This window comes from Aristolochia californica, unplaced genomic scaffold, assembly GCF_029961685.1.
Source record: "Aristolochia californica isolate CCGP_79_NKW_82.1479 unplaced genomic scaffold, dmAriCali1.0.hap1 SCAF_10, whole genome shotgun sequence".
NCBI classification, from domain to species: Eukaryota; Viridiplantae; Streptophyta; class Magnoliopsida; order Piperales; family Aristolochiaceae; genus Aristolochia; species Aristolochia californica.
In genome coordinates this window covers 31,569,896-31,630,531 of record NW_027181771.1, presented here as the reverse complement: position 1 = coordinate 31,630,531, position 60,636 = coordinate 31,569,896, and the positions used below count along the sequence as shown (strand labels likewise).

At 37.9% G+C, this 60,636-nt stretch overlaps 5 protein-coding genes across 12 annotated transcripts; 1 reads left to right on the top strand and 4 right to left on the bottom strand.

Moving 5' to 3' along the window:
* Positions 1-6,059: 6,059 nt before the first annotated feature.
* On the bottom strand, positions 6,060-10,558 carry LOC137936158 (potassium transporter 1-like). Of its 2 annotated transcripts, XR_011109516.1 has the most exons (10): positions 10,398-10,558; positions 9,768-10,011; positions 9,155-9,400; positions 8,917-8,967; positions 8,536-8,796; positions 8,412-8,464; positions 8,211-8,325; positions 7,703-7,957; positions 6,410-7,481; positions 6,060-6,209 (listed from the first exon to the last, which is right to left on the bottom strand). XR_011109516.1 is itself a non-coding variant. In XM_068780719.1 (9 exons), exons 1-9 carry the CDS (start codon positions 10,455-10,457, stop codon positions 6,559-6,561), a joined length of 2,208 nt encoding a protein of 735 aa, XP_068636820.1. In that variant the 5' UTR covers positions 10,458-10,558; the 3' UTR covers positions 6,244-6,558. The 2 variants fall into 2 exon arrangements, 1 of the variants encoding a protein (XP_068636820.1); XM_068780719.1 differs by lacking the exon at positions 6,060-6,209 and having other exon boundaries at positions 6,244-7,481.
* Positions 10,559-13,510: 2,952 nt separating this feature from the next.
* On the bottom strand, positions 13,511-19,671 carry LOC137936165 (uncharacterized). Of its 2 annotated transcripts, XM_068780735.1 has the most exons (3): positions 19,515-19,671; positions 13,976-14,471; positions 13,511-13,884 (listed from the first exon to the last, which is right to left on the bottom strand). In XM_068780735.1, the coding sequence occupies exons 1-3, from the start codon at positions 19,554-19,556 to the stop codon at positions 13,784-13,786; spliced, it is 639 nt and encodes a 212-aa protein (XP_068636836.1). In that variant the 5' UTR covers positions 19,557-19,671; the 3' UTR covers positions 13,511-13,783. The 2 variants fall into 2 exon arrangements, with proteins under 2 accessions (XP_068636836.1, XP_068636827.1); XM_068780726.1 differs by having other exon boundaries at positions 13,511-14,471.
* A 305-nt stretch (positions 19,672-19,976) lies between these two features.
* LOC137942454 (dnaJ protein ERDJ3A) lies at positions 19,977-23,751 on the bottom strand. The gene is made up of 7 exons (XM_068788101.1): positions 23,589-23,751; positions 23,053-23,108; positions 22,653-22,726; positions 21,853-22,370; positions 21,415-21,756; positions 20,983-21,336; positions 19,977-20,487 (listed from the first exon to the last, which is right to left on the bottom strand). The coding sequence occupies exons 1-7, from the start codon at positions 23,682-23,684 to the stop codon at positions 20,212-20,214; spliced, it is 1,716 nt and encodes a 571-aa protein (XP_068644202.1). The 5' UTR covers positions 23,685-23,751; the 3' UTR covers positions 19,977-20,211.
* Positions 23,752-24,550: 799 nt separating this feature from the next.
* LOC137942453 (uncharacterized) lies at positions 24,551-46,765 on the top strand. 2 transcript variants are annotated; one of them, XM_068788100.1, is made up of 24 exons: positions 24,551-24,883; positions 25,823-25,932; positions 26,187-26,259; positions 26,554-26,615; positions 26,976-27,117; positions 27,287-27,505; positions 27,660-27,726; positions 29,733-30,132; positions 30,224-30,371; positions 30,455-30,615; positions 30,757-30,856; positions 31,037-31,111; positions 31,258-31,392; positions 31,527-31,619; positions 35,583-35,765; positions 35,863-35,967; positions 36,221-36,379; positions 43,552-43,596; positions 44,724-44,945; positions 45,173-45,279; positions 45,401-45,457; positions 45,551-45,614; positions 45,814-46,060; positions 46,146-46,765. In XM_068788100.1, the coding sequence occupies exons 1-23, from the start codon at positions 24,743-24,745 to the stop codon at positions 45,979-45,981; spliced, it is 3,036 nt and encodes a 1,011-aa protein (XP_068644201.1). In that variant the 5' UTR covers positions 24,551-24,742; the 3' UTR covers positions 45,982-46,060; positions 46,146-46,765. The 2 variants fall into 2 exon arrangements, with proteins under 2 accessions (XP_068644201.1, XP_068644200.1); XM_068788099.1 differs by having other exon boundaries at positions 45,548-45,614.
* Positions 46,766-47,718: 953 nt separating this feature from the next.
* Positions 47,719-59,623, bottom strand: LOC137942450 (uncharacterized). 5 transcript variants are annotated; one of them, XM_068788096.1, is made up of 16 exons: positions 58,942-59,029; positions 58,028-58,517; positions 57,305-57,578; positions 56,865-57,175; positions 56,481-56,660; positions 55,711-56,078; positions 55,311-55,623; positions 54,641-54,735; positions 54,317-54,376; positions 54,132-54,220; positions 50,694-51,221; positions 50,299-50,373; positions 49,389-49,459; positions 49,230-49,287; positions 48,865-49,132; positions 47,719-48,761 (listed from the first exon to the last, which is right to left on the bottom strand). In XM_068788096.1, exons 2-16 carry the CDS (start codon positions 58,441-58,443, stop codon positions 48,040-48,042), a joined length of 3,828 nt encoding a protein of 1,275 aa, XP_068644197.1. In that variant the 5' UTR covers positions 58,444-58,517; positions 58,942-59,029; the 3' UTR covers positions 47,719-48,039. The 5 variants fall into 5 exon arrangements, with proteins under 5 accessions (XP_068644197.1, XP_068644194.1, XP_068644193.1 ...); XM_068788093.1 differs by lacking the exon at positions 58,942-59,029 and adding an exon at positions 59,541-59,623 and having other exon boundaries at positions 55,311-56,078; XM_068788092.1 differs by having other exon boundaries at positions 55,311-56,078.
* Between the last annotated feature and the right edge of the window lie 1,013 nt (positions 59,624-60,636).

Here is a 60,636-nt window from a genome sequence, read left to right as displayed (position 1 = left end):
GGCTCTTGTGATAAAAATGTTTCAATCTAACCTAAAAAAATAATTAATAGGAACATAATAAATTATAGGGAAAAATAATCAAAGTAGTAGGAAAAATAATCAATTTTTTATTCAAGTAAAATAAAAATTAAAAATTAAAATGCAATTCCTTTCATCGAGAATCACTAAATATGTACACTACAATTAAACAAGATATATATATATATATATATATATATATATATATATATATTTTCCATTTACAACAAGTTAATAAGAAATAAGGGTGGATTCCCTCTTCCAAGTAGTTTCATTACATGGATAACTCTATGTTTTATTATAATAAAATGGTAAAAAAAACACAAGGACATACTTCATTTGCCATAATTAATTTTATAAGTACATAAAGAGAGTAAAACATTTCTTCACTACAAAAAGAAAATCCCCTTTGAGCATCCAACATTTATTAATTAATTCCTTATAACATTCATAAATTTTGCATCTTCATGAGGGTAGCATCTCTCTCTCTCTCTCTCTCTCTCTCTCTTTGGAATGGTGATAGATGGTGATACTCAATACAAGGCTGGAAAAAAAGAAAATCAGAAATTTAGATATCCAATTGAATTGTTGATTTAGTGACAATGGGCCAATCAAGTTTTCCACCGGAGAGGTGATATTTGAGATGAAATCCAAGATTTCATCACTAACAGTGTTATGAAAAATATTTATTAACAACAAAGTTAACATCTTCATCGCTAAAATATCAATTTATGAAACTTTTGTAAACAAATGTAAATTGAATTTATTAACATTAACTTGGTTTTGATGCCAAATGTAAACATAAATAAATTTCTATATACATTATAAAATTCATAAATAGAATTTAAACGAAAGTGTGAATGATCACTTACCTCCAGCCATGACGATCAAATTTCAGAAGTTGAAAATCATTTTGTCTATTCAGAGGTTCCTCGATGGAAAGGTCAAAGGTTGATTTTGGTAGACCAGATTCCTCATTCATAAAACTTTCATTTTTCATATCAAAAGAGGAAGGAGTGGTTACTGCCCACTATCCCTACATCTAAAAAAATAAAGGGTCATGCTTAAAAATAGGGAAACGATTAACAATAACCTGACCTTGATACCAAATGTAAGCATAAATGAATTTTTATAAATATTATAAAATTCATAAATAAAATTTAAGTGGAAGCGTGAACGGTCGCTTACCTCCAACCGTGGCGATCAAATTCAAAAATTTGAATATCATCTCATTCATTCAAAAGCTCTTTGATGAACAGGGCACAAGTTGTTTCTATTATACGAGATCCGCCGTTCATAAAACCTCATTTTTCCCATCAAAAGGAGGAGAGCGATTACAACTTCTCATTATTTTTATATCTAAGGGAATAATGGGTCAAACCTAAAAATAGGGAAACAACTAACATTAACTTGGCTCTGATACCAAATGCAAACATAAATGAATTTCTACATACATTATGAAATTCATAAATAGAATTTAAACTGTAGCGTGAATGATCGCTTACCTCTAGCAATGACGATAAAATTCCGAAAATTGAATATTGTTTCCTCTATTTAGAAACTCATCAATAGAAATGTCATAGATTGCTTTTGCTAAACCAGATTTTTCGTTCATAAAACCTCCATTTTTTCCATAAAAAAAGAGGGAGTAATTACAACTGTCCATTATCCCTACATCTAAGGGAATAATGGGCCAGACCTAAAAATAAGGAAACAGTTAACATTAACCTAGCTCTGATACTAAATGTAAGCATAAATAAATTTTAACATACATTATGAAATTCATTAATAGAATTTAAACGAAAGCACAAACAGTCGCTTACCTCTAGCAATGGCGATCAAATTCCAAAAGTTGAAGATCATCTCGTCTATTAAAAAACTCATCGATGGTAAGGTCACAGGCTGTTTCTATTAGACTAAATTCATCATTTACAAAACTTTCATTTTCCCATCAAAAGGGGAGGGAGTGGTTGTAATAGCTCACTATCCAAACATCTAAGGGAATAATGGGTCAGACCTAAAAATGGGAAACGGCTACCATTAACTTGGCTCTGATACCAAATGTAAGCATAAATGAATTTCTACATACATTGTGAAATTCATAAATAAAATTTAAATGAAAGTGTGAACAGGCACTTATCACTAGCCATGAAGATCAAATTCCAAAAGTTGAAGATCATTTTGTCTATTCAAAAACTCTTCGATGGAAAGGTCACCTACTACTCCTGCTAGGCCAGATCCGTTGTTCACAAAATCACCATTTTCTCATTAAAAAAAAAGAGGAGAGAGTGGTTACAACTACCCATTATCCCTACATCGAAGGGAATAATGGGTCAGACCTAAAAATAGGAAAACAGTTAACGTTAACCTGGTTCTGATACCAAATGTAAACATAAAATAATTTTTACATACATTATGAAATTCATCAATATAATTTAATGAAATTGTGAATAGTCGATTACCTCTAACCATGGCGATGAAATTTCAGAAGTTATGATCGTCTCGTCTATTCAAAAGCAACTAGATGCAAAAGTTACAAGCTGCTTCTGCTAGATTAGATCCGTCGTTCAAAACCCTTCATTTTTTCATCAAAATAGGAGTGAGTGATTACAGTTGCTCATTATTTCTACATCTAAGGGAATAATGGGTCAAACCTAAAAAATAGGGAAACAACTAACATTAACCTAACTCTGATACCAAATGTAAGTATACCCAGGGGGGGTTAGTATACTTACCTAGTGTAAGTGAAAGTGAAAGTGAATTACTTGTTGGTGTTATTGTGGTAGATGTAAAATGCATTGGAAAATATTTTCCTATGTTATTGCCCAAAATGAAAAATGTAGTATAAACAAGAGAATGAGTTACTTTTTATAATATACCTAAACAGATAAATAACCTAAACAAACAAGGTTACTACCCTAATAAGTAATTTAATGTAGTATTAAAATATATTAATATACTAATTAATTAAGCAAGATATTTCATTAATAAATTAAGATATATTGTAGTTTAGCTAAATTAATACAATAATTATGTGTGACAATTAAATAGTGCACTAATTAATTATAAAAATAGATAAATAAAAATAAAAATAATAGTAACAAATAAAATAAATTAATTAAAATATTTTATTAATTACATAAGATATATTTTAAGTAGTATAAATTAATAATATATTTCCAAAAATTTAAAAATCATTAGTTTAATTAATGATAAAAATAGAATAATTAAACAAAAATACTTGATCAATTGCATACTTTAACTAAATTTTATTTACCACCCATAAATCACTAATTTAATATTTAAAAATAATAAATATAGTAAATAAATAAATATAATTTTTTTTAATAACATAAGATATATTTTACGTTGTATAAATTAATAATATATTTCCAAAAATTAAACTTCATTAGTTTAATTAATGATAAAAAATAGAATAATTAAAAAAACTACATTATCAATAGCTTACTTTAACAATATTTTAATTTCCACTCTTAAATCACTAATTTAATATAGTAATAAAATAATAAAAATAATAAATAAATAAGTAAATATAATATTTTATTAATAACATAAGATAGATTTTTACGAAGTATAAATTAATTATATATTCCACAAAATTAAAAATCATTAATTTAATTAATTTTAAAAAATAATAAATTTTTAAAAAAACTTGATTATTTATATTTTAATAATATTTTATTACCACTTTTAAATTACTAATTTAATATATTCATAAAAATAATAATTTTCATAAATAAAAAAAAAAATTTTTTAATAACATAAGATAGATTTTAGTAGTTTAAATTATAATATATTTCTAAAAAATTTAAAATAATTATTTTAATTAATGATAAAAGTAGAATAATTAAACAAAAATACTTGATTGATTGCTTACTTTAACAATATTTTAATTACCACTCTTAAATCACTAATTTAATATATTAATAAAAATAATAAATAAATAAAATATTTTATTAATAACATAAGATAGATTTTTAGTAGTATAAATTAATAATATATTTCCACAAAATTAAAAATTATTATTTTAATTTATGATAAAAATAAAATAATTAAACAAAATACTTGATCAATTGTGTACTTTAGCAATATTTTAATTATCACTCTTAAATCACTAATTTAATATAGTAATAAAAATAATGAATATAATAAATAAATAAATTAAATATTTTATTAATAAATTAAGATAGATTTTTAGTAGTATAAATTAATAATATATTTCATTTAAATTAAAAATTATTTGTTTAATTAATTAAAAAATAAAATAATTGAGCAAAAATATTTGATCAAAATGCTGACTTTAACAATATTTTTATTACCACTATTAAATCACTAATTTAATATACTAATAAAAATAATTAAATTAATAAATATAATATATTAGTAATAACATAAGATAAATTTTTACTAATAGAAATTAATAATATATTTCCACAAATTTAAAGATATTAGTTTAATTAATTATAAATAATAAAATAATTAAAAAAATATTTGATAATGAACTGAGATAATAATGAGCAAGAGGGAGGGCTAGAGCGTCGAGAGGAGAGCGAGAACCACTTTCACGAGCCAAGACGTGAGTTCAAGTGGATGAATTAAGATTTCAATGGGAATCCGAATTCACCCACTTTACTCATGAGTGAGTTCTAGTAGATGAACATGTTCATCCACTTGAACGGGTTCCCAGTGAATGCACTAACGCATTCGGGTTAAGTTAAAATGTAATCTAATTCACTTTCACTTGACCCAGAGGCGCACTAACAAGCCCAAAATGAATTTCTACACATTATGAAATTCATATTTAGAATTTAAACAGAAGAGTGAACGGTCGCTTCACTCCAACCATGGTGATCAAATTCCAAAAGTTGAAGATCGTTTCATCTATTCAGAAGATTCTCGATGGAAATGTCACATATTACTTATGCTTAACCAAATCCGTCGTTCATAAAACATTTTTTTTTCGATAAAAAGATAAGGAAGTGGTTACAACTATCAACTATTCCTACATCTAAGGGAATAATGAGACAAACCAAAAAATGGGAAAATGACTAACAATTTTAACAAAAAAACAAAAATTTGTCACTTTAATATTAATTTTGTCATGAAAACATTCACAATTAATAACATATACCGATAAAGCATATAATTTGTCTTAATCACGAAGAAGTTTACATTTCATTATTAAAAATATGTTCCTTGTGTTTTTTCAATGCAGTGGCATTTTCTCGTTAAAGACCACATTTAACTATAAAAAAATTTGTCAATAAAATTTTTATTACTATTACTGTAATTTATTTTTTTTGGGAGGAAGGAGGTAAGCCCTGCCCTCCTAACGTTTTTTGCCAAGAGGAGAAGAGACCTTGCCCACCCCTTTGCTATGCGGAAGTTTTACACAATAGAGGAGAGAACAAGGGGCCCTTCCCACACCTATAGAATAAATGGAAAAGGGGTGGGTTATTGTGCCCTACCAATATACATGTTAACGAAAAAAGCAGACGAAAGAACTCCCCTTGGACCAATTAACGAAAATTGAAGGGAAGAAAAGAGATGAACAAAAAAGGAAGAATGGGAGGAGATGATGGGGAAACGAAAGAGAAAGAAAGCAATTCACAAGGACCTAAAGAGTGGTGAAAAAGAGAATCAGGAGAAACTATAACTTGAACTATAAATCATGGTTATGAGAGAGCCAGTTCGAACAGGCCTTACTGCCATCCTTTTCTTTATCTACTCCTCTGTAAAAAGTGATCTTATTCTTTCCATTTACGAGCCTTTGCAAATAACAAGTACATCTCATCAAGTATCATTTGCACTATAAAATGGGGCCTTTTGCAATGACTCATTACCAGTACCATTTGCATTCCACTACTTAAATTTAACATTCATTAGTTTGTTTTAGATCTTGTTCTATGGCCTATAAATTGATGTTTGAAACTCATATTAGGTAGTTCAGATCTGCTAATTCATGTATAAGCAAAGGAAAGGTAACTCTATTTACCTCTCTATGTAATTGAAAACCTGCCAATACTAGTACAATTGGACTACCATATCTAAACACATATTAGGAGTCTCCCAATTACTTCCTGACCTAAATTTCACACCCAAATCAGTCCTGCAATAAGGTTCTACAATTCAGAGTTTTTCCCTTAAAAGGATTCCCTCAGATTCTGATACTGCATAAGAGAATAAAATTCAGTAAGAAAAGGTTAAATTGTTAACTCTTACAAGTCCACTAAAAAGTTAAAATTCAGACGAATTTGGAGAAAGCCAATTAAAAGTTTCATTTGTTTTCAAAAAAGAGATTTCCATCCAAGCCCATTAACATGTGAAAAGAAAAAAAAGAATATAAACTTTCTGAAAGACCTATAAATACCAAGTTTTCCCTTTGCTTCTCTGTGTTTTAAGGATCGATCCTGAGCCCTCATCTGTACAATTAGTCTCTTAGCTTAGCTTCCAGGACAGAGGCCCGACTCTGAAGCCTCTCCAAAAGAGATCTCAACAACCCATTTCTTTTTCCCTTTGTTACACATAGTAGATCATACCCACTTCAAGTAAAGATGTGTGAGGGATGCTAAGGGCAACATCAGCGCCCCGGCAGTTCTTGCTAAGAAATTCAAAGACTATATTGATCACAAACTTCTTGAGGAAAGAGGAAGATTTCTTTGCCTTCGCATACGAGTGCCCAATGATATAAGCAACCCCAGATTCTTTAGCTTTCAAAATATCAATAGACTCTTCTTTGATGATTGAATTATTATCTGAACTTCGTGACTCAGGCTGCACGACCTGTGTGTCAAGAAGTTCACCATCTGAGACAGCATAATAATAAAATTCTTCTCCTTCCATCTCTATGAAGTCCACAATTTTAGACAGTAATCTATTCTCAAAGTCATAATTCTCTTGGATGTCCTTGTAGCCATACCTGACTATACATCTAAACATTCTATACTCTTTTGGCCCAATTCTGCCCACCAGAAACCGTTCTGCCTCACTGACATAGGGAACCTGAACAGATTTCACACAGACAAAAACTAGTACCTGGTGGAAAGCAGGCAAGTTTGTTACAAAATGCCCAAAAACTGCAGGCACCCCTGTAATAAGGTCACTGTACATAAGTCCAATTCCAGGCACACGCACCATGCCCAGACTAGGACCTGAAGCCAATAATCTTTTCATTGAGACCTTGTTCTCCATATCAAATTCGTGCTTCTTCATTGTACCATAGTTCCAAGTATACATGATGGCCATGAAGACCAAGGACGAAACAAGTGGAACCCATCCTCCTTCAGCTATCTTTATAAGGGAGGATGAGAAGTACAATAACTCAAATGATCCAAAGAAGAATAGGAAAACAAGAGCCAGAATTATCGTTTGCTTCCATACAATTATTATCACCATAGTCATCAAGCAACTTGTCACAAACATTACTGCTGAGACAGCAAGTCCTGAAAATGAGGCATTCTAATCAAGTCAGGTATAAAAACTTTTAAAATGTAAATTTTCAACTCTAGTTTCAGAATATGCATAATCTACTGTAAACCATCTCTAATCATAATGTTACGTTTTCAATTTTTTTGCTAGGACACTGAGGTCCACTTGACTTTGCCGTATCATTAGAATACCAAGCAAGATTTTAAAGAATGTTTATGAGAGATCAGCATCGTACCATAAGCATGGCCAATCATGTTGGTGTCCCTTAACCCAATGGTGACGGCTAAACATAAGCACATCAATATCCAATTGACTTCAGGGATGTAAATCTGACCAAATATTCTACTTGAAGTATGAATGATCCTCACTCGAGGGAAGCAGCTCAGAGCACAACTCTGGCTTACCATGGAGAAGGCAGCTGATATAACAGCTTGGCTCCCCACAATTGCTGCTAATGTGGCCACAATGAAAACTGGCCAAAAAACAGGTTCTGCAAGACAAGCAAGAATTGGTTACAAAGAAGAACAGGGTACAAGTCATGAGGGCACTCACTAAAAAGGAACACTCAACAGAGAGAGAAAATGTAGAACCATTTGCATTTCTAAATAACTATCCATTCACAGACACTGCAACCTGGGAGTAGAATTTGAGCAATCTAGAATAGTTACTTCTGTTTAAAGCCATTACAGAGAAGCTGAAACTTAATAGACTGAGTCATGAAAGGAAAACTTATGCTTGTTTACCTGGTATGGCCTTATAGAAGCTACTTTGGATATCTTCATGGTGTTTTGAAAGATAGGCAGCTTCACCCATGTAAGCCACAACGAGGCAGGGATACACTAGACAAGTGAAAGCAATCTGCAATGACCAAATAGATTAAGCAAGTCCATGAAATACTAAAGCTCACAGCCAAATAAGAATTTCCAAATAGAAATATTTTTTACCTTAATTGAGAATGGAGAGAAATGACCCAAATCAGCAAACATAGTTTCGGCACCTGCACAAATGACCAGTACTTTTTACAAAGAGAACTACTAAAGAGATAACCATTTGTTCAAAGAGATCTACCTGTAATACAGAGAACTACTCCTCCCAGTGAGATCCATCCTTCTTTGCCCATGCTCTTAAGGAATTTGAACATGTAAAGGGGAGAAAGTGCATGTACTATACTTGGGTTCCATCGAAATATATTGTATAAACCGACACCACTAATACATAGAAGCCATGCTGTAATTATTGGTGCAAACATGAAAGCAACCTTGTTTGTGCCATGGTATTGAAGAGAAAAAAGAACCACGAGAATCACGCAAGCGATCACCACAATATAATCTGAATATTCATGACTATCTTAGCTTTGAGAAAGCTGAAATCTAAAAATTTAACAGAAATAAGAACAAGAGCAAAGATAATATGGATCAACTCACAGATGAGTAGTATACACGAACTTACTTTCATGAAGTTTATCAATCTTCACTTTAATGCCTGATACTGCAGAAAGAACTGACCAAAAACAAGTTTGAGTCAAGTCAAAATTCACACGAAGTTAACTTAGAAAGCAGAGGATTATCACTTCTTTGAAACTTTAACCGGTAGATAACTTTAAACAGATCAAAATCTCCAGAATGACAGGTTGAATCTGTTCAATACTTTGGATAATGACTAAAAAGTAAACTAGCGAGAGAGTTACCTGAAATTGTCGGTGTGAGGACGCCGTCCCCAATTGCCATACTTGTTCCAAGCAACACAACAACCAACAGTGCATAACGAAACTTGGGGTGCTTTTCAAAAAATGATTTAAGCAGACGACTCTGCCATGTGCTAGATGCTTCCTCCGTTCCATATGTTGATAACCTTTCATCAGCCACTTGTTGGTTGGGCAGAATGCATAGTCTTGCATGTCTGCACAGAAGGGAGTACAAGGCAAACGTACCACCTGCACTATAATCAGCCGAAAAAAGTGATTAGAACTGACTGATCTGTAGTTGTTCATAAGATTTAATTTGGTTGATTGCAGTGGTACTGTGGTGAGAACCAATTCCTAGGAAACTAGAGAAGAAGTTTTATTTTGTAAGGGAGGCAACAAGAAGCAGCTTGAATGGCCCCTGAGTTGAGACTGTTGAAACAGTATGCCAGAACAGTCAACCATTCGAAGAGCGCTTATTCTAGCCTCAGGAAGGACCATTAGGATTGACTGGACTGCCCACTCTACCAGACTTCTGATCAATCTCCCAAAGAAGCACCACAAGTAACTTGAATTGGGTCTAATGCTTATTGTATTCGAATAGGATAATGAATTGTACCTTCTCCATTGTCATCTGCTGATAATACGATGAAAATATACTTGACCAGAGGAATGAGGGTCAGTGTCCAGAAGATGAAGGACAGCACACCAAAAATTTCCTCATCGTCTTCGTGGAGTCTTAACTTTCCTGAGAAGGTGGTCTTATAAACATAAAGAGGAGAGGTACTAAGGTCACCGTAGACCACTCCAAGACTCTGATAAGCCAGTGTCAGTACAGCCTTGCATGAAGCCCTCTTCAAGTTCTGATTTGTAAAACAAATTCATTATGTCAGAGATAATACCAGTCCAAGCTCTGGTCATTTACACTGAACAAACGGAAGCTGATAGACAAGAAGAATGATAATCGCCGTTTATACATACGTTAGTAGAAAACATAGAAAGAGAAAAATATCACAAGCAGCAGCTTAATGAACTATCTGTCTTCAAATACAACCCATTTTTCCCAACTGGAAGAACGATCAACAGAAACAGAGAAAAAAGGCAAGAGAAACAGGAAGAATATGGAGCAGTATAACTTTGTACTCCAAACCCATTTGCCAAGGAGCTCAAAGAAATAAATTTTGAAGCAAAGACACAAGACAAAAGGAGGGAAAATCCACAGCACGTCCAGCTTCACAAGGAAATGTACCTGTGAACAAAATCCTTCTTCCCGTGCTAGCGGCGGTGGTGTCTGAGCCACAGGACTCATGGCATAGACGACTATTCAGGAAGACGAAGAATGCAATTTGGAAGTCCCCAGTTTCCTTTCAAGAGAAGCAGAGAGGTAGTCTTTGAATATAAAGCGTGAGGATGGCCGGTTAACAGTATGCAGCAAGCAGTTTCCCCCCCACTTCTTTATATTCCAGTAAATATGTAGCCAGCAGTTATTGTGTGAGGCAAGTAAGTTGAGAAATGCGTCCCAGAGTTTCAACTCTCTCTCTCTCTCTCTCTCTCTCTCTCTCTTTCTGAGGATCCGCGGCACGCTACACGGCGGAGTAGCTGACCAACCAGACAAATACCACAGAAACTGGAACTCTTAGAGGCCATCGATTTCATCAATCACCTCTTGCCAATCTACATGACCTTTCTCCTGGTTCTTCCAAGAATTCTTCTGAGCAATCCTAGCCACCCAGTCACTGGTTTGCCATGAAAAGATGAGCTTCTGAGGTGCTTCTCATGCCAGAAGCGTGCCATAATCATATATGCTATGTATACAACAAGCAAATAGAATGGTATGTCTCTTATACAATCCTTTCTGTTAAATTATACTTGTAAACATACAAACCACCCTGCACTTTCCACGACCTTGGAGCTGGCGTCTTATTCTATTTCCTACTTATAATAAGCAGTTTCCAAGAATGTTCTTAATGGAGTATACACTTAAGCTCAGCTGATCTTCATTTTAAACGAGCATTGATGAGAAAATAAATGAACCAGGTGATTAGCAATCCACTAAACAAATGGGTTGTTGGAAAGGGGAGAGACAATAGACAGAGAAAGCAAGTGTTTTTTAATGCAGACCTTGTAATTATATCTACAGTCAGTTCTGTAAATGATTTAAACACTGAGGAGTCTTAACTGTTAAGTCTTCTGATACTAAAAACCGACTGATCTTTTCAGTAAGATTTGCTCAAGTGCATACAGCAAAGAAATGTGTATAAAACCCAGTTTAAGCAAAGACAGCAGTCAACTGAGGCCAATTAAAAACTAAAAAGCCTGTAAACGTTTATTTCAAAAAGGTAAAAGCCAAAGGATTCTTCTGGGATATGAACCCACTTTAATTAATATTTAATTCTAAATTCTAAAGACCATTTTTCTGTCTTTCAGGTTTAAAAGTCTAAAGATACCTACTCATATAGAAAAAAAAAAAAAAAAAGTTAACTCAGTTCATGTACGTCTGACTAATGAATTTGAATAGATTCCACTTTGGTGTCTTTTTCATTGTCCTTTTAGGTACAGAGGGTACCCTACACCACATGTGGATAGGAGGAGGGACCCCTTTATTAAATGAGGAAATAAAGGGTAGTCCGGAAAGCTAAGGATTGAGAGAATTCTTTAACTTCGGAAGCCAGACCGCCGGACCCCACATCCCCTCACTTGAAAATGAAAGGGGGATAGGATTGAAACTGAAATATGCTGAATAAAATAATTGGTGGAGGCTGTACCGACACCCAGCAAGCAGATCAATTTCGAAACCCTCCAAAGGGACTTTTTACAAAGCTGTGCTACTGAGAAATTAACCAGAGTATCAGTTCAGGTCTTCAGACCAGATTTCCTCCCAAAAAAAAAAAAAAAAAGGCCTACAGGTTTCATATTTAAACAACCAGTTGAAAATCTCCTCCTAGTCTACTTGTTCCCTTTCACAATTTCTAGTCTTCGAATGATGAATAAGGGAGAGATTTGTGACTTGCGACCAAATTAACAAAAGAAATCAATCCTTGTCTACAAAGACAATTCAAATGTTATTGAAGTTGATGGTTCAGTGATCCTCGACTGAATCATCATGATAAGTGACTAATCCATTTTAGGAGCTAAATTCAACAGGGTTCTTTCAAGTTATTCTAGGGTAAAGCATGAGAGAGAGAGAGAGAGAGAGAGAGACAGATGACCTAACGTGAAAGAATTGAAATAAATACATCTGGTCCCAAAGATTTTGAGGGTGAGGGGCACCCCTTCCACAGAACATTTACATATCCAATTGAAGTTTTGTCCTTACTTGCTAAATCATTTTATCCCATTGTGCAATGATTTGAGGTCAATGTTTGAATGCATCCATGCAATGTTCAAAATAAGAAAGATGGAGACATGGGCAGCGTTTGGTGAGCTTTAACTATCAACTATTTGTTTAGGGTCCCATGAAGGCTTCCAAGGAATTCCTCGTCTTTGCATCAATTCATGAGGAACCCACTTCACATCTGTAAATTGATTGCTTTGTCTACAAGTCAGAGGCTTGCCCATTTTCTTTGGTTTTTTCCCTTTTTCTTTTTCATTTTATGCCAAACCCATCAATTATGTTACATTTTTCTGTGGAAGAGGTATTAAGAAAGAGTTGAGATGAAAGAAAATAAAAAGGGAATCCGAGTTTTGGGGGTAGGGGGTGGGTGATAATTGAGGGCAATAAGTTGGCAGACCATGGCTTTGGCTTGAAGTAGGGTGCCATGAGATGTAGGCAGCGTCTACAGAAAGCTAAACTTAGAGTATGTATAAAACCCCTAGAAAAGAAAAGAAAAAAAATAATTCTCATTTTATTTTATTATCTATGGGGTTCCAAACATACCCTTAGGGAAAGGACTCTTGATTGACAAGAGTGAATAGAGATTGAATGGCTATCATGCTCACAAGCATCATTTTACAAAATATGCCCACAGAAAAGGATCAAAGAAGAGAGAAAGTTCAGACTGCTCATTGCACTGGACCAGAAGATCAAAACGAGAAAATTGGATATGTTTTAATATGATCTTTTCGGATGTGAGGGGAGGGAGACTTCAAGAGCTGGTCAGCCTCTACACATGGCATGCCTGTAGAGGGTAGTGCCAGTGAGGAGAGATCTTCCCTGATCCATACTACATTCACTGAAACGAGTATAAAACAGAATTACCTGCTCTCATAGATCAGCCCATCATTTGTTCTTCTTTGTTTATTTTTTTTAATCTTTTACCCCCATATACCGGTGAGACTTAAACCCAAGATCCCACTCAACAATCTCACTTCCACTGCTGATTTCAATACCTTATATTGCAACCACTGTCTTTACCAGAAACGTATTTTCTTAAACCAAATTTTCCTGAGAGAATGCAATAAAATACAACATTTGGGTGCCATAGCATTTTACAGTTTGATGCATAGGGACTACTTAACAGGCACCATTTTCCAGACATTGAAAATGTGGAGAGTACCAAAAATTTGTTCATCAGCTGAAAATTGTTCTTCAGTTCAGCTTGTTTCCTATAACCAGCAGACATCAAACGGATTGGTACAACTGCATTCTGCCAGACACCAGTGCCTGTCAACTGTACCAGCTTTGCTTGGACCAAGTCATTCATTCTTAGCACAATCTGAGCTCATTTGATCAGTACTCGTTAAAGTGAATTGCACCTGCTTTCCAGACAATATATGTTGTAGCAAACATGACCGAGCTGATGAAAACAAAAGAGAAAATAATAAGTAACAGATCGCTACCCCCTGGAAAATCGAAGGTTAAACCTGGTTTTGGTAACCCTCTCTTACTATCATCAAACAAGTTCAAGGGAGCTTCGGGTAGGCGGGATCTCATTTTCCCTTTGTCAGTTTCTCGTAATGCATCCAGAACATTGCTACCCATTTCTGATTTTGATGGTTTTGAATCTGCATATCTGGAAAGGACCCTTGCAGCCTTTACTCTTTCTCTTGCAGTTAAAGGAGATCTCTTTGGTACGGGTTGTTCATCTGAGGAAGAGACTCCAGCGGCTCCATCTGTAGTGCTCATGTCAGATGAATTCACAGGCATTGGCTTGGACTTAGATGACTTATCATCAGTAAGGACTTCTTTGGGACCTTCAAGGTCCACATCGATCGAGTTTGTAGCAATATTATTATTATCAGAAGCTGAGGTCAAGATATTCCATCTCAGTTCCATGGATGACCTACTCGATCTAAATGACAAGGTTTTTAATCCAAAAGGTTTTCCCCAAGTCACCCCATTATTTTCTCCAACAACAGATTTTGAAACATGTTGAAGTTTTACCTGGAACACAATGCAGTAACTAACAAAATTAATTAACATGAAAATCAAATTCAATGGACAGGATAACTGAAGCACTAAAACCTCCTAAAGTCCAACCCCATTTTAGAAAATAGAGGTAAACATGGATAATTCTAGCATAATAGTAAGACTGCAATAATAGTCTCAATAGCAATAATCACAATTTACAAGCAGCAAAGAGGCCATTCGTAAAGTTTCTAGATATGCAGATTTGAATGTAGGATTAATTACTGACATACCTGCCTAATATCACAAAAAATACCCTCATATAATGGAAATTACAACTTTCTAACAACATGGACCTATGAGTCATAAAATTCAATGGATGCCTGCACGAGTGTTGTAAAACATTCTTATGGAGAGGAGCTGAGGATTGCTTCAAATACCATCTAGTAAATTGGAAGGATGTCTTTAAGCCAAAGCTAATTTGGGGGGGGGGGGGGGGGGGACGCTGGGAGTTCTTAGCATCAAAGAAATGAATCAAGCTCTCTTGATCAAGTGGTTTTAGAGATAACACCTCTCCCAAACTTATATGGAGACTAAGTTATAGAAAAAAAATGAATTGGGAGGCAAGATTGTGGCTGCAAGGCAGGAGTCACAGAAAATTTTCATCCTCATGGAGGCCCCTCTTCCCTCTCCAAACAAAGTTTGCCAAGGCCATCAAATTCTCTGTGGGGAGTGGGAATTCAGTTATGTTCTGGGAAGATTGGTGGATTGGAAGTAAAACCCCCAAGATCTCCTACCCGCTGCTCTACAATCTGGCTAGCAACCAATCAATCACGGTGGCTAACTCAAAGAGAGCTGAGGAAAAGTAGCAATGATTGAGATTTGCACTTTAGAAGAGGTCTGTGTGATTATGAGAGCAACGAGGCCAGTAATCTTATTCCTGCCCTCTAGGGAATAAGAATATGTAACCAAACTGAAGACAAAATCACTTGGACTTATGATGAAAGTGGAAAATTCATCATCTCCTCAGCATACGATAGGTTAAAGGATGGCTGCACACATCGGCCTGTGATGCATCCATTACCTGGAAAGTATCTGGACCCCTTAAATCCAACTTTTCCATCAGAGTGCAATGCTGGGCAAAACTTTCACAGCTGATTAACCTTAGGAGTAGAGAAACATGATCCAGAACGGCCCTTGCAGTTTCTATGCTGATTTGGAGGAGAATGTGGATCATGTCCTTATCCATTACCCCTTTGGTTGGAAAATATGGACTCACTTCTTCAAGAAAATTGGGTTGAATCTGTGCAGTCCTGGCTGCCTTAACCAGATCTACGATCTTGGTAAAGGGCTGGAATCCTGCACTGGGCGAAACCCTCCTCCCTCCGTGCATTACTCATATTCCGTGCGGGACTATGGGTTCTTTTGCAGCATTGCAAAGCACCAAATGTGAGTTTGAAAGTTTGTGGGCTCGCTTTCACGACAATCAGCGTCTCATTTTCCAAGATGTCCATTCGCAGGCTAGTGGCTATGGCTGAATGGACCCTCCCTCGCTTGAAATTATAAAACTCTTGCCTCCTATTGAGGTCCTCTTGGCACTTCAACCACTGCTGAACTTCAAGCATTGAGGCGTGGGCTTCTCATCTTCAAAGAGGGCATGTGTGGGCAGCTTGGATTGAAAGGGATAATACAGCGGTAGTTGGGTGTTGTTGTACAGTTTCTACTCCCCCTTAGCAGCACTGGTAGGTGTTCCATGAGATTGTTAACCTTTCCTCTTTATTTTTGACTCTATATGCGTAGATCAGCCAACTTATTGGCTGAATCCTGTGCTAAACAGGAAGTTTCCCTACAATCCCTTGTAACAGGTCCCCTCATGCTTAACTCATTGTAATTTGCTTTTGCCTTTTTGCTTAATAATTTATTATTCCCCCCAAAAAAAGTGATGTAAGATATGCTAATAACCCTCATTGGATATGGGGGAAACCATCCAGCTCAAAGCCTCAAGGTTAAAGTGGATAAATCAAACCCAAGTTCTTATAGACTTATACCTGATTGTGGATCACTCCATTACCAATAGGGGACTATTCTCAACAACCCTGCACATGAGTCCTTTTTGTATCCCCTAACAATCTGAGTCCCAAAAGCACCAATGCCGTTACTTTGCAAAGGCGACCCACAGATGCCGTGATTCTACAAGAAGCACCCAGAATGGCTCACCAGCAGAATCTATCTCACATTGCTCTAGAAGAGAACACCACCTCAACCAGTCACCAGTGGGCCTCGACCAAGTCAGGCCCAAAACCAGACTATGCCTTTGCTATATGGAATATAAATAATAAGTAATAATAGCATGGCACACGAGACCTGGGTCGACAAGTCCATCTTCTGCAACCATCAGCATCTTATCACCCTGGAACTTCCACATCTAATGACCTGTAGCCGATTGGGTAGCTTACCTTAACACGTGGATAATTTTTTGGTGGATGCCCAATTATCTGTAGAGGCCCACTACAACTCAAAGCACAAGCTAAGCATAGAGAGGCAAACCCATGTTCTTAAACCAAGTTGTGAATCACTCTATTACCGATATGGGATTATTCACAACAAAATCAATGAACAACATTCTAATACATGTCATTAGGTGGATGCTACATCATTTGTGTGATCCCGCATGAATGCTTATTTCATAAGGCTACCCTTAGAGTCAAAGTAGTGTTTCATTGCATAATTCTGTCTTTTTGAAAGTCATGGTTGGAGTTGACTAACATATTTATAGCAAGGATAGATGGGTAGTACAGAGGAACTTACGTACAAATTTGAAACCAGAAGGCGTGAAGGCTCCCTTTTTTTAAAAAAAATAAAAAATTTACAACCCCATACCATAGTGGGATTTAAACACAATACCTCACAATAGTAACCCCCTCCTGGGGGCATTGGTCCTTTGGATATATTAGGTATTTGTGTGACATTTCACTGGTATGTAGGTGATTATCCTTGAATATATCGGTCCTTCGGCCCCAAAAGAAGATCCATCACCAGTCAAAAAATGTCTAATCAGAGTTCCTACGGAAATAAAAGGAACTTGGCTTCTCTCAACTCTCTTCCATGAAAATGGGAAGTACCACATGACATCATTGCCACGATCATACAATGCTCAATATTGAGAATGGTGGCCAACCTTTTCTAGTAAGTGAGAAGGGCTGACAAAACATGCAGACCATCTCACCCACCAAAAGGTGGTGTCCCTTGTCACGTTATTAGATTTGCCATGCTTTCAAATCAGTTCTATTATACATCAAACTCAAAGGCAAAGTTCTGCAAATTGGAAAAAGAAATCCTTTTTCATTACTTAGGGAACTTTAAGAAAATGTATCTTAATGAAAATAGTAGCAATAGATGAGAGAGAGAGAGAGAGAGAGATGGTGCCAATCAAAATTCACTAGCAAAATTATTAGCCTCAGAAACCATGACCCTGGAAGTGGCTTTACGTGCAAATTCCATAACTTGGTTTAACTGGTAAGTTCCACACTAGAGAAGCAACAATATTCATGTTCAGACCATAAGCCTGTAATGGAGACAATTGCATCAACAAGGTTAAACTAAGTTGAGGTGTCAAAGGATAGCTTAAGGCCCAAAATCAGTCATCTATCTTTCTGTATATCTTAAGATTTTTTTGCAATTACCGAAGCCTCCAATTAATTCATTTCATTTTTTTTCTTAATGGCCATTCTAAAGGCAGGATTCCCCATTCTTTATCATCACATTGCAAACTGCTTCCTTACATAATCTGTTTTTTCATTTCAAATAATAATAATAGTAATAATAATAATAACAACAATTATATCAACAAAACTAAGAGCTGCATAACATCATCTCTATCTCCATAATTCATACAAGTGACTCTTACCACTTCTCCTCATAAACTTCCATCCCTTATCTCAAAAAATTTACCATAAACAGAATAACATCTTAAGAACACTAGTCCATCCCCAAAAATGTTTCCATTTTAATAATTATCAAATGATGTGAAAAATCAGCTGCATTTCAAGTGACCTAGCTCCTCATCCTATGTAGTACTAATTTTTCTAATTCTTAGAATTTAGACTTTAGCTACAGTCAGCTGCCCTTATTCTTTATTTAACCATTACTGGTAGCAAGAACCAAACTCCTTCCATGTACTTTTGCCCAACTTTTGGTGTTTTTTGAGACTTTATCTCCTGTCAACTGTTGCTCTTCTATGCTTGATATAATACCCCTTGCAAGTTTAGGAAAGAAAATTCAACAACCAAAAACATAGGAAACAGCTGGATAAGACCTAGGTTGTGTTGTAGATAACTAGCAATCAGTAATTTCTAAAAAAAATCATACTAGAAATTTGTAGTTCAGTTAATGTCACTTTAATAGGGATAAAGAGTGATGGCTTGCCCATCACACACTAATATGAATAAGAAGCCACATGCAAAATTTCACCTTGCAACCAACCTTATCGACAACCTTTAACTCAAATCAAACACAATTTCCTGTTTATACATGCAATCAAGGATAACCGCCCAGGCCAACCCCAACTCCTTCAGCAACTTGAAACACCGGCTACCAGAAAATGCTATTCAGCCTCAACGACAAGTGCAAACCATAACTTGCAGTGACGCTGAAACTGGAGTACTAACTAATCAATATTCTTCCAACCATCTAAAACAATTCCATTACATGTTTGGTTCATTTTGTATACGGAAAAACATAACTCGTTTGAGACCTAAATAGATGCTAGAAGTTGCGATTTTAGCAACGCCATCATTCCATAACATATTCCGCACTTTAAATTTTCGTTGCAGCCTCTAGTATATAAGTCTCATTCATCTGCACAAGATTTCCTTTTCCTTTATATATATTTCAGAGTTCTTAAGCATCTCTAACTCAGAAACATCGAACGATGAACCTATATATAAGACAAATTGATCCAACAAAAGGCGTCTCTGTTCGAACTTCAAAAGCGAAAACTCTCATTCTGCTCTCTGTAAAATTCAGCATGCAGTTCGAACAAAATCAACAAACAAAGAGACCACAAGGGCAGAAATGTACCACCGAACTGAAACCCGCCAATGAATTTAGAGTGAGAGTCATGTTGAGGTCATCTGTTCGTTAGGCCATGCGAACAGAGTCCTGCAACCACGGAAGATCAGTTTTCTATTCCGCCACCAGAAAATCTGCAGTTGAGAGTTGAGATAAAGAAAACGATAAATCTCATTTCTAATTTGCCCGACAATTGGTTCCAAGCAATCCGATCCACCAGATAAAGTTGTGAACAGCAGTAGATGCGTACACAGAAATGGGCCTTTAAGGTTGAGCACATTCCGAAGTCCAAGTCCAAAGGGAAATAAGTGGTGAGACCCATTTCTTTTCTATAAGGTTGACCCACTTTGACAACATTGCTTCAACGCTTTAATATGTCAAATTACCCTTCGGTAGTATTAGTGAACGCAGTAGAAGGATTCAGTCGTACGACTAAAGAACTAACAAAAAGACATGAAAACGAAGCCACGGGTTTTTCTATTTATAACATACAGGTACATTGTTAATATATGAGTAATCTGGTGTTATACAACCCCATCTACAAATTCATCTCCATCAATCTAACCAGTGTCCCGCTTACGGTGATCATGGATCCGGTCTCAAGATTACGAGACGCTAGAAATGAATGAATCGCCAAGTAGTTGCTGAGATTTGATTGCATTCGGGCTCTGTACAGTGCCAAAAAATTTGTGGCCTCAAAAGCTGTTTATTTTAGTACAGGTTTCTTCCGGGATTTTGTGAACTGAACGTCCCCATTAAGAACTGAACCGATGAATCTTTCAACTTCTTCCACGGTGAGACTCTCCTTAAATACTGCAAATTTTTCTTTTCGAGGCTTGTAAGCCACCAAGAGATTATCCATAGACTTGAACCCTGCCTTGTCCAAGGAGCTGAGAAATGCAGCCTGCTTTGTAGCATCCAAAAGAGAATAAGAAATTGTATCCTTCTTGTTGTACGGCCTTGTTAGTGTCTTCTGTGAAACCTGAAAGTATACAAACAAGCAGTCAATCGACATGAGCAGTACATTGTTTCACTATTACTAGGGCAACTCCAGATTAAAAATCCTGGGTCAGGAACAGCCCTTGAGCCAAGTCTTTATTCTTCGTTCAGAACTAGCACCAAGAGTACCAATTGAGGAAAATATTTGCTAAATTACGAAACCACTTTAAGTGATCAGCAGCACCAGCTGCACCAACAGCCCCAGTTCTTCAGACATGACAACTGTGCAGACTACGAAATGAAGGCATAACACCATTATTTATAATACAACTACAACGACTGTTATGATAACTAGTACCACTGCTTAACAGATTATGCAACTGTCATTATATCAATGTCACTGTCAAGGTAGTATATGTTATGTTTCGATATGCTTAAAATTTTGTGGCTGGAAACACATAATTTACAACTTATCATAACCATATTGAACACTAGCAACTTATATGTGTACAGAGAAAGAGAGAGAGAGAGAACTTACAGCAGACAGAATGGATTCCAGCTTCTCCTTGGCCTTTGGTGATCTAAAAACACCTATAATGCATACAGGAATTTTCTCGCCACACAAAGTATCCATATTTGAACCCACAAGCTCCGGTATAAGTTTCTCCTCACGTCTAGCTTCTGGTTTTGATGTTTGGTGACTAGAAGATACTTTCTTGTTCTTCTTCTCAAATGTGTCAAGTAAGGTACGCAACTCCCTCATCCCAGACTTCAAATCTTTAATGGGTCCTGTTCTGAGAACATGCTTTTCTCCATTGGAAAGCCAACCAATAACAGCTGGAAGTACATCAACTCCTAAGCTTTTGACAGCTGAATCTGAACTGTCATAAACCTAAACAAACGCATAATAAGTTCATTGAGATTTTCAGAGAAGGGGCAGAAACAGAGAAAGAAACAGCACCATCAGTACCTGCGCATCGTAAAAAATAAAGCGCCTCCGGTACAGGCCACTAAGAGCACGCCAAATAACCGGAGTTGTTTTCTTTGTGGAAAGAAGAAGCACTCTGGGTAAGTTCTCCGTGGTGCTTGATAAGAAACCAAACTGACCCAAGTTAATCCTTTTTGAGAATCTTGGTAATTGATCTTGACAAAAGATTTTCAGATCCTTGGCATCCCAATCACCAGTATACTCCACCAACGAAGCCTTTTCACTGGTTCTGTAAGAGTAAATAAATAACTTAGCGGATTTTGAAGGTGACACACCAAGTTCCTTACAAAGTGCTTGTTCAGTTTGGCAATCTATACTCCCACCCTGCATGAGGAAAAAAGGGTACTTCAAACCATCAATAAAGAACAAACGCAACTATATTGCAGAGGTGTACAAACACAGAAATAAATATATCCCTACCTTCACAACTTCTTGTAACGAACTGACAACATCTTCTACAATTGATTCCAAAACATTATATCCCTTTGAAGAAGGGGTATAAAATAGCAAAATCCATGTTAGCCCTTTGTCCAATATTTCTTTCTTAAACACCTGAGAGTTGACATTCTGAATTGCTAAAGGAGAATCAGATGTGGACCTGCCCCCATCAGAACCACCAAACTGGTTTCCACTTTTCAAATTACCACCAAAGAAGTTGGAAAAAATGTCATCAAAGCCACCAAAACCGGAGTTTCCACTTGTAGTAGGGTTTCCACCGAAAGAGAAAGAGAAAGCCTGACCTTTCCCTTGTGAGCCCGTAGTATGCCACTGACCACCAGGTCTGAATGAAAAACGATTATTCCCCTGACCGCCAGTGAAGTAGGTATATCCTTCCTGTTTCCCTCCATTATTACCAGCATCAAACCTTGGCCCCCCATTCTCATCTCCATACGTATCATAGTTCTTTCTTTTCACTTCATCTGATAGAATTTCATATGCTGGGAACAAAGTATAGAAAACTTACAAGTTATAAATAGTTGAAAGAAGATTGGGCCTTTGGCTGAACCACAGGCCATATGTAAGGGTATCTAGTTATTTAAACAAAAATAAATACAAATGGAGCAAGTGTCAGCTCAGAATAGCACAAAACAAAGGCATAAGAAAAGCTTACCCGCCTCCAACCACTTATCAAAGTAAAATATCTACAATACAGGAAATAGATCTAATATAGAAAGAATACACCAACAGAATAATGTCAAGGAGTAGATTAAGATCACTACCATTATTTATTTCAGCGAACTTCTCCTGAGCACCTTTAGCCTTATTCTTGTCAGGGTGATATTTGAGAGATAACCTGACAACAAGAGGTAAAGGGAATGTAAATATAATATTACAAAGAGAAGACATGCTTATTTAAAAATCTTTCATACGAGACGGCCTGGTAGAACTTTAAGGTGTTCTGTTATTAAGATTGATTTAAAAAAAAAGGTGGTTCTCCTCCAAATCACAACTGGGGTACAAGTAGATGAACGAAGCATATTCGTGTTCTGTTATTAAGATTGATTTAAAAAAAAAGGTGGTTCTCCTCCAAATCACAACTGGGGTACAAGTAGATGAACGAAGCATATTCTGCACAAAGAAAAGATTAGACAAAATTTGAACATCCAGAGTAAGACATACTTGTGAAAGGCTTTTTGAATCTCACGTTGACTCGCATTTTTCTCTACTCCAAGAACCTGAAAGAAATCAAGACCAGTCGGGTAGAAATGAGTAACCGGGAAAATAGAAAAAGACAGAAATAAAAGTGAAATGTCAATTGCCAAATAAGCCAATTATGAGTAACAATTTCACAAGATAGTACAGCAAGCTTTCGACTTCTCCAGGATAAATATTTCTGTCATTGGAACCTCCTTGATCAATAGTAAAACACACTGAATGTCTGATTTAATTACTACTATTTCAACTCCCAATGTATATCATTTTCCAATACAAAATGCAACTAAAGTATAAGACAGAACCCTGAAGCTTGATAGGAGCACAAAATCACTTTTAAATCAGAGCAGAGCTTTCAAAATGAATGCCAACAACTCCACCGCAAAATCTACCTTTATATAAACAATTCTAAAAAACAGATGAATAAACTGAAGTTCTTTCATTCCAAAGCTCATTTGAACCAAAAACAAAATCGATAACAAGGAGCATTTCTGAGATCGTACCTGGTAAAGATCAGCAGCGCCTTCTGCTCCTCGGAAGAACAAATAGAGTGAAACACAGAGAAGAAAGTAGAGGAGAAAACGTGAAGTGATCGCCATGTTCGTTTAATAGCTTACGATAACGCTTGCGATCTTTGAGCCTGATTCTGTAATTCTGCTATGAAGGGGGAGGGACATGATTCCAGAGACAAATAGGGACTGGCGACGTCGAGATGCTTCGGTTGTTATACACGTGGCGTGTAGTTCTTGTTCCAACGCATCCGTCCAATGGGAGCTTAGAACTCGGACACGATCTAAATCATTAGCCTTTGGTTGTTGTCGACTCGATCAGACGGATTTAAGTTTCTCATTACGGGCCGAGATCTGGACTATTACAGGCGGGGTCCGGCCTCCCGTGGTCGAGTGACTCTAGTCTGGTGTAGGAAAGTGTCAACATAACTCGCGAAGTACTAACTTGATAAAAAAATATATAATAATAAATAATTATTTAAATATAATTATTTATTTTAAATATAAAATTAATTTATTTACATATAAAAGTAATTTATTTAAATATAAAATTAATTTATTTAAATAAAAAAAGGAAGAAAGAGAACCCCTTCCACTCTTTTTGCACAGAAAGGAGAGGTATCTCCCTCAGTCATGACCAATAGAATATATAAAATATGAGAGTGAAATAATTATTAAAAAAATTTAAATTTTAAAAATAAAAATTAATGGGGAAATTTTTTTTTTCTGGCTCTAATGTGGAAGGAGAATTTTGAAATTTGGATAATTTTATTTATAAATTATAACATTAATGAAGATTATATTTAAAAATTATCTAAAAATTAATAAAAAATTATAAGACACCTTTGCCCGTGGGGGGAGTCGTGTATCAGGGCTGAACTGCGGGTCCCGCAGAAAGCTGCACCGATAACTAGTACGCGACGAGGTGTCCCACGCTCGCGCCGTTTCAAGCAAACCTTGCCTGTTTTCCTTTTCGTATCGCCTTATAGTCGTTTCCATGGCGAGCTGTTTCTATTTGTGAGCTACGTGCTCGGTGTTCATTTTTCTTTCCTGCATTCTCTCTTCCACGATCCCGACGCTCGGAGTTTTGCTGTATTGTTTGATAGAGACCCTCAATTGGTTGGATTTCTGCGTTCATCTGAAAAGCCATGGCGCTCTCGGCCTCTGACCTTCCGACAGTCTTTTCACTTCTTTCCAATTCGCTTTGCGCAGACCAAAATTTACGAGGTCCAGCTGAAGCTGCTCTCTCCCAGTGCGAGAGTCGGCCAGGTTTTTGTTCTTGCCTTATGGTAAAGCTCTTCGCCTTTTTTTTTTTTTTTCTGATTGTGAGGCCTCATGGAAATGATTGCCGCTTATATGTGAACTATCTGATTGCATTTATTTCTGTTTTAAACTCGAGTAGTCGGAGATCTTGTTAATGGTCATCGATGTGTACATGGTAACTTGCTTGCCATTTGTTTCCAGAGATTAAACCTGTGAACTGCTTGAAGAAACTAAACATTATGTAGCCGATTTTCCGTTTCCTTTTTCCTTTTTCCTTTTGTTCCGAAACTGATTGGATAGAGTAGAGAGGTTGCATCGGTTACTCTTCAGTTTAAGCAAAAAAAACCTGCAAAATGCTTTGATGAAACTATGTGCACTTGGATAGAGTAGAGAGGTCTCATTATCTGTTGTTCTTATCAATTTGATGAAACTGAGTCTTGCAAAACCAAGGGGTCTGCAACAATGTCACACGAAAATGTTGGTCCACCTCCAAATGTTTGGGCGTGGCTTGTGCAAGGGAAGTAATTTGTGCTTGTTCAGTAGTTTTCGGAGTGAACTATTTTCCCTGACCTGAAACCGTTCGGACAAAGCTGTGATCATGATGCCTCGGTCTCTACCCATCCATAATAAACTCTATATTATAGTTCCTTAAACCAATCTCAAGTTTTATTTATCACTTAAATGAATGATTCGTAATAAAATGTTTGATCAAACTCTTCTGCTTACTTACATATTTCTGTGTCACTGGTAGCAGCTAACTGGATATTGTTTTGCTTCACTTGTACCAGCTATAATTTAAAATAATTTTCCTTTAACCATATCAGTATTCACTTTTATATCTCTTAAAAAAATGAAAAAAATGAAAACTTTTATACCTCTTTATAATGTTGGACTTGTTTATTACTACAAAATCAAATCTACTTTCAATATAGTTCATTTAAACATCAATTTAAAAATAAATGCAGGAAATAATCACTGCAAAGGATCTGGCTTCTCATGCAGATGTTCGTCTTTTGGCATCAGTCTATTTCAAGAATAGCATCAACCGTTACTGGAGAAATAGACGTGACTCGGTGTATGTGGTCCTTTTCTTTTCCTTTTCTTTTTATTTTTAATTTTCTTTCTTTTTTCTTTTCTTCTTATTTTCCTTCTGTTTCCTTTTCTTTTTTTTGTGGGGTGGAGGTGGGGATGGGTGTTCAATATTTTGGAGGATTTGTTCTTCAGATCATCATATATAACAAATTCTACTTAACTAAATTGTGAACAATAGCAAGTTGTAGTGATATGACTTCATTTGTTTGTGTCCTTATATCCTCTTGTTCTATGCAGAGGTTTAAGCAATGAGGAGAAGATACACTTGCGGAAGAAACTGCTGTCTCACTTGCAAGAAGAGAATTATCAGGTGGTACCCATATTTGTTTTTGAGTGCCCTTCTAGGCAACTTATTTCTTCTTTTGGTGCTGTCTTCATGTTTGATTCCGTCTGTTTATGATACATTCATGCTCTATTTGTTGAATCATAGAACTTCTTTTCTTGTTAAATAGTGTAGGATTGGAATGTAAGAGTCCAATAAGAGGAATCATTACTGAATTTTACATTTAACCCTTAGATCAATAGGAATAAAGTACTTTAGGTGGGTTATCACCTCCTTTTTTTATATTTGACATTGATCTTTTGTATGTATTCGTTAATGCAGATAGCACAACAGTTGGCTGTTCTTATCTCAAAAATTGCTCGCATCGATTATCCCAGAGAATGGTACATCCTTAGTCTGTTTATCCTGTTTCAATATTATTGTTCTACGATATGCCAATTAAAGTTTGAGTTTATAAAACTTGCCTATGCTCCTCTATGTCAAAATTCAAAGACCTTCGTTCCTCTTGTTTTAACAGAAATAAAAGTCCTTGAAAGATTGATGTAGATCTGGTTTCTCTTTGTAGCATAGTGTAAATTAACAAATGATGACCACTAACATTTATTGGTGTTCTACTTGTGGTGCTTCAAAATTTGGTCAGCAAGTTTTTATATTTCATTTGCCATTGTCTTCAGTTGAACAAATGCTTTTGTTAAGTTATAATGCTGAAGATTTTTCTTCTCACTTCTGGTGTTAACAATCAGGTCAGAGCTTTTCTCTGTCTTAGCCCAGCAGCTTCAAGCGGCAGATATTCTTACTTCTCATAGGATCTTTTTGGTTCTCTTTCGTACCTTAAAGGAATTATCAACAAAGCGGCTCACTGCTGACCAAAGGAACTTTGCAGAGGTAAGAAGTAATTCTGGGATTCTTTCTTCCTTGAAAATATGATCTAATGCGTCTGCTTCATGACAGTGTTGTCAGTTCTATTTTTCCGAGATACAGAGACAAGGTATGCTTGCCCTCTCTCAGAGAGATTTTTTAAAATAATATTTAACCTCTATGTTTTTGTTTTCAGATATCCTCTCAATTTTTCGATTACTGTTGGCATCTCTGGAAGAGTGATGTGCAGACCATATTGCATAATTTCTCTGCCTTTGCTCAATGCTTCTCGATAAATACTTCTGTGGAACAACAAGATGATCTGCATTTAACCTGTGAGAGATGGTTGCTCTGTTCAAAAGTAATACGTCAGCTAATTATTTCAGGGTTTCAAAGTGATGCAAAATCTGTGCAGGTATTTTGTGCTTGACTATTATTTTGAGAAAGATTAATTAATTAAAATCTTTATTACCTATTTCAGTGTTAGGGACAGCATATTAAACATGAGCACTTTTAGATAGCATATGATGTTATTGACCTTTTAAATGTTCATTTATATTTCCTTCTAGGAGGTTCAACCAGTCAAGGAAGTCTGCCCTGCACTTTTAAATGCCATTCAGTCATTTGTTCCATACTGTAAGATATTTTTTTTGCTTTTAGTTTTTCTATTCTAGCTTCTTTCATCTTCTTCTTTGTAGTTAGGCCTTTGTCCCTATGATGGTGAGGATTTGACTTTTATTTTTTACAGATAAGGAATCTTACAGAAAAAGAGGCATGTGGGAAACAAGAATAATCAAAGTTGAATCACAAACCATCAGCCATATTTTAAAAAATTTAGCTTTTCAAAGCTTTTTGTGTTCTTAGTTAGTAGTATTGCCATTATTTGTTGTGGATGCCTTTACAAAATATTGTGCTACTAACTCCTTGTGGTTCACACCTGTAAACTTTAATTGTGTGTTTCATGCTTCTCAGCTTTCATTTAGTTGATATTACTTCCATCACAGTTTTTGTCATTTCAGTAATAAAATCAAAGTTTTTGTCATTTCGGTTTCTTCAAAATATTTTTGTGCTATGGCAATATCCTGTACTTGTGTTGAGGTTTTCTTCCTGATACTTGTTGGACCTGAAAGATCTACAGTTAGAAATTGACAAAGTGAAATGTGATAGGTTTTGAAAGGATGAAAAAAAAAAGAGAGATAAAATGAAATCATAGAGAATTTCTTGGGGGGGGCTGTTTACTCTCTATTCTCTCTTAATCAAAGCCCATTTACACTTGCACAAAAGAATTAAAAAAAAAAAGAAGAGGTGATATTCTCTAAACAAAAGAGAAAAACTTCAATCTCTCTCCTGCAAATTTATCAGTGAGATCCCGGTTTTTCTACTTTGCTTTTCAAGTCTCATGGGATGTAGTTAATGGATAAGAGCTAATGTAAATTCCTCCATTGGCCTTGCGATCTGTTTGCTGGCAACTTGGCCTTCCAATGAAATCACCATGTTTTTTTTAAAGAGCTTGAGCAAATCATCTAACTATGATAACAACTGCACTGCCTATAATGTCATGTTATCCTCAAAACCAAACCGCGGTACTAGCAGAGTACTTGTGATCAACTAGCTGTTGATCATTAAGATACCACTATTGATGTGTTCCTATTGTCCAAAGATCACCTTAGCTTCCTTTCAGTATTACTGGCTTAGTCTTAGTTCTGAACTTATGGCCATCGTTAGCTTGCTCATAGGAAATTTTCCTAGCTCTGGAATTCATCCAGTCTTTATTTGCTACTTCTATAGTTTAGAATATAGTTCCATTTGGTCAACTTTTGAAATAGAGAGAATAACTCAAGCTCTAAAATTTAAAGCTGAATGCAGCTCTAAATTTTATGGCTGAATGCCTATGAACTGGTATAGCTGACACTCGGTGAGCCGTGTTGTTATTCTTTTGAATGAACAACTCAAACTGCTTGTGACTTATTTGAGTCTGACCCTTTATCTCCTGTGTACACCTGACATGATCCTTCTGTCAAAGGCTGCCCTATTTGGTGAGGCACATAAGAAGCTTATACATTTGGACATTCAACTTTTCCCCAAAAAATTTGGCCGAAATTTTGGCACACCCAGTCCCTAAAATGTTAACTAAAATCATTGGTCATCTGACCAGAAAGCTCACTGTTTTATATTTAAGAAATCAGATGAATGTATGCTTTCATGGGTGTGTTGGAGGACGAATATGTATCCATGAGTGAATCCCTCTATTGATGCATTTATTTTATCTGCAAGTATTCATGTTTCCCCAAACCCTTTTAATACCATTCTCAATTTCATGCAGTTTTTGCATTTGGCAGTACTTCACTACAATTCATTGGAACCTTTATTCTCAAACCAGGGCTCATTTTCATGTGGCAAAGTCATGTATATTGCATGAAGGAGCGACTGTTTTTTATGCTGCTACACTTGCTTTATCTTTATTCTGAACCCAGCCTATTACTATTGATTCTCTGTGACATGCTAGATGAATAACATTCCCTCGATCAGAAGTAACTGTAAAAAATTTCTTCATCTATGATTGTGTGCAAGTTTTTTCAATTATTTGCCACTTTGAGAATGTTCATACATATATACATATATATGTTTATATGGTATTGCAGATTCATCTTTCCGTGAAGCACGGCCTAAACTGTGGGAATTTATCCAGAGAGCTTGTGTTAAGTTGATGAAAATTTTAGTCATAATACAGAGCAGACATCCGTACTCATTTGGTGATAAGAATGTTCTTCCGCCGGTTGTAGACTTTTGCTTGATTAAAATTACGAATCCTGAGCCTGAGATCATCCCATTTGAGCAGTTCCTGATTCAATGCATGGTTATGATCAAGTCACTCTTGGAATGTAAGGAGTACAAACCAAGCTTCATTGGTCGAGTTGTCAATGATAATGGGCTCACTGTAGAGCATATGAAGAGAAATATTTCCAATGTGGTTGCTGATGTACTTGCATCGCTTCTCCCCAGTGAACGTGTAATACTTTTGTGTAATATCTTGATTAGAAGGTAGTCTGTGCCCCCCTTCTCTCTCTTCTTTGTATTGGCTTGAGAAGTTTGCAGCTTAGGAAAGCTTTGTCTTACTGGCCTTTGTTATCAGATATTTTGTTTTCACAGCAAATGACCTGGAGGAATGGTACCAAAACCCCGAATGTTTTCATCATGAACAGGATATGGTTCTGTGGACCGAAAAGCTGAGACCATGTGCAGAAGCTCTCTACATTGTTCTGTTTGAAAACTATAGACAAGTGTGTCTTTTCCCCAAAGTCACTTATATATTTATTTTTATGTAGTTAATCGAAATATACACCATATAATATGCTATTTCCAGTTGCTAGGTCCTGTTGTGGTTTCCATTCTTCATGAAGCAATGGAAGGTTGCCCATCTTTAGAAACAGAGATATCTCCGAAAATGCTTCTCAAGGATGCTGCGTATACTGCTGCAGGACATGTCTATTATGAGCTTTCCAGTTACTTGAACTTCAATGATTGGCGAGTCTCTTTTTTTTTGTCTCCCTTCTCAGTGCTTGAAAGTTGAATTGCAAATACCTTTGGATTTTCATGTTGAGTTATTTCATACCACAGAAATTTTCTTTCAATTTTAAAAATTTTATATTTTGGTTTTATTTGTAGGTTCAATGAAGTTTTATCTCTTGAACTTTCTAATGGCCATCCAAATATGCGCATTATCCATCGGAAAATTGCCTTCATACTTGGACAATGGGTTTCTGAGGTCAAATTTTGCTTTTACTTGTTCTCAATATTGTCATTTGTTCCTAGAGAGGATGAGTAATTGATTAATATGATTTTGTATATTTTGTATCATTTTTCTTGCATAGCGTTCTATATCATTTTTCTTGCATATTACTGTACTTACATTGCTTATTGCTCCCTGTCATGCCTGATATGTCAGATAAAAGGTGACATGAGAAAACCAGTTTACTGTGCTTTGATTAGGCTTCTAAGAGATGAGGATCTGGCTGTTAGAGTAAGCTTTCCTAATCCTGTGCTGCATTATGTATGTTGGCAAAGGCTCTAGTCTGCACCTATATAAAAATTTTCAGGTGCTTTCACTTTTAATTTTTTTGCTTCTTGACTCTATTTTGGACCGTTGTTGTCAATTTCTACTTTCAGCTGGCAGCCTGTCGTTCTTTGGGTTTCCTTGTTGGAGACATTAATTTTCAGGAAGAAGATTTTACAGAGCTGCTTCCTTCATGTTGGGATTTGTGCTTTAATTTGGTAGAAGAAGTGCAGGAGTTTGACTCAAAGGTTGATCCTTTTGCTGGTTTATTCACACTTTAATTTTTGGTGTTTCATATTATGCCTAATGGGGCATTTTGATTCAGAGAGACTTGTATAATATACGTCATGGTGTATAATTTTTGTTGGCTATCATTTTGTAGGTCCAAGTATTAAACTTGATTTCTGTTCTAATTGAACATATTGGTGAGAAGATCATCCCCTTTGCAAACAAGTTAGTCAATTTTTTCCAGAAGGTATGGTGCCAATATATTTTCATAGAACATATTTCATGATTTCATTTTCTATCCTTAGTCCATAAATGGGGAAAAAAATTGTGTTTTTGAATTAGAGATGTGGTTGGATTTTTTTTTTATTTTAAGATTATGGGAAAAGGATTTTATTGAAGACAGAAGATTACAAAGGCTCTTCATTGAATAAGGACAACCAAAGATACAAGAAAAATAACCAGTAAAAATAAAGATATAAAGAGATCTAATCAATTGGAAAAGCATCCTCCATGCTCAGGTGTTGTCAAGAAGCCCAAGAATCAGTGAAACAGTTTGCGCTTCTAGGGGATGTGAGTCCACAAGATAGTTTAAGTGCTAGTAATGTCTTAAATCTCCTGAAATATTGGCTGGAAGTGCCCAAGAGAAAATGCCCTTAGTAATACTAGTAGCATAAAAAATAGTAGAGTCCCAGGCTACAAGTATGCCACCAGAGTGACCAATTGCATTAACAGCCACCCACTTAACTGTAGGACATTCCCACAACTCCCTGACAATGGAGTCAGTCATCTTCTGACATTTCGTCTCTTGGAGAATCACAATTGAGGGCTTATACTGGGAGAAGAAACTTGAAATCAAAATGCGCTTCCGAACAGAACCAATACCGCCAACATTCCATGATATCAAGATCATTGGTTACCTCTTCTTTGAACTCATGTAGCGTAGCTGCCCCTTATGAACTACTCCCATGAGCTGCGCCATATTCATCATTTGTTGCCATGTTTCATCATCGTATCTATGGCATTCAACTTGGAGTTCCTCCATGAACCGGGATGACCGATCACTTGAAGGGGGGAGGAGGAGGTTTTGTGACTTGGAGGGGGGAGGAAGCTGAGTCCTAGCCGGACTGGCTTCACCGTGACTGGTAACACACTCTTGGGGATGTCGTCGCCTTTGGTATGTTGCTAGAATAGGGGGAGAAGTATAGTGCTTGGGGGCGGGGTTTTCAAGAGTAGACACAGGATTGAGATGATCAGTGTCTCTGGTTTCCAAGTTAGGATGAGAAGGGGAGGTGAGGTGTTGCGCCATTTCGCCACCTTGAGGAGCTGAATCTTATTCAATGAAAATACCGAGGTGGCTGTATTTGGGATTTTGGTTATTTGGGAGTTGGGTGTTCCGGTCGCCGAAGGAGGCAAAGCTGAAAGAAAGGGGATGCCATTGGGCTGATTTTCAATTCCCATAGAGGGATTTATGTTCCATTCCGAAGGCTTCCCCAAGTGATGTGACCCTTCGGGACGGCCAAAGTTCGAGGTCTGTAACCAAAGAACCTTGCCAGATGACGCATGGGTATCCTCCATCGTCTCCTCGATATTGCGCATGACAGGGGGGCTGATCTCGGGAAGAGGGGCTAGCACAGTAATCTCACCGATCTGTTGGATTTTCCCATCATTTAGTGGTTCGAGACATAGTTGGCATTTTGACAGTGGATTCGAATCCCGAGCAGTTGTGTCTTGGGTAGATTGAAGGGGGATGTGGGTACAACTGGAGGGACTTTTCTAGAAAAGAGGGTTTGTCAGGAGGTTGGTGACAGGGCTGAAATAAAATTTTGAAAAAAGAGGAGGAGAAGAGGAAGACGTTGCCATCTTTGGATTCGGGAGATCTTGGGGAAGGGGGTCTGACGAGGGGAAGCTTGAGAAAGTTGAGTTTTCTTACTGACTTTGGGAAAAGGGAGTGGATTGATGGGAGACTGCAGATGGACTTTGAAAAATGGAGGTGGAATGATGGAAAATTTCAGCATTGGATTTTGGGAAAGGGTGATTTGAAGGGGGACTGACGTTGTACCCTTTTCCCCTTTTGGAGATCGGGATTCAAATTTGAAATTTCTTTTTCGAAAACGGGATTTAACTTTGAAACTGATGAGACAACCTTGGTATTCAGGTCAATGTTAGGAGCATACCTCGAAGAGCTTGCCATGAAATTCAAAATTGAATTTGAATCCGAGGTGGAGCATGGAAAGGAAGTTGACTCAACCGAGTTTGAGTCACTGCGCTGAGTTGACAAGTTGTTAGAATCGGCTTGCAGATAGATCCTCGAATCGAGAGAGGGAGTGTCCCTTCCGGCCCCGGTAACTCTTCGGCGGGCTTGAAATACAGATTTCCCCAAACAAAATTTCAGTCCAAACGAACTTCTCACCGATGACGATCTTCAAGAAGGTAGGTTCGACCCACTACGAGGTCGAAACCACGAAAGCCATGGTCACATCCAGGCGGGATCTTTCCGTCGTGTGTTCCGCCCATTTGGTCGGAGTTCCAAATGTGTTGAAGATGCAATTCAAAAATCTCATCTGACCATAACTCGATTGGCAATCCACTGTCTGAGAGGGCAGCTCATTGGTGTCTCCTCCCATTTCAATAGAGATACCGCCTTCTCTTGCGGTCACCTTTTGGTTTCAAAGGCAGCATCGACCTCCTCCGCCGATCGGAGAAATATTAACCATTTTCAAGTAGCCAACCATGCGATTTTCGGTGAATATTCTGTTTGGATTTTCTCTCGGACCCAAGAAACATGGGTCACGGCATTCCAATCATCAACCAAGGTTTCAGCGAAGAGAACTGAGTTCAAAGCCTTCCCTCCCGATGAGAAGGCATCAGAGGGTAGGTGAATAGTGGGGTTCTGAGTAGTAGGGTGGGGCATTTTCTGGGGGGGGCAGAGGAAAAATGTTTGTTAAACTTGGTGGAAGTGGATTGGAGCTCGGTGAAGAAGCTTACCTTGGTCCTTGGTGATGGCTGAAATATGTTCCCTCAACCCTCTACAGCTGAAGGAGGTTTCAAAAACCTCAGGGAGATAGATGCGCGCCATTACAAGGGTTCCTCTTCGCTGGATGATTTTGAACTCTCTTTTCCCCTTCTTACGGAAAATAGAGAGGGAGAAAGAGACTTCACCAACTCGTATTTCGCGTAGCCTCGGCGGCTTTGCCGATTCGCCGTCCTCTGGACATCGGACAAAGTCCTCCATTACGGCCTTTGGGATCGAGATGAAGGATCTCTTCATCCTGTTTCTGAGGGGCATACGGAAAACCTTTTCTGCACAGTCTGGCTTTAGTTCCAGCAGGATTTCAGAGTCTCCGCAGACCCACGAAGAATCAAAAACTCTTCTTTTTCCTTGTCTCTCTGTATTTCTTCCTTTTACCTTCGTCCATAGCCCCACTATCCTCTTTCTCCAGAGCTTTCCCTTTGTCGTCGTACCGCTTTTGCGATGCCATGTCAGCAATCTCCTCTCCGGCGGCGATCCCAGACTGGGTGAAGGTGGGGGGAGAGGCGCCTGCCAGTTTCCTGTCCACAACCGAAGGCTGGAGAAGGCTGAAACTGGGAGACAAGGATTTTTGGTGAGAGCCCCCAAGAGGGGCTCCATCCTCCCTGCGTCCTCCCATCAGGTCTCACCAGACCCTCAGTCTGGGGATCTCTGTTGGGCGCTTGTCGTCTTCATGGAAACTGTGACCTTGCAGTGGTGGTAGAGAAGGAGATACTCCGTTTGGACCTGTTGAGTGTCCTAGGGTTTTTGAAATCAATTTTTGCGCACTTATATGCAATCAACAGAACTGTATTACTCAGTGACCTGTAAAAAAATGCCAAAGCATGTTCAGATAGTTTTATGCATTACTTGCGGTGATCAGCTTTGTTTTGACTCCTTTCTTCCTCTCCTCCTGCATGCTTTTGTTCATTATGTGAAGAGTTTATTGGGTGAAAATAGCAGTCATAACAAGAAATCAGTATGTCTGAGCATGCCATTCTATCTTCTTTCATATGAGTTTCTAAAAAGTGACTAGCTCAAGCTTTTCTAACCATTCTTTGTCTCTAAATTGAATATTTTCATTTACTCATCCCAGGAAATTATCATTATTAGATTGTAATTTCTGTATTTTTTTTATTTTTTTTGTTAATGTTTCGGTAGAGAATTTTGATCAATTATATTAACTTTTGATTTTCCATTAAGGTATGGGAGGAATCAACTGGCGAGAGTCTTCTGCAGATTCAACTTCTAGTTGCACTACGTAATTTTGTTAGTGCACTTGGAAATCATTCACCTGTCTGCTATAACATGCTCCTGCCCATTTTAAGAATGTGTATTGATGTAAATAATCCTGATGAACTCAATCTTTTGGAGGATGCAGTACTGGTGAGCTTTCCTTTTCGACAAATTTGATATTGTAGCTAGAGTTATTGAAAAGGCTCTTTCGTCATCATTTTCAATTGATGGATATTATACTATGCAGCTATGGGAGTCTGCAATTTCTCATGCTCCGTTGATGGTCCCTCAACTCCTGGAATTATTCCCGTATCTGCTGGCAGTTATGGAGAAAAGTTTTGATCACTTGAAGGTAAAAAAGAATTTTAAGGTTTGTTGTGCATTCAGGATATCTAAACCTTGCTTTATTTAGATTTGTGTCTATTGACCATTTTGGACACATGGCATTTTAGAGTTTACATCTCTTAATAATTAAATAACAAACCACTTCAAATTTACTGCAAGAGTAGTAAATCAAACATCCAAATGGTGACCAACTCCATGTTTTCATTCTGAAATTATTGGAATTGATTTTGTTCCTATCTTGTTACTCAAACCAAAAACAGGTTGCTATTGATATAATTGAGGGCTATATCATTCTAGGAGGAAGTGAGTTTCTGAGTAAGCATGCCCCAGTTGTTGCTCAACTTCTTGATGGCATTGTTGGCAATGTTAATGATAAGGGACTTCTATCAACATTTCCAGTCATTGAAATTCTAATTCAGGTAGTTTTGTTTCTCATTTTATTTAGCATTTTATTTTGGGGGCAAGTAATCATCTGCACTGTCCATGTGAAAAGGAAAAATATATACTAATATGGAGTATCGATGCCCTGCTTTTCTTGATTTATTTTTTGAAACTTTTGAGATTTATTGATAAAAGCAAGTAAGCAAAATTAGAGAGACATTCCTGTTAGAATAAGAAATTGCAGGGAAGCCCCATTTTAGCAAAGAGAGTTAGCTAAGGAATTGGCTGATCTAGGTACATGAGACCAAAAACACGAAAAAAAGGATAGGATGTCTCTGATATCGCAGAAGGTGGCCCAATGCCTCCAAGGAGGCTCAAGGAAAGGGGACAAGAAACAATTTATTATCATACTGGAGTCTCTTCAATCACAAGGGGGCCAGAGAGATGGTCCCGAAAGGTGATGAGGACCTGGTGGAGAGCCAAGAGCTTGGCTGACATGGAATCAAAGACTCCCATAGGCCCGGAGTAAGAGATCAAGATGACTCCCTTAGAGATTCTGAAAATGCCACCATAACCAGCAGGACCTGGATTACCTAAGGCGCTGTTGTCGAAATTGAGCTTCAAACACCAATGGGATCACCATACTAGAGTCGCTTCAATCACAAGGAAGACAGAGAGATGGTCCCGGAAGGTGATGAGGACCTGGTGGAGAGCCAAAAGCTCGGTTGAGGTGGAATCAAAAACTCCAATAGGCCTGGAGTAAGAGATCAAAATGACTCCCTTAGAGTTTCTGAAAATGCTGCCATAACCAGCAAGACCGGGATTACCAAAGGCGCTGTTGTTGAAATTGAGCTTCAGAAACCAGGGGCGGGGTCCCATTCCTACATAGAGGCCCTCGGTAAGGGTTGGACATCTGAACAAAGACGTGCCAACTATTGTGGAAGGGAAGGCTACCAAGGCGTTTGAAGTCTTTGCGAGAGTGGATCTTGGTGGAGATTTGAACAATGATGTTGTTGGAGAATCATTGACATTGGAGAATTTACAGTTGAAACACCTATTGTTTCTTTCCTTCTAGATGACCCTAGGGATAAAAGCAACACAAGCTCAGAGAAGAACCTTGCCCATCCTAGTGGCCTGGAGGTCGTGCGGGAGGCATACCAAGAAGCTAATGAGATTGAGAAGGCAGGTCCACACTTTCCATGCAAAAGGGTAGTGGAGGAGGATGTGAGACATGTCAGTAGCACCACACAAGGGGCAATGGGGGGACCCAAGTTGCCTCTTTTTCGAAGATTGTCAACGATCAGGATTATGTTGTGAAGGGCACTCCAAATAAAAAAAATATGACCTTGAGGGGCACAAAAAGGCGTCAAGTAAGAGCAGTTGAGTGTGGTTCATGTGTACTTGTCCAACCCGAAATGTGATGGTAGGCCGAGGAGACACAGAAAATGCCACTATTAGTGGGTCTCCAGACTAATCTATCCTCAGTGTTGCATCTAATTTTGAAGCGGTTAAGGTCATCAAGAAGAGCTTCCGCACCATTCATGCCAAGACTAGGATGGAGAGTCCAACTTTAGAAAGAAGCCCACCCCGCTAGGTAGCAAGACCACAGTCAACTCTCTCAATCATAGGGGACCAAAGTCCTTTATGTGGCTAGCTGTCACAGAGAGGAAGACCCAAATAGGTAGTGGGGAGTGTGGCAATGGAACATCCGAGGTGAGTTGTGAAGGTTTGAAGCATAATTGGATTGTTGAATTTCTGGAAAAGAGAAAAACTTCATTGATTTGTTGTAATCTAAGTACATGAGCCCCTACTTATAATAGCCAAAAGTAATAGAGTAAAACACCTTTAAACTGAGACTCTTCTGTGAGACTCTTGTAAGACTCCACCATATTAATTCTGGCTCTGTGAGACTTTTTATTGTGGGAGTCATGTAAGAGCCTTCCATATCTTCTCTTCAACATGGATCAATGTGGAAACCAATTATAGTTTTACTCCAATTGATTCTTTGCCTAGAGATCAGTTCAAAGAGGACAAGAAGGATCTTGAAACGCCTGATTTGATCCAACTAACCATCTCCAAACCATAAGGTGTCATAAGCAAACTAGAGCAAGGGGATGTTAAGTTCCCTCTGATCAGCCATCGGGGACAACCAGCTGACATCCTTGGCATAGACCATAAATGAGAGATATTCTACCACGAGGTTTAAGAGGAGAGAAGACAGAGAGTCTCTAAGTGACCACAAACTGTGTTGTTGAGAAGAATGGAGTATGAGGTTGAAGTGATACAGCTTCTAATCCAGAAGTGTCAACGTGTCCCGAATCCCATATGGTGAGAATATCATCCAAAAGCTGCCAATTCACTCAGTCAAAGGCCTTCTCAAGGTCAAGCTTGATGATGATTTTGGCCTAGTCGGATCTTTTGTAGTGATCGATGATTTCATGCACCGCCATTGCTGAGTCAAGGAGGTTGTGCTCTTTGACAAAGGCGCTTTGACTATGGTTGATGATTGTCGGTAATTTTGTAGGGGTTGGATATGAAGTTGATTGGTCTTTTTTTTTTTTTTTTTTTTTTTTTTTTGAAATGATACTGAATTTTATTATGAGAGCTCAAAAGAGCAGATTACAAGAGAGGAAGCCTTCCCAAACAATGAGAGATTGGTGGGAGGTTCCGAATTTAGCCAATTTATCAGCCAAATAATTGGCTGATCTAGGAACGAGATTCCAATTACAATGAATGGATGACACAATGTCAGCAATACAATCAGTGATTGGCCAGTGGCGCCAAGGAGGGGAGCTATCTTTTGAACACCAGCTGATGACAGTCTTTGAGTCGCCTTTGATAATCAGTTTGCAATGAAGCCGCTCTTTAAAGATTTGGAGGCCGAATAGAAGAGCACTCACTTCAGCAGTATTTGAATCAGCAATACCCACTGGCCCTGCATAGGATAGAATAGGGTCTCCACTGCTGTCTCTGAAAACACTACCAGCTCCAACCGACCCAGGACAGCCTAAAGCACTGCCATCAAAATTGAGTTTGGTGCAGTCGTAAGGGGGAGGATCCCAGGTGGCCATAACCAGATTCCTACAGGGGCCCGCCATGTGCACGATCAAGCCCCAATTTTCTCGAAGGGAGACGCCAAGTCTATTGGATGTTCAACAACAACTTTCTTGGGGATGAGAGCAATGAATGATGCACCCAAGGTGCGGTAGGTGATTCCTTTATGGAAGAAATTGTGGACCATATAGATAATGCCGCTCTTGATGGTTGGCCAACATTGCTGTTAGAACTCACCATTAAAACTGTTAAGTTGGGTCCAAGGCCCATCCCAAAATGACTAGCCACCTTAGGAAGCCTCTTTCTCAACTAATAAACTCAAGATATTTGTACTCACTAATCTATGTGGGACTATTCCTTAACAAAAACGATTTGGCCCAGGCGCACAATCAGATGGTAGGCCCAATGCAGTAGCCTCAATTTCTTGGGTGGAGAACAATAGCTCAATGAGAGAGGCAATGCAAGGAGAAATTTTGGACAAATTTATGTGCTGGATTGATGGGTGGGTAGGGCACTCCTCTGTGTAATGATCTGCAAAAAAACTAATCATAGCGTTAGTAATGGAGTTCCTATCTGAGGTTACCTCGTAGTTGATGCATAGAGAGGTAACTTGGTTAGTCCTTTGTTTGGTTGAGGCAATGGTTTAGAGGAATTTTGTGTTTCCATTGCCATCTGAAGCAGACCCATTGTTTGCATGTGCTTTCAAGATTGGCAATGGAAGTCATTTGCTGACGAGCGATGAACGGAGGGATGACTTAGCGGAGATGAGGCCTCAATGTTCTTCAGTGCTGTCGAGGGAAGTGATCTGGGATAAGAGGGAGGTTGCCCAAACCTTAAGATCGCCCTTTAGACTCTTTAAGTTTTTTAGGGAGCCTCTGACTGGCAGCAACATAGACATTGATGCAAGGCCATCAATCAGAAATCGGTTAGTCGAATTCCCATTAAATAACCACTAAATTTCAAATCGGAAGGGTTTAGCACACCATCTTTCGGTTTTGGCTCAGTTGAGGACCCTACCAGCAGCACATTCATAGATCCTTAGCCAATACCCAGTGGCAAGGAAATGATCCAACTTAGAGAGAATTGGAGGGGATCTCCCATTTGACCAAGTGAAGGTTTTGTCGGATGTGTTAATTTCATCTAGCTCATAATTGCTGATGAAATCAGCAGAGCCTTTCATCGATGAAGAGATATGATCAGCTCGAGGTGATTTCTTAGAGCAATAGCAGATTGCTTTGAAGTTGCCCGTGAACAGCCAGGGGAGAGGCCATTGCTGGGTGAGAAGGAGAAGTTCCTCCCAGAAGCATTGCCTCTCCTGGTATTTTGAAGGGCCATAAACACCTGCAAGGCACCAGTTACTGTCGGAGTAGCGGTCGTATAACTTGAGGCCAATAGCAAATGTACCGTGGATCACGTCCGTGACATCGATTACATTTAAATCGCAAAGGGTGAGGATGCCATCAAAATGATCAGCAGCATGCACGACAGTCCAGTTCCGAGCGGCGCTGTGCGATGGGCCCTCATGTTGTCCACTGTCTGACTCTTGGCTTTTTTGAGGGGTGACGATAGACGATTTGGAAAGAGCAAGAAGGCTGCGGATATTGGCCCATTTTCTTTTCGAGCAGACTTCACGAACTTTCCAAGATGATATGATCATTTCTTCTTGGTCTTTGATTTTTTCACTCCTTTGTCATCTGATTCGTTAGGCAATTTTCCTTTATAGACAACACCCATGATTTCAGCAAGCTCCATCATCTGCCTCCAGGTATCCAAGTCATACTTGTGTTTCTCGGATTGGAATTCATCAACAAGTTGCTGTTAATGAGCATCAGGTGGGGGAAACAGGAAGCAACCAGTTTTAGCATCTGTGCGGAAAAGGCTGGGGTTGCTGGATTCCCCATGGAGGATCTGTCGTTGGGTGCCCTTCCCCTTCCTGTTGTATGTTGCCTGCGGGTGGGGGGAGAAATTTTTAGGGTAATCTCTTTAGGCATTTTCAGCAGCCCTTCTTGTGGAAATTTGAATATTAATGGAGGTGGTTGATTCGGAATCCAAATGAGGGTTGAGGGAATGATGGAGGTGGAAGGGGGTTTTCCATTCTGGAAAAAGGAGGATACAAAAAGTTGTTGCTGGAGGTTCGGTAGGTGTCTGGTTTAAAAGCGGAAATGGATCTGTGAGTGTTTTCTGTGGTGGTGACACATGGCTGCTAGGTGGAGAGAGGCTTCACCCGTGGGATGGGGGTTGTTCGAGATGCTGTTAACCGAGTGACCTCTCATGTGTTCCTCGGTTGTTGTTTAGATGATTGGTTGGTTGGACGGTGGGGGGTTGGTTGGGGGGAGGGGGAGGGGGAGGGTTTGACTGACATGAGATGGAGAAACACCATTATGTTCTGACAGGTTTTCAGGGTAGGAGCTGAGTTAGTCAACTGTTTTTGGGGTTTGTGGTTCTTGGTGCATGGTATGTGGTGGCGCCTCAGATGTGGAGGAATCTGTTGGGCAGGTGCCATTGTCAGTGCTGGCAAGGGAGTGGCCCGGGAGGTTTTGGTGTGGGGACCAAAAAAATCAGCGGCAATTGCCGGGGTTGTGTATATGTTTCTGGGGGATTAGTAAGGGGTGGGGGAGTCTGTTTGGCAGGTCTGCATGTCTGTTTGGACAAGGGGAAATTGGCTGGGAGCTGGTGGGGGGAAGAAATTTTGAATTTTAATGAGGGGGAAGGTGGGGTGAGCTATTGAAAAAAGTAAGGAGAGAGAGAGAAGGAGAGAGAATGAGAAGGAAAGAGAAAGTGGGGGAGAAAGCTCCAAAGAAAGAGCTGTGTTAGGGGTAGTGCACAATCCCAAACCTATTTATTCAAGTTGTTTGATCAAAATTATAAATATGCCCTCACTTAAATGAAACTTTAATCTTCTTTTATCTCTCATTTTACATATCTTATCTACATGAAAATTGGACCATAGACATATTTCAACGTAAGTAACAGGATTACATCAAGATATAAGAGTGAGGATAAAGTGAAATGACCAAAATGCCCTTGTACTTGTTTTTCAACAGCTATTGTTTATAGTAGTATATAAGATTATAAATTTAACGAAAGCATCATTGAAACTATTAAATGGATTTTTCACGTGATCCAAACCATTAATACCTTTAATTTATCTCCAATTAGATGATCTAAAGTTCAGATAAAAAAAACTTTGAAAACGTAAATCTAATGGACCGACACAATTATTGCAATACAATCAAAACTGAAGAACAAAGGTAGTTGGTCTTTTCAGCTTCAATTAGATAAACTGTTTCACATTGAAGAAAGAAATATCATTGGGTCTAAAGATTAAGTGGTCTCCAACTCAACAACTATATGTGTTTTATTTCATTTAGCTTTACTGCTGTGCTTAATCAATTTAGTACAAATACCCACATCAATGTAAATTATTTTCAGAATTATCTGAATTATTTTCACAGGCATTTAGGATCAAAACCTTCATTCAGTCTCAGCCAAACTGTTTCATACCAGTTGAGTTATCATGCATTTCGGGATATTTGATATGAGAACCGATCTTGAAATGAGCAACCCTTTTTATGTAATTATAATGGAGCTACATTAGGGAAAAACAACTCTTAATGGCTAATGAAAAGAGCTTGTTATTTTGAATGTTGTTGAAAACATTTTGATACTGCTTTAGCTTGGATATACCACGACATGGGAAGATATCTGATGTCTTAAATGCAAGGCACTCTGTAGGATTATAGGCGTTTATCATTGTTGAGATTCCATTGGCCCTATTGAAGACCCATTAGGGTTAAAAGATGAGGATTTCCATTCTATGAGATTGCATGAGCAGAAGCTTTCTCTAGGATCAAAGTTTTTCTTATTACTGGTTTTTTTTCTTTAAAAAGAAAAAGAAACCGTAGGTTTCATTACAAGAGGAGAGGAGAAGAACAGACAGCTAAAAGAGCAACTCAGATGCATGGTAAGGGAGGGAACAGAAGTTTGCGATAGGAGGGGAAATCCATGAATAGGGTTTGCCTGCCCACTTGTTTGCCATTCTAATGTTGCCTTTCTTTGAAGTAAACAGAGTAGCGTTCACTTTTAAACGAGTTCTCTATATGCTGGAGTTGAAATGCAGTTAATTTATTTGTGTTCATTTGCATTGTGCTGGCAGCTGTTTCCTAATCAGGGGCCTCCACTGATTGGCAATTCTCTTCAGGTAATAGTTTTGGTCAACTCTCTCTCTCTCTTTCTCTCTCTCTCAAGAAGTTGAGCCTTTACAAGGACCAATGGACCTACAGCAAACTTGTGTTCTCTGCATTCTTGTGCTCAAGAACATGAGAAAATTTTGAAATTACATATCAGAAGGTGATTATATATTCCAGAAAAAAATCTGCTACTTGAATTTCCAGCCAGTCTTACTGAATATTGCAGAGATTATAAAATATGAAAATCTGTTCCACAAAATTTTACTGTTCAATGTAATGTTTGAAAACACCATGCTCTCTCTCTTTCAAAAAAATAGTAAGGCCTTTATAAGGGCCATAGACCTTCTGCAAACTCTTACTGAACACTCTGCATGCTTGCACTCTTGAACATGAGCAGATTTTGGAATTACCTATCAGAAGGTGATTAGAAACTCCAGAAAAGATCTACTGCTCAAATTAGCAGCCAATCATGCTGAACCTTGCATTAAATATAAAAATCTGTTGTGCTAACTTTATTGTTCAATCTGAGGAAACACTGTTATAATTGATGGTGAAAATGATGGTTACAGAAAATAAATGTCAAACTGCAAATTCATATGTTTCAGGGAAAATAATGGAAATAAACATTCTTTCTCTCACTTTCGAAGTCCATTTGATGTCCAAACTAAACAACCTACATCGTGAACCCATTTGATAGATGAACTAAATGATCTTACATTTATATTATCTTTATTAGTCATCCATCTATATTAGACTGAAACTGCTTGCCTAAAACCAGGAGTGCTAATAAGGGATCCACATCTAGCTGGCATTATGTGAATTATTATTATTAAACTATTTGTGCCATCTTGATGATACACCGTTTCTTGAAGATCCAGTGATTGGATTTAAGGATAATTAAAGCAACGTCACTCATTTACAATATCAATCATCTGGATGGATCAGATCGTGAAAATTAGATTGAATGCCTTTAACATGTAGATTATGTAAGATTCATGAAGTCAACAAACAAAATCGTTGTCTTGATGAATCTATAAGTGGTATTTGTTGTACAAGAAAAGCTTGTCTACTGAGTGCTTCAGGGGAAATCATGTTCCTTTGCATGTCATGAGTCTCTCATTATTCACAAAACTTGCAGAAATTGATAATAATCTGTTTGAGTGGAGGAGATGATCATGATCCTTCTAAGGCGTCTGTAAAGGCATCTGGTGGGGCCATTTTAGCGAGGTTGTTGGTCATGAATTCAAGCTATCTTGCCCATTTAATTGCACAACCATCATTTTCTGTGGCCCTTCAGCAAGCTGGCATTTCAGTTGATCAAAATATAATTCTCTGCATTGCTGATCTATGGCTTGATAAGGTAAACATACCATACTTGAATTCGCTTACATTGACAAATGTGAAGTATAAGCTATTTGTTTTTCGATTTAGTTAAACATTGAGTTCACCATCTTTCTGGAAGGGTAAACAATCTCTGTTTTGTGGCTGCTTATCCCCTGGATTTCTCCTACAATAGCTTAACCTTAGTCTCTCGTTTTTACTGCAAAAAAAATAAAGAACCTGAACTTTTCCTGCTTCTTTATGCAGATTGACAATATGACAGCTGTCCAGAGAAAGATTTCTGCATTAGCTCTTTCCATTGTTCTGACCTTAAGAGTGCCTCAAGTCCTTGATAAACTCGATCACATCCTAAGGTACTGAACTTTTTAATTCTGGTTTCGCTAAATACAACTTCTGGTATTCATTAAATGAAATGATATTCCAATATTGTTTGTCTCATAGGAAAATAATGGTACAATTGTTTCATCAATGCAGTGTTTGTACAAGTGTTCTTTTAGGTGGCAGTGAGGACACCGCCGGAGAAGATTCCAGGTGACATTTTTCATCCTTACTTGATCCTAACAACTTATCTTTTACTGTTCCATTCAAATTAGTAAGCTTTCTCTTTTGTTATTTTTATAGCAGCAACAATGCAAGCTCTGTGCCCTCACTGGAGACTGTTCCTACTAAAGAGTTGAGAAGAAGACAGGTAAAACAATCTTGTTTCTCTGAGGTTATAAGTAGTGAAATCATGTCCTGTCAAACTGTTGCATTGCAAGTCCTTTTTGCCAATGATAACAGTTGCCATTTAGAAAAGAAAATGCAGTACTCAAATTGTGGATCTCACACTCACACAAGGTTTTGTTTTTTCGTTCTGAATTCAACTGGTGAAACTTCTCTCTTATCAGATCAGGGCTTCAGATCCGGTACGTCAATTGTCTCTGGAAACATCCCTCAGAGATAACCTTCAAGAATGTGCTGCTCTTCATGGAGACTCATCTTTCAGTGTTGCCATTGCCAAGATGCATGCGGCAGCATTCCAACAGTTACAACACGCACTAAAGCTGGCTCCTTGAATCTGATTCATACCTATTTATGCATCGTACGAGTCTTCGGTTCATTTTCATCAATCTCCTTGATTGTCAAAAGTAAATGGTCAGTCGCATATATCCAGCATGTTGCTTGAAGAGAGACCTGCCTGCATTTTTGTGAAACTAAACATTTGAGATGTACATTTCAGGTGTCATATTTGTTTTTCTCTGGGCGGTTGGTTGTTGGTGCATCAAGATTTTCTTCCATCAATTCTTATTGGGGATGCTGTGACATAGTTTGAGGCTTGTGTTGGAAAACTAGTAGCTGTTGCAGTTCAAGTAAACGTCCAACAACTTTATGCGTATCATCATTGGAAGAGAAGCTGCAAATCATTTGTGCAAATGTGTTTTGGGTGGTTATAGGAGGGCCGGCGTGTTTTAATGGCTTGCTCCTCGGTGATTCTGGTTGTGTAATACGTACTATCAACCATGAAAGTGAAATTTTACTCTGTTTGTGTAGCGGCATGGGAGGAGCCTCCTCTCTTCTTGCTGTTGGTGGCGAAGGGTCCTCCCCCATCGCAGGAAGAAAACGAACGAAAAGCAGCTTCTCTGACCACAATTGGGGAAGCAAATTTCTTTTTTAAGATTTCTTATATATTTTTTTGGTTGCATCTCAATGACATTATCTAGGTCAATTGGTGGTTGACCCTGGTTGAACCGAGTTCAACCTTAAGGGACAGTTTTGATAATATTGGTGATTCTTTGAATACTTTTTTCCTAGATTATCAAATGATAATGAAAAAAATGCGGTAGGTCTATTTCGAGTTTGCACGGACATCACAGAACTGTTCTTTCTTATTTTCAAGTTTATCAACTTCCTATTAGGCAAATCTTAAATTATTTTTCATGGTTCTATCACACTACCATTTTAACATTCTCATTTGACTAACTAATCATCTGTTAATACGATGAATCTTGTACAACAAGCTAATTGCATACTACTGAAAGAACGGCTGAAGAACATTTTTTTGGTTAAAAGAAAATTTATTTTTCTGTGAATTTGTTTTAAAAAATAACTTTTTTAACAGAGCTTCGGACCATAAGTGATACACTTGTAAGGTTCCAAATTTATATCATTTGAAAAAAAAAATACATTAGTTTTCTCTTGGTCCAATATAAGATTTGAAGGTCATTTTGAGTTCCAAAACGATATAAGAAAACATGATAAAGTAGACCAAAAAGATGGCATTAACCCCACTCAAGACATCTTCGTTATGTTTCAAATCCTTTTGGTGCTAACATGATAAGATTTATTTGTCGGTTTCAAAATTCTGGGTTAGATGGTTCGTTGTCATAATCTCATCTCATACAAACAAGATAACCGAATCATGCAAATGAAGTATCAAAATCGATTGACAATATGCACTTGGCTATAGATGAATTGACACAGCCGAGAGGAAAAAAGAGTTAGACAGCGGTAACACATCAACTATATACCACGACAAATTATCAGGAAATTTGCTGTAACACGACTATAGCTTCACTGTCACACAGGTTGCACTTTGCTTGGACATGTAAAATTGGGTGGCCTGTCCTAAAATGATTAGTTGAAAAAAAAATTCAAATAATAAGATCCGAGACTATTCCCTAACAGGAAAGATATAAAATAACTAAATAACGGCCAACTATCCTATAAGACGAACTATTCCAGACATCACAACAGGCTGCTAAACGTCTTTTGTGGATAGAAATGCAGCAAATAGATACAACAAATAACAGCCCAAATTAATTGATAGATGAAATGTTTATTTACAATTGAGATTGCTCTGATTGCAAAATTTGCACTCAGGCCGACATTTGCTGGCAATGAATAATACAGCTCAAGTGTACTTTGTAACTGAAACAGGGTTACTCTTCACGGTCGGAAAGTCACCCTTTTGGTACAAGTGGAGAGCAAATACCGATGAAACCAAAAAGAATTCGCTCCCGAATAGACTTCTCTAGACAGCCTAAAAGAATGTATAGAACCTACTTTATATATCCGAGTGGTCTGTACTCCTTTTATCTTCAATATTTCACAGATATTTACAAGAGCTCCCCTCTTTAAGCCATCATGTTCAAGTCAGAGAGGTCATCCATTGGGATTCCAAGACCCATGAAGTCATTATCCACCGACCCATCATCTTCGATGTTCAACCATGAACCAAGATCCTGCTCCTGATCGCCTAGGTCATCAGAAACAGCCAGCACATCCATCTCAGGCAATTGCAAGTGGGATAAATCAACGGCCTTGGATTTATTTAGGGTGGAATGCTTTCCAGATTCATCTCCCTCCTTCCTATTTCCATTACCAGCCATCTCAGATGGTCTGGACTCTTGTGAGGAAGATGCTTTAGGTGGTCCTAAAGCCTGGCCAAGCAGACCATTCACTGAAGCAGATAACTGGGTTGTCCGCTGCTTAGGCTTTGATTTTGTCTTCCTTTCACCCTTTGCATTGCCCAAAGCTGGCCGTCCAACTTTAGGAGTAGCCCCATTTTTAGCCAGGACCTCTCTGGCGTGCCCTTTTCCATCTCTCTCTCTCTCACTCCTCTTCCCTTTCACACCACTCAAAAGAGTGCCTGCAAGACCTAAAGGGCCTCGCAGGGAAATATTGGCTCCAACATCATCAAGCAACAACTCTCTCCTTTTTAGTCTATTTGTAGAAATATCATCTTTCATGCAAGTTTCCTCAGGTACATGACTGCGTGACTGAACGGCAGCTGAACTATACTTATTATGATCATCCATTTTCTGACAATATTGCAAATTCAAACCTGCAATGTGACCTGAACAAAATGGATGAGAGATGATAAGGAATGGCTATTAATAAAAAGCACTTCAAACCTAGCCAACTGATCTTTGAATTTCTCCAAGAGTTAAGAACAGTACCTGAAGAATCCCCTTTTTCAGAAGGACAAGCAGCATTTTCGATAGATGAAATAGCAGGATGAACCTCTCCCACAACATCTATTTTTTCAGTTTTTCGCTGAGAAGCTGAGAGTAAACCTTTAAAAGAAGGTTCACTAAAGCAGCTTCGGCCAGTATTCTCATATTTGTGGCATCTTGACAGAACTCTCTTGACAAAAGATAAGGCAGCACGCTTTGCCATTTTGTTGCTGGAACTTTTCCCACCAGATGCACTTGGGCTACAATAAGCCTATAAAGGCAAAAGATTCATTACCTACCCAAATAAAAGATCTTTTCATAACAAATTAAAAAGGGAGAGCTTCAGGGAATCAGCATGTGAGTCTCACCATGTACTTGTCGTAAGCCATTCCAATAAGTTTGTCCATAGCAATTTGCTCAAATTTCCTAAATAGAAAGAAAATCGTCAACAGTTAGATCTGTAATGAAAGCAACAGTTCAAACACATAAAATCAGTCATGCACAAAAAATTTCAAAACACACATTACCTTTCTTGGGTCTCCTTTGCCTCCATGACAGCCTTCTCAAGTTTCAGTAATGCATTTTTTCTTTTTCTCACCTATTTAAATCAACAAGAAATGGTTTTAGCCTCGAGGGATCAGTATAATGCTCTCTTGGTAATAAGACTATGAAGAACTTCCACTTGACACAGTAAAATCAAGTAAATTCTTTGATTCCTCAGGCACATTTACTTGGCTATGTCAAACTAATACAATATCTACTAGTCTTGAGTTTCGAACTGCTGTATTACTCACAAAAAATTGCAGAAGAGAAAATGAATTCTTAGATTCTGAAGGATAAGCTGGCACACATTCCCAATTCTTGGATTTGCCACAAGTGAAAAAAAGAAAATAACATTAAATGCATGGAAAGTCAACATAGACATGGATTAGAACCTAAAAGACACACCATGAAAACAACATATTAAGCTGTGATGGTGAAACATATGAATAGGCATATGCAAGTCATACAGTACTCAGATGAAGACTACAAGTAAGGTTCACATCCTACATCATAAGGCCACAAGAAACTTTATATGTTTCAGATAGGATTAACTATGTTATTTTTATTCATATTTTAATTTTTTTATGAAAGTCTCCAGATTTGTCATATGGGGGCCCATAACCCATATGTTTCCAAAAATTTCACAAGCCTCTGTTTCAAACTTACAAACTGCAGATATGAGTAACTCTAAAAAAAGTCAGTGAACCAGACTCAACATAACTATGAGCATGCATAAGAAACATGTCATAAAACATGGTTAAAGGGATCAAATGTAGAAGCCTGATGAGTGAGAGAGTGACTCACACAAATAAAAAGGAAAGTAATTGGTGGAGTAACAGAATAATTGGAGAGCAGCTGATGAAAAAGACACTGCAAATCTCATTAGAAAAATACCTGTTCATTGAGCTCGCCCTCCAATTTACTGATTGTTTCACCAATTCCATCGCCTTCTCCTGGTGCAAGATTGGGCTGAAATGAGGCAGACAAATTAAATGAACAGAAGTAGATAATAGCATCCAGCAAAAAGAATTTAGAACAGACAAGGAACAGACTCACTAACGTCACCTCTCAAACAACAAGAAAAAAAAGCGCACCACCATATGTTAGAAGCCAAGGGAAATTTTAACAGATAAGACAATGTCACGTTCAGAGCTTTGTACCAAGACATACAATGCCGAGGCCACAAGTACACAAAAAAGAACAAAGAGATCCTTTAGGAACTGAAAAAATAACAAACAAACTTAAGAAAGCTTTTATATTTTATTTTTCAATTTCTTGAAAATACCTACCAACAATTCTGGAAAAATCCCAATGCTCTGAAGCTCCAGAAGAATTTTTTCATCCAATGTCATATTAGCATAATGAACATCATCGTCAACCCTGAAGTAAGCCCCCGGTCCATTCTCTTTTGACCCATAGTGTGGGCTCACTCCAACATGTGCATCTGAGATGAGATCCACCTGTGACAGGTCATCCAGTACCAGCTCATCACAGTATCTTCTACTTGCATTTAATCTATAACCATTAGAAGCAGTGCTGCCAACAGTTCGAGAGTTTTCTAATGTTGTATTGTGTTTTGTACTCAATCCCTCATCTAGCTTATATTGATTGTCATGCTGATGATTACTGCAGCATAATTCTTCAAGTTCATCAATATCAATTGTAGCTGCTAACAGTCTCATGGTAAGTGGAATCATGTCATTAGCCCCAATGTTCCTCGCAGAGTCTTCCAGCCCAATTTCGTTTGTGGCACTCTCACAGGCTTCTTTATTGATGCGTGTTTGAATAGCTGGCACCATACTAGATCCCACATCTCCCTAAGAACAAAGCAAAGGATCAGATTTAACAAACAAAGGTAATCCCAGAGCAAAACATGGAAACAAAATTGAAATAAAAATAAATACAAAGTAACATTTGTATCCTTTTTAGTTTGGAATGGATGTTCATGAAATCAAATAAAACAAATTTTTCACACACAGGAATGGAATATGCATTTAGTATCTTTACAAACTCTTTGTATTTTTTTTTTTTCTGAATGTCATTTACACACAGCCATTACCCCTGGTGACAATAGAACTCAAGACCTAACACTTGAACCCCCCAACCCCACTGTGACCATTGAACCAAAGGCCCAAGCTACCAAAGTAACTCTTTTATTAATACTTTTATAGGCATGATCCTCCCCTTCAACTTGGTGTCTGTGGATTTAACCAATTGACCCATCATATATCATACAGGTTTATACATCACATAAGATTCGCCAAGCAGGTCCTTGCATTATGAACCATCGACATTGGGGACCTAAGATTTGGAGGCCTTTCCTCAACATCAACATCAAAATCAAAATAATTGAGGGCTCCCCACATGAAACTGTTAAATGAATGACTTGATTAGCTGGACACCAAACTGCATGACTCAATTAAAAATAGAATATATAAAATAAAGTCTCAAATATCCAATTAATCATAATTAAAACAAAAACTATTCATGTTGCACTTTTTTTTTTAAATGATGCAGATTTGTATTAAGACAAAAGCTCAAAAGAGTAATTTACAAAGGAGGGAAGCATTCCCAAACAATGAGAGATTGTTGGGAAGTTCCGAATTTTGCCAATTAATCAGCCAAAGAGTTCGATGATCTAGGAATGAGATTCCAATTACAATGAGTAGAAGATACAATGTCAGCAATACTGTCAATGATGGGCCAGTGGCGCCAGGGAGGGAGCTGTCTTTGGAACACCAACTAATAACAGTCTTCAAGTCGCCTTCAATGATTAACTTGCCATGGAGACGATCCCTGAATATTTGGAGGCCAAACAACAGAGCACTAACTTCAACAATATTAGAATTGACAATGCCCACCGGACCAGCATAAGAAAGAATAGGGTCTCCATTGTGACCTTTGAACACACCGCCTACTCCAGCCGGCTCAGGACATCCAATAGCACTACCATCAAAATTCAGCTTAATGCAGTCGCAAGGGGGAGGATCCTAGATGGCCATACTCGGAGTTCAACAGGGGCCAGACATATGGGCGATCAAATTCCATTTTTTCCCAAAGGGAAACCCCCGATAGAGTGGCAAAATCCCTCCTTGTATGAAGCCAACTCGAGATGAGGTCAACAGCATGAGAAGTCGTGTTGTCCGGGGTGCTAGCTTTGGAGTTGAATCTCCGATTGTTCTGCTCGAGCCAAATGCACCATGAAACATGCGCAAGACAGGCCGAAAGTATTAACTTGCCCAGCCGAGGAAGGTGAATTCCTTGAACCATCTCAAAGGTGCCAAAGAGATCCTGATGTGGCCCCACTTGGAGCCCAATTTTATGAAAAATCTTCATCCAAACTTGCCAAGAAAATCCAGTGTAAGAGGACATGCTGGATTGTCTCTTCGCACTCACCACAAAGGGGACAAGAAAGATCGGGGGCGGTGAAGCCTCTTCTATGAAGGTTGTCCGAAGTAAGAATCTATTCTCTGATGGCCGACCACACGAAAAAATTGATTTTGTTTGGCGTTGAGAGTTTCCAAGCCAGATTCGCCTTGTGCTCATGAATACTATAGTCTTGCTTTTTGATATGAGAGTAAGCAGAAGTAACAGTGAATCGGCCATTATTGTTGGGCTTCCAAATCAGCTTATCAAGTGAGTGCTCCCGACTAATAGTAGTGCTGAGTCTAGTAAGGAGAGAGCAAAAGGCCAACGATTCCTCATCATTTAATCCCTAGCGGAACGGGAGACTCCACGACTGATCACTCTATGAATTAGCCACAGAGCAAGAGAGGTCGTTAGCCACCCTATGCAGCCTCGGGAAGTCCTCTGAGAGGGATCAAGGGCCACACTATTCATCCGACCAGAAGGGTCCTTCCATTGCCCGTGTGAAACAAGGTAGCATCTCTGAATACTGGAAGGAGCTTGAAAATTGATTTCCATATCGGGGATAGGAGGCGAGCAGTGCCACCCTCTCTCCACCAGGCACCCAAAAACTGAAGGTAGAATTTCACCATATTCCTCCATAAACCATTATGCTTGTTGTTGAAATTCCAAATCCATTTGAGCATAAGAGCTTTGTTCATGTTGCACTTGAATGATCATTACAAACAAACCAGCTTTGAGATTTGATCAGGTTCTTGTTGTGTTTTTGAGGCTTATTAACCCTAGTTGAAAACAAGCTTGCACAAACACAAATCTGCAGCACAAGGACATCTAAACCAACTTTTGATTGAAACTTCTCAGACCATGACCAACCTTTTGATGTGGGATATAAGGATAAGTCAATTCTTGATCAAGTTTAACAACCCTAAAACACAATATGAGAATCCTTTCTATGGGTATTAAAACAGCAACAAGGAGTACTCTAGAGTTCTTTGAGACAATAGTTAGTAAAGGTATGGAATACAGCTTATGAGATAATAAATGAGGCCACTAGACAATGCGAACTCCTTTACTCTTCTACAATGGCAATGGAAAGAAGGGATTACATGCATAGATCTAACTTTTCACAAGCTAGTAGTCATTTAAGAAAACAAAGAAATTGAATGACATCCCAAAGAGAGCAAACTAGGATTGTTATTATGAATGAAGGGTCATAACTTTAAGCTCGGATCCACCTCATTTGGACCATGTATATTACCAAGAGATCCCTCAGCAAGGAGAATCCACTTCAAAATTATGTTGAAGCACAGTTACCAATAAGAAAAGCTCAAGGAACACAAGCAAGACAGTCAAGCAATTACCTGTTGCTTCAAAAAGGCTACATCCACTTCAGAGACAAAACCAAAGACTGGCTCGACTTGTTTCCAGAATGAGCTCGAACATGCATTACCTGCGCAGAAATATGTAAAAGTTTGACACTCCATACCTGATGACACCAATTTCCACGTAAGCTACTATAGCTAGGCTTATAAGGAAGAGATAATACTTGTACTCAAAACAGCAGTTGCAGCAGCCAAAAGCTCTTCATGGTCATCATCTGATTCTCCTGTCAAAATGAAATCCATCCTATGATTTCCATGCTAACACTTACTTCCACCCAATAGGCAAGGAAAAAACTTTTACAAAATCCACTAATATGAAAATTCTATTCTCATGGGAGTACAAAGCAAGGAATGAGGCAAAATTCCGATGACTCAAATACCATCCAATCACATGTGCACACATCTCTCTACTAACAGAAATTAAAATTTCACATGTTGGGAGAGTCCATATGTAAGAAAAATGAATAACTATAACACAAATGAAATACCAGCAAAATCTGAAGATCCACTATTAGTGCCACCCCTGTGGCACATATATGCCTTGCGCTCAGCCAACTTCTTGTTCGGTGGACGACCTGCTTTGCTGAGTTCAAGGAAACATATTATAGTTGGTTCAAAAGCACCAAAAAAAGAAAAATATTCAGGATGGAAAGGAAGATCAAGAACATGAAATTATACAGAGATGAGAACATGACAACACGACCAAAATACTAAAATCATTTTTTTAAGACAGGAGAGGCTGGATAAGGAAAATCCACAAAAAGAAAGCATATTTAGATGCTTACTTTCTTATAATCAACAAAGTTTTGGTTTTGAGGTTTAGACCTTCATACCAAATCTAGCAAACTCCCAACCTTGAGACCGTAGACAAATCTTAGTTGTGCGTGTGAGTGTGGGTGCACGATCATGTTTGTGTTTGAGAATTTATGCACTGTTTTGCCTTAAATTACCTACTCTAGCAAGTAATTGTTCTGGCTTCAAACAAGGTAAAGTTTTCCATTGTTCTTCACTGCCCATATTTTCTTCTTCTCAATGCAGCCAAAATTACCTAGGCGAGCAGCCATAAGCTGATATTCCAAAAAGTAGAAAAAAACGGCAAGGAGAGGAAAAAATAATAAGCAAAAGATAAAATTCATATATGAGAAAAGGAAAATTCACCTCTCATTCTTATCAGAACCGAGCCTTGCACTTCTCATCTGTTTGGAGGTAACTCCATTATCAGGCTTGTCTGTCCCACAAGTCAATGTAGACCTCAAGGAAACAAAACCCCGTCCAGTCCTCCCTTGTCTTCTAATTCCTCCTCCAAGATCTCCATCAAGAACCATCTTACTCTTTCCTGAAGGTAACACCAGTGTTGCTACTTTTTGAACAGATGTTCCCGCTTTATCATCTCCATCAGAAATTTTTTTACTAACTTTATCTTTTCCCTTATTCTCAGCAGCACCAGACTCGTCGCTTTCAGATAGGCCAGCTGAAGAAATGTGATCAATTTTCAGTTTGATCTGTTGAGGTGAATTAGCAGCCGCACGTCTACTAAATCCTAACCCATTTTCTGTACCTGACCCATTTGGTATTGAGGTTTCCGTAGGTGGAGCATCATCATGAGATGCAACAAGAGGAACAAAATTTGCTCGTCTAGCAACTCGTGTAATCTTTTGAGGCCTTTGTCCAACCCAATGGGTTACAGGAGTTGATGGTGAACCCACAGATGCCATACGCTTTCGATTAAGCCCACCAACTGAGTGGAGTTTGTTTACAGATTGTGAGTTCTCAAACTCTTCAGGAGTTTCCATTGGACGGGGAATGTTTGGAGATAGCTTGGGCAATGAACCAGAACTTGATCTTGGGGCCCGAGCAGACGCACTCATTTTTTTCATAAGAACAGGACCAGGACTAGCAGCACTATTTTCTTCACGTGGACTTGACCTGGGCATGTGATGGTGGAACAAATGTAAAAATACACAGGAACAAAAAAAAATCCATGAGAAAGAAAAAATGGAAAAAAGGTACTGTTAAAACGGAGTATGGACAGTACAGGGGTAGGATTGATTTCAGAATACATGGAAAGAAGGACAGGTTTCCTAAAACCAACCTCCAAATCGTTTTTTCTCCAAATAATTATTTATTTACGATCCTCACTTTGTATTCATAAGTCAAAATAAACAACTCAATTTTTATGAAATAAAAAATATTTGCTTGAAAAACAAGGTGGGTGGGAAGGGTCTGGGTCAACTTCTTATGTAGCCCCAGAGTGTATTGGAAAGAGATTGAAAAGCAGGGACAAGTTTAGCAAAAACCTGCAGAAACTAACAACTGCTTCTAACATACCTACTAGCAGCTTTGAGACTGATCCTTTCTTTATCCGGACCACCACCACGATCTTTTCGCTCAATCAGGGGAGCCCCAGTATCCTGATCGATACGAGGTGTAGAACGGTTACTTAGGCCACTCTGATGAGAGATTCCTTCAGATTTTCCAACTCCAGCTCCACCATTGGCAAGTCCAGACCTGCACATGCTAAGATACTAAGTACTTAGAGAAGATAATGCTAATTTATTTTTGCATGTAAACGATAATTCAAAGTAAAAGCTTCTTCATTTAGGATATAACTTGTTCTAAATACATGCATAAAAGGAACAAAGAGAAACTCTCACGGAATTTTGTCTTTGTGTTAACAACAATGTGAAAAGCTAAAGAGAAATGGGACACCACCTGAAGCCCTGGGAAGTACTCAGACGTGCCCGTGCATCATTTTCAAGTTTTTGTTGGATACCCCGCTTGAGGTCCCGCTCACCATCAAGAAGTGGTTTAGTTGAAGCACTGCTACCAGAAATATCAGACTTAATCCCAGATCGCTTCTTACGCATTTTTGACTTTTCCCAGCCTTCCACTGTGCCTGTTGCTAATGCCCAACCTTTTTCCTCAGACTGCATAGCACTGCAGCCATTTGCAAGCCTGAACATGTCCTTGTCCTTATCTATAGATGCAATGGGCCTAGCAAGAGCATTAGCCCGAGCTTCCATCTGGAGCAATAATAAACTGCAAGTAAGTCCTCTGACGGGAGTTCAAAATAGAACACGCATTTACTTAAATTGTTAAGGGAAGAAAAAGGAGAAGACAAGGAACTAAATGTAGAATATCAAGACACGAACCCGTACGTCCACCGTGGATGTCCGAACACGTTTGCTGGGGACTGCATTCTTCCCCCTCTCTTCTGGTTTTTGAGATACCCCCTCAAAACCAGCAGCCGTCAGATGGCTTTCTGAACTCATCTTAGGTGTGCTTCCTCCAGGGACAGACCGCTCACCCACTACATTCAGGCGCTCACTAAATGAGATATCTGATCGAGATCTTTTCCTTAAGAGACTACTTTGACGTGCCTTGTCCACAACCAGTGCAGCTTCTCCAAACACTTTTGAACGAGAACTATCAAAGATCAAATATGTCAGGACGAAAGAATCCAATTTCAACAGAAGCTTACAGCAGTACTGAAGACATCAAGTAGTGCATATGCTGCTACCTGGTCTCACAATTGGAATGCCCTATGATGGGCTTCAATTCAAGAATCTAACCAATCACCTACCTCAAATTCTAAGGTAACAAAAATAATCTAAAAATAGTTTTTTTTTAAATGCATCAGGAAATACAAATAAACTGTTATGAATATCATTAAAAAAAGAATTGGTAGGAATGGCTGGTAAGATGGGCAATCATTACATATGATGAGATTTTTTAAGATTTAATATATTCCAGCTGGAGGCAGTTGATACTACTTTCTGCCACTTCTCATACCCAAAAAAAAAAAAAATCAATAACTAAATTAATTCAGTGAGCATAATCATATTAAAACTACAATGAAGAGAATAAATAAATACCTGGCCTTGTTAGATCCATCACTGAGAATAGCCTTGACCCTTCTGATCCCCCCTTGTGAAGAAGAAGGTAGGGATTTTACATTAAGCGTACTGATTAAAGCATCGTCTTGCGAAATGCCAAGAGCAGAAGTTATCATCCTTTTGATCTCGCCTTGTCGAGGGAATTTCTGATCAGCAGCCATTTGTTTTATGTCAAATGGTAAAGACTGTATCAAATTCACTACATCTCCATGAGATAAGGTAGACCCACTTCTCAGCACATTTGGCTGGGAAGACAGAGTTCGGTTCTCAGTAGCCTCACGGAAGCTTCCTGATCTGTCCAACGAAGAAACAGCATAGTAGGTCCGTGGACCATTGGCATACGAGGAACTCTCTGGGCTACCAGATGGCAAGTCAAATTTGTTACTGGTAGCCATTGCATCAGAATCTTCAAGAGTCCCAAGTCACAAGAGCAAGAGACAAATGGAAGCATCGAAAGTGCTTAGAACCACTACACATGACAGCAAATTGAATTTTCAGAAGAGTAGTAACGACGAATAGGACACAGGAGAAGCTGCAAAGTGTAAAGAAACATGCCATAGAATGACAAAGAACAACAAATAGAGTAAGGGAGCCATAACAGGCTTTAAACAAAAGCAAGAACATAAATAATAAATGCAATTAGTGTCTGATAAATGAAATATGTTGCTTATGAAAGAAATTAAAACATTAAGCAAGTACTAACGTAAGCTTAACTCAACATATGTAACAATCGCACATGAAAAGCACACAATAATAACCAAAAAACACAAGAAAAAAACAAATTGTGCCAAATCATTTAGACATATAAAATCCTGAAATGGAAACTATCCCAAGCACAATTGTGAAACTTATACATAAGAGGCAAAGCAGATAGTCAAAATTCAGAAACGCACCTAATGAACAGGAACTCAATTGTAGTCCTCACATTGACAGCTTTGAACTCTGTAGACAAAATAAAATGCATCTAGAAAGCGAGTAAAATCATCACAATTGTAGAGAACAAGTAGCACTCCAGAAAATCTTGAGAAGCTTACTGTCAGCGTGAAACATTCACTCGACTACGAACTAAACATGCAATAAATCCTATATCCCGAGCTCACCACAACGCTTCTGCATTCTCATGCACCACATAAGAAAACTCAGAAAACAGCTCTACATTTTATGCACCAAATCAGTAAGTCGAAAACAGCAAAGCTGCATGATTTTGTCCACAACGGCATTTAATTCAGCCTCACTAACATGAAGGTAGAAAAAGTAATTTGATGTAAACAGTTAAGGAAAAGATTCACAAAATTTTGAATGAAGTCTATCTCTATGATGATGAACTCATGATCTCAATAAGCACCAAACACTTGAAACACGCAAATAACAGCTAAGACCAACAACAAGGGAATAAAATGAATCAGTGAAAGCAACTAAAGTCAATCACGCAAGTAGAATCACGAATTCCAGCGAAAACTAAAGCGAAGCAAGTGAAAAATAGCTCACGTACGTTCATCAACAAGGAACTAGCGTCGAAAATTAGGGCTTTCTACAAGTGTTTATGAGTTGCTTCGGAGGGTTTTGGCCAGTTCGATATTCCGATCACAATATGCGAAGAAATTTTGCAACACGTATAATTGAACAATATAAAAATAACTATTATTTCATTTATACTCGGAATACAAAGAGAGCCATGTGTGCGTGCACACGTTTGAAAGAGAGATGTTTTGGTATTAAATTGATCCAATTCTTGGCAAAACGATATATTCAGGTGGGCGGTAGGCCCACATTTAATGGGCCCAAAATCACCAGGTTGGAATCCAGAGCTTTTAAATGACAAAAGGTCATTATTGGGAAATTATAAGAGTAGATTTAGGAGAAAAATATTTATTCTTATATTTCTTTTTGTGCCAATAAAATTATTTTTCTGATCATTAATTTGCTGCTAATGTATTGGCACAGGCCTCAAAACAAATACACCGAATTGCACCAATTAGAAAACAGATCATTTAGGAAAATATAATATAAGAAAGGATTAATTGTATATGTAATTGTAACGCAATAATTTTTTGTTTGAGAGTCTGTATTTTTAAATAATTGTTAACATTTTTTAATAATTTTATTATATATGAAAGTAACATTGGTTTGGGCTTGAGTGTATTGATTATATACTTTATTTCACATTTTATTATTTTTATAGATTTTGAAGTAAGTTTTTTATTATTTTATTTATTTAAGTAGTCGTTTTAATGTTTGATAAATGAGAAAACACGATACATGGAATTGCATATAAATATCATGTACAACATGAGACAAAAAGATTGGAAAATTATTTTTCCTTTGACTAATTTTCTCATTGAAAATTTTTACTTAGTTATTACTTATCATTGTAGATTTGGATCTTATGTGCTTGTGGTGGAGTTAGTTTATCAATGGCTAGTGAGTTTGACCATGTGAAGTATTCTATTGGTTTGAAATTATTCAATTCTACTTCTTAACTGTTATGTTATAGTGTGTATGCCAGATGAAAAATAACACTAGCATTCATAAAGCAAATAGTTTTTATTCAATTTCAGTTACAAGGGGAATTAAATAAACTCAAAGCT

Excerpts from the sequence above, each read along its gene's own strand:
- LOC137936158 (XM_068780719.1), bottom strand. The coding sequence starts at position 10,457 with ATGAGTCCTGTGGCTCAGACACCACCGCCGCTAGCACGGGAAGAAGGA. Across the intron at positions 8,465-8,535 it reads AGTAGTTCTCTGTATTACAG|GTGCCGAAACTATGTTTGCT; the intron begins GTAGATCTCTTT and ends TCATTTGTGCAG. Across the intron at positions 8,326-8,411 it reads TCTCTCCATTCTCAATTAAG|ATTGCTTTCACTTGTCTAGT; the intron begins GTAAAAAATATT and ends TGGTCATTGCAG.
- LOC137936165 (XM_068780726.1), bottom strand. The coding sequence starts at position 19,556 with ATGACTCTCACTCTAAATTCATTGGCGGGTTTCAGTTCGGTG. Across the intron at positions 14,472-19,514 it reads TGGCGGGTTTCAGTTCGGTG|GTAAAACTTCAACATGTTTC; the intron begins GTACATTTCTGC and ends ATTGTGTTCCAG.
- LOC137942454 (XM_068788101.1), bottom strand. The coding sequence starts at position 23,684 with ATGGCGATCACTTCACGTTTTCTCCTCTACTTTCTTCTCTGTGTTTCA. Across the intron at positions 23,109-23,588 it reads GCGCTGCTGATCTTTACCAG|GTTCTTGGAGTAGAGAAAAA; the intron begins GTACGATCTCAG and ends GATTTCTTTCAG. Across the intron at positions 21,337-21,414 it reads TTATTTTTTACGATGCGCAG|GTTTATGACAGTTCAGATTC; the intron begins GTACTGATGGTG and ends GCGTTTGTTTAG.
- LOC137942453 (XM_068788099.1), top strand. The coding sequence starts at position 24,743 with ATGGCGCTCTCGGCCTCTGACCTTCCGACAGTCTTTTCACTTCTTTCC. Across the intron at positions 27,506-27,659 it reads GTGATGCAAAATCTGTGCAG|GAGGTTCAACCAGTCAAGGA; the intron begins GTATTTTGTGCT and ends ATTTCCTTCTAG. Across the intron at positions 30,133-30,223 it reads TGTAATATCTTGATTAGAAG|ATATTTTGTTTTCACAGCAA; the intron begins GTAGTCTGTGCC and ends CTTTGTTATCAG.
- LOC137942450 (XM_068788093.1), bottom strand. The coding sequence starts at position 58,443 with ATGGCTACCAGTAACAAATTTGACTTGCCATCTGGTAGCCCAGAGAGT. Across the intron at positions 51,222-54,131 it reads TAGCCTTTTTGAAGCAACAG|GGAGATGTGGGATCTAGTAT; the intron begins GTAATTGCTTGA and ends CTTTGTTCTTAG. Across the intron at positions 49,288-49,388 it reads GCAAAGGAGACCCAAGAAAG|GAAATTTGAGCAAATTGCTA; the intron begins GTAATGTGTGTT and ends CTTTCTATTTAG.